This window comes from Symphalangus syndactylus, chromosome 11, assembly GCF_028878055.3.
Source record: "Symphalangus syndactylus isolate Jambi chromosome 11, NHGRI_mSymSyn1-v2.1_pri, whole genome shotgun sequence".
Taxonomy (NCBI): Eukaryota; Metazoa; Chordata; class Mammalia; order Primates; family Hylobatidae; genus Symphalangus; species Symphalangus syndactylus.
The window spans coordinates 57,546,390-57,618,478 of NC_072433.2; positions in this window are offsets into that span (position 1 = coordinate 57,546,390).

Genomic DNA, 72,089 nt, shown 5'->3' on the forward strand with positions numbered 1-72,089 from the left:
ACATAGTGAAACCCTGTCTCTACTAAAAATACAAAAATTAGCCAGGTGTGGTGGTGGGTGCCTGTAACCCCAGCTACTCAGGAGGCTGAGGCAAGAGAATTGCTTGAACCCAGGAGGTGGAGGTTGCAGTGAGCCCAGATCGTGCCACTGCAATCCAGCCTGGGCAACAGGGCGAGACTCTGTTTCAATAAAAATAAAAAATAAAAATAAATAAAATAAATAAAAATAAAAGGAGCAAATGGCCAGGGAAGAGGTGAGGGGACTGTGAACCAGGCTCAATCAATGGAAGGAGTCCTATGCCAGCTTTATGTTTCCACAGGTATGTTCTACTACCAATATAGCTGGTCATTAATTGGAAGTCCTACAGAAAGGATGGTATATATTATTCTGTGCAGAATTGAGGAAATAAAGGAGTTTGACTTGCAGATACAGACAACTTTAGAGTAAATCACAGTAATTAAGGCCTTCTTGGTCAAATAGACTTTTGGTGGAATGCCACTCTTGATCCTGACAACCTCTCTTATTTGAGCTCCTTTATGACAATTGCAACTAAGACACTGCTTCCAGCTTGGCGATTTTTTAAAATCTGATGTCTCTAACCAACTACATAAATAAAGCCAAAGCGTCCTCTCAGATTCACAGATCACAATTGCACTCTTGCCTGCTGCTCTAAGATCACGTTGTCAGTTGAGATATTTTATCCAAATGGGCCATAATTCTAAGTAACGTCTAGGCCCTAAGTGTTATGTGCAGGTCAGTACTCCATCCTGAAGCAAAATGGTTTGTAATCAGCAGAGCCATTCTGTGTAATTCACTAACAGCCTTATTATCTGTAATTCCTACCACATCATGGTGGATACTGGAACATGGGCAAACATTACACACAAATATACATACACAAAGGCTCATTACAGAGTTAATAGTTAAGAAACATTTGAACAATTTAGCCATTTGGTGTGTGAAGATTCAAACATATTTTGGAAGCAGGTTGGAAGAGGCTTAGGCCATGGGAAGGGATGTGGAGTCACTCATTTTTCAAAGTGAAAGAATTACAGATGACCATTAGTCCAAGCTATAGGTGGTCACCTTGAAGTTATTTGACTTTTTGTTGTTAGGTTGTAGGAGTTCTTTATATACTCTGGATATTAGTCCATTATGAGATATATGATCTGCAAATATCCTTCTCCTTTTCCCTAGGTTGCGTTTTCATGCTGTTGATTGTAGAATGTGATGCGTGAAAGTTTTTAAGTTTGATGTAGATGCATTTTTCTATTTTTACTTTTCTTGCCTGTGCTTTTGGTGTCATACACAAAAAGTCATTCCCAAATCCAATGTCATGAAGATTTTCCCTTATGTTTTCTTCTAGAAGTTTTATAGTTTGGGGTCTTCATTTAGGACTTTAATCTATGGTGTAAAATAAGGGTCCAACTTTATTCTTTTTGAGGGTTTTTTTAATCTATGGTGTAAAATAAGGGTCCAACTTTATTCTTTTGCATGTGGAGATCTAGTTTTCCCAACAACATTTGTTTAAGAGACTGCACATATTTTTATATATTCATATAGTAAGACATATTTTAAATAATAAATAAAAAATAATTTTAAAGTGAAGTAGTGGCTGGGCGCAGTGGCTCACGCCTGTAATCCTAGCACTTTGGGAGACTGCAGCAGGTGGATTACCTGAGGTCAGAATTTCCAGACCGGTCTGACCAACATGGTGAAACCCTGTCACTACTAAAAATACAAAAATTAGCTGGGCAGGGTGGTGCACGCCTATAATCCCAGCTACTCAGGAGGCTGAGGCAGGAGGATCACTTGAACCTGGTAGGTGGAGGTTGCAGTGAGCCAAGATTGCACCACTGCACTCCAGCCTGGGCAACAGAGTGAGACTCTGTCTTAAAAAAAAAAAAAAAAAAAGTGAAGTAGTTATAAGGCAGTAAGACCCTTTCCAAGCTATTATGAAAATGGCTGTTGTAGAGTACTGCTAAGGAAGGAGATGGCTCAAAAATTCCCTTCAGGAGAGGATGGACTAGGAAAGGCTCATCCCACAGTGTTGTATGATCCTTCAGTCGTTCTTTCACAATTATGTTTGCAGATAGTGGTGGGGAATGAGAAAGAATTCTGCATTCTTTTAGGAAAGACTGAAGCCACTTCACTCCACTAGTAATAAACCAAAACATGATGTATTTTTTTATTTTTTTAAGTGTTGATATTAGCTGATCACATTATAGTCCAGTCATTTCTCCTAAGTCTCTTTATACGAATTATTTAATTTCATCTTTACAATACCCTTATAAGGCTAGGTTCTAATATTAGACATATTTTACTGATGAGAAAACTGAATCTCAAATATATCAATATTTTTTTAAAGTAAAAAAGCTAGAAAGTAGCAAAGCCTGAACTCAAACTAGGTATGTTTGGACCCAAAGCCTTTGTTCTTAACCACTATGCTTTCCTGACTTTTATATAATTGTATTTAAACATAAGAATCTGTGTACAAAAGGTTCAATTTTTTTTCTTTTCTGCAATAGAATAAAAGTACTCACATTCCTCTATTTTCGACTTCCTGCTTTAAGGCACTAGCTACATATTTCATAAACCATAGAATGATGAATTTTGGCACAAGATCCCTCCCTTGTTCCCTCTGTCTTTTACGGTAACTCTAAAATATAATATGAAAAGCAGAGTGAGACAAACCTCCAGGGATTTCTTATAACAACCTACTATAAATCTATTATTATGAACAATAGCTTTCTTTATTAGTTCTTCAGCTGCCAATAATTTTTTGCATTATTTAGATTTTAAAAATGAGTTTATATCTCCCTGACTAATCATTTTTATTTCTAGCAATTTAATCTAAGAAATAACCGAATAAGTGTATTCTGGTGTTGTTTCTTGTTGTTTAGGAGGGATTCCCAGTTTTTCTCATTGATGCCCTTATTATTATTATTATTATTTTGGCCATGACTTTTTCTTTTTCTTATTTTGGTGGAACTCTAAATAAAGATGCCATGTGTCCTCTTGGCCAAATGGTGAACGTGGATGCAAGATAAACCTGGTGGATCCTCTTCCTGGACTTCAATCAGAAAATGGTTGAAATGGACACAGCTGCATGGTAGTTGCATCAACAGATTTCCCATTATTTCTGCTATTGGATTTTCACGACCTCCTTTTTGATGTCTAGCTATTCCATTTGTGATCCAAGTAAGTTTGTGAGCTACATCAATCATTCCCACAAATTCCTCTTATCCCCTTTCAAATTCAAGCTAGTCAGGATTGACTTCTGTTTCTTACAATATGTGATCCCAACTGAAATACAATCCAAAAATATAATGCACTCATCGTCATATTGTTCATTATGGTGAAAAAAACTGGAAATGATCTAAATGTCCTACAACATGAGAACAGTTTAAATAAATAAGGGTTAATTCAAACAACGAGCCACTCAAATTGGTGATACAAATTTCTTATAGTTTATTAATTTATAGTCGACATAATTATTGACTTGCAAAATGTTTGCTACTAGTTATTTTAAAAAGTAAGTTACAGAACAGTATGTGTAATATGATTCATTATATAATATCATTATACACCAACATATTAATGGTCATTTTTCCTGAGCAGTGGGGTTACGAAGGTTATGCCATTTTCCTCCATTTTCTAATGTTCCTTCAATAAACTTGCATTTCTTAGGAGTGAAAAATATTATTTTAATGTATGCTCATATGAACAAAGAATAATACATTTTTTCCAGAGGAATTGTTAAGTCACAGCTCTAGAAAATAAAAATGAGAATACCAAATACATTGTTGCTGAGAGTTTCAATAAAGCACCACAGATTTTCATGAGACTAAATTCCTGTTCCATTTTTTTGCAGCCTAAGTAATAAGCTGAATCACAAACAATGAAAATTAGTTGAGAGAAGTGTCAATGGCTTATGGAAGGGGAAAAGCAATTGGTTGGCTTTATCACAAATCGGCTTATGATTAGTTATCCTTTAAAGAGAGCCAGAGTTGTATGGTGAGAAAAATCACTGAACTGGAGTCAAGAGAAATGTGTTTTCACCCTGGACCTGTCACTAACCAGCTCTATATCATTGGGCAAATCACTTAACCTTTTAGTCCTAATCATATATAAAATGAGGGGCAGAAATAGATTATCTCTGTAGTTTCTCCAGACTCTAAAAGTCTGTGATTTATAAAAGGGCATAGAAACTAATTTCTATGTTCAAATTGTTGCATTATCTGTCTGGCATCTCTTCTGGTCAGAGCAACCAGCATCGAAGTGGGAAGCTAATCTCAAAACCATAAAGTGCTTGATAAATCAGAAATAGCCAATAAAGTTATTCTCTCTAAAGGGGAGTCAGTGGTTGGTTCAGACTTCAGTGCGTGCCTCAAATAGAACCAATGAGACTGACGCTAATAATATTTCCAGGATGAATTAGAACAGAGGTCCTTTCTTTCTGCTAGAATTGATGAATTGTCAAGATGGTTGCCCTTGGAGCTGTCTTTGCCACCAGAATAGAAGAACCTGAATGAAAATTATACCAATAGAGAGTGAAGTGGATCAAAGATGAGAAGAAAGAGAGAACTCTGATAACATCATTTGAACAACTGAATCCCAAATGTTCCTGAAATCATTATCATAGTCAGTTATCTTCCCTTTTATAAAGCTTAAGCTTGCTTAAATTGGATTACTCTTGCTAAATAAGCAAAAGGGCCCTAGTTTAACTAATTTCTTTATACGTTTATAATCATTTGCATAGAGTAAACCTACATGATATATATTATAAAAACAAAATCTATAACAACAAATGTATCTGCCTCATTTCATCCTTATTCTCATAAAAATTTTGGAAGGTAGGTATTATTACTTTATGTTAGGGACAAAGAATATGAAACTTAATGACGTAAAAATTTTGGACCAAGATAAGTCAATAAATTTGCCTTACTTTGGAAATAACAAAGAGTGGTTGTGGTTGGTAATTTTTTGATCATTTGTTTCTCATGAGACCTGTTTACAAAACTGAAATTTAATTTTCATATCTCACTTTTACCTTGGGCTATGATCTACTATTTATATAGCACTTAGTTTTTGGCAAAGATGTTGGTCATTTTCAAAGATTTGTTACTTACAAACAAGAGTGTGTGATAGAAACCCATATTTTCCGCCATCTTGGATCATGATGGAGACGCCGTTTGCCAGAAGGAGCTTGGATCCCGGAAGATTCTGTGAAAGAAAACCACCATACCAGCCTTGGATGGCCTTCCTCTCAATCTTTACATGAAGGAGATAAACTCTGATCTTTTTTTAAGCCAAACTTTTTTTTTTTTTCAGACTCTCTCAGTTGCTGCCAAATAGAATCCTAGCTGATCCACTGCATTTTGCTGAACCAATTGATTTATCATAGAACTGTAAAATTGTAAAGCTGGAAGGAAGCTTTTAAGTCATTAAGTCCTATATCCACATTCTAGAAAAGAAGAATTGAGTCTTTAAAGAGAGGAGTGTTTTGTTAGAGATGAATCAATCATCATTTTATTTTTTCCCTTGATATGTTAAATATCCTTACATCTGAATTCACATGGCACCCTAATTTTTCTGATTACTTAGCCAGTTTGGTTTTGAACTTTCTTCAAAAGTTTATAAAGTTGACATTTATGAAAACACCAGTGTTTGACACATACTCAAAGCTCAATCAATACTATTTTATTCTTTCATATGGGGAACACAGCTCTAATCTACAGTTTGAATAGTCAGTATAATGTACTAAATATTCATTTTGGAAGTCAGACAGAACCTGGGATTAAATTCAGCAAACTTATCCATTGACTATGTAATTTTAACGTTATTTAACCTCTCAGACTCTCATTTTTTAACATGTAAAAATAGGTTAATTGGATATCACATGAGTTGGGACAATGATTAGACATAATGTGTCTAAAGAGTCTAGTATATAGTAATCAACAATTGGAAGCTATTAATAATATTATGGTTCCACTGCCACTCTCCTGCAACATACTTACCTTAATATAACAGAAGTTTCCCTCTTAGAGGAAGACTAAAAGAGACAAAGAGATTAGATACAGTCTGACTTCAGGGTCTAACATTTTTTTGTTGTTGTTCTTACTGAAGGACATGATGGAATAATTAAAGTCCATTTTAAGTATACTTGAAAATACAATCGGAGAAAAGACAATTCTAATTAGCTTGTTCTCTTTTGAGTAAAAATTGGATAAAATTTGGAAAAATTTTGTGAACTTTGGCATGAATACAGAATCAGAAAAAAACAACTATTGTGTCACATAATTGGAATTCATGAAAGCTTCAGGGTCATGACTGAAACTACATCTTCAATCTGCATATCATCAGGGTGCTATTATACACCCTCTTTCTTTCTATCTCTCTCTCTCTCTCTCTGTCTGTCTTGGGAGTTTCCCCAAGAAGATAGCAAAGACATCCACCAATAGCTCTAAGCTTACGTCTTATAATCATTTTAGCCTACCCATCAAAAAGAGAATGTCATTTTCCCAACAGTGTTTGAAAAATGGAAATAGTAGAGAAGAAGTAGATTATGAAAGGCTTTGTGTGCCAGAAGGAGTTCAGGAGTTTTCGCTTCATCATGAAAGCTATGCAGAACCTCTGAAAGTTTTCAAGTTAGAAATGTAATTCTATCTCCTGAAATGCAAATGTAATAGATTAGCAAGAGTAATGGTATGAAGATGAATTAGGAGGTAGTTTCAGGAATTTAGGTAGAACATTAGATTATTAATTAAATAATGACAATGGAGACAGAGAAGAGGATTCTGAATTAAGAAATAGTTTTGAGGTCAAGTTAATAGGCTATCGCTACCTCCAGGGGAAGAGAGAAGCAGAGGAAATGGTTCAGGATACTTCTAATTTGGGCAACTGAGTAGGTCTTAATGCAGTTCACTTAAACTGGTAATCTAAGAAGAATGTGAGAAGAAATGAGTTCAATGGGCATTTTGTGTGCAACTTGTTTGTATCCTCCACAAGCAGACATGTTTGCAATTGAGAATATGTCTAAAGCACTGCAGAAATCTGGAGTCTGGAGACACCATGTAATACAGTACTGAAGACAATTCTCAGAGTCACACTTCAAGGGGACAACTGACAAATGAGAATGAATTCAAGGAAGGACACCATAACGATGAAGTGTCTAAGAGTTGTGTCAGGTGGCAAGGTATTTTATCCATCTGCTTCTTAGTATTGCTGTGAATAACTAAGTTATTTCAAAGTGTGCAGGATTTCCCCTGGAAATACTAAAACTTCATGAAAGGACATTATTATTAGCAATCAGGGAAGGAAAGAGTTTGCCTGACTCCAAAAGGTAAACAGTATGGCAGCTACTAAAGAATCAAGAAACATACTATTATTGCATCTTTCAAATATCTTCAAGGAGTAGATTTAAAAATTGTCTGCAGGAAAAGAGGGTCTTGAGAACACTTCTCATGCCTAAAATAACTCTCCTCTTGCCCTTTGGGACTCCGTAGAAATACATTTACAAAGGTAAGAGAAAAAGCAAAGTCTAGTAATGTGCATTAGACCCAGAGAAAACTGAAAAAAAAAAAATAATGTCAATTGTTCTCTATTTGCAATTGAATACCTTCTGCTTGTGCCTAGTGAGGCTTGTCAGGCGAATGAAATTTGGCACTTGATAGCATTTCTATAGGAAATGAATGAAAGATTAAAGCCACGGAAATTTTAGCACTAGGAAGTACCTTAGAGATGTTTGGTACAACCCACACCCACTTACTTTATAACTGTGAAAGTGAAGACCAGATAAGTCAAATAACATCCTCAGACTCTTAAAGCTAGTTTAGAAGAAGAGTAAGTGCTGGAACCAGGTCATCTTGAAAATGTGTTTTCTCTTTCATTCTGTAGGAAATATACCACTGCTGTCGCTGCTGACACGCAGGCATGGGTTATGCTTCCATTGAAGGTCACAAAATAAAAAGAAAAAAAGTGATTTGATTTTATTGTAAAGTGATGCCTTTCCTTTTTTTGTTGTTGGTTTGAAAGAGGAAGATGAAGCATTCAGCTTATCCACTTTAAACATTAATAATAGGGAACACACTCTTTTCATGAACAAATATTGAAGAACTTCTTTGGGCTCCTGAGAGGCCAAAAAGAGAAGATGGAAAATCAGAAAAAAAAAAAAAAAAAAGATGTATGTTAGGATGTAATGAGGAAGAGGAAAGTGAGAAGATGAAGAGGGGGGAAAGTAAGAAAAGGAGAGAGGTGCCAAAGGAAGAAGACGGGAAGTAATAGAGAGGAAAAGGAAAACGCCAAGATGGAAATTATTAATCTGCATATGCAGCAGCAAGGAAACAGATATGGAGAGGGAAGAAAAAATTCTCCGAAATTAGACAAAGAGCACAGGGCATGTCAGATGAATTTACAGAATTAATAGTTTTTACCTGGCTATTCACCTGGGAATAGGCATCAGAGAAAATAATGCCCAGTTAACACTATTCTTTAGATAATCTCTTTATAATTAAGACTGTGTTATTAATATCTACCATTTTCTATTTTTTTAATTCCAACTTTTATTTCAGGATCAGGGAGTACCTGCCCTCCCTCCCCCGCTTGGAGTCCCCAGTGTCTGTTGTTCCCATCTTTATGTCCATGTGTACCCAGTGTTTAGCTTCCAATTATCAGTGAGAATATGTGGTATTTGTTTTTCTGTTTCTGTGTTAATTCACTTAGAATAATGGCCTCCAGCTGCATCCACGTTGCTGCAAAGGACATAATTTCATTCTTTTTTTTTTTTTTTTTTTTTTTTTGAGATGGAGTCTCACTCTGTCGCTAGGCTGGAGTGCAACGGCGTGATCTCTGCTCACTGCAACCTCTGCCTCCAAGGTTCAAACCATTCTCCTGCCTCAGCCTTCTGAGTAGCTGAGATTACAGACATACGCTACCACACCCGGCTAATTTTTGTGTTTTTAGTAGGGACAGGGTTTCATCATGTTGGCCAGGCTGGTCTTGAACTCCTAACCTTGTGATCTGCCTGCCTATTTTTTAATGGCTGTATAGTACTCCATGCTATATATGTACCATGTTTTCTTTTTCCAATCCACCACTGATGAGCACCTAGTTTGCTTCCATGTCTTTGCTATTGTGAATAGTGCTGTGAGGAACATACGAGTGCATGTGTCTTTTTGAATATCTACCATTTTCAAGCCCCTATTGTGTACCAGGTACTCTGCAAGCATTTGGGATGACCCTCAGAACAATCTACCATGTGAGTATTATCATATTTCCTGACCAGAAAACCAAGCTCCTTAGAGGTTAAGTCACTTGCCCCAGTTCCCCAGAAAACAACTGCCTCTTTTTATTTAGAAGTTTTATTATATGCGAAATGAGGTTAATCTCTCCCCCAAATAAATCAGGAATATTTTATAAATTATGAAGGAGGAACTTAGATTTTTAGAAACATATATTGGGGCATCAACACATCATTTTATTCTGTTGTAATTCAGCACTAAGAATACTACCAGAACTTTGCTCAAAACCTAGTTGCTCAATAAATAGGTGAATAACTGAATGAGTCCATGAATCTCCCTGAATCCACTGAGCATTCAGCACCCCACGATGGACACTGGAGATACAGAGACACTAGATATGGGAACAACTATAAAATAGTTTGATGAAAATTGAAGCTATAATTAGAAAACAGGAGTAAACCAAACCAAGATGCAGATTTTGGGGTCCCACATTCCGAATTTCAGTTTTGTAGGGGTGGAGGGAGGATGAGAAATTTGCAATGTAAAAATTTCCCCAGGTGGCTTATATTCACAGTAAAGCTGAGAACCACCACCCGGTGCAAAGTTTCCCAAATTGACCCAATCATAGGAGTCACCCAAAGCATGCATGAAACACACAGAGTCCGGGGTCCCATCCCAGACCAAGAGAAGAAGAGGGAGCAACAGTGGGTTAATGTGTCTTTCTTTCTTAGCCGGTCAGCTGGGGATTGCTGGATATTTGATAAATTGCCCCAGCCTAAAGGGAAAGAGCTGAGAAGAAAGCCAATTATAAATTATGGGGTGAATATTTCCCAATTATACTGAGGACTGTGTTGGTTGTGATGTTCTTCTTCAACATGACCTGAGAACAAGAATTCCTAATATAATTAGAATAATCTTTAATTAGGAGCTTTCTCTCTGCAGGGCACAAGGGCTAAGATCATTCACTCAAAGAGCATCTCATTAAATTCTCACAGCAATACTAGGAAGTCAACATTTCACCATGGCCTTGTTTGAAATGAGGAAACCGAGGCTCCAAGAGCTTATGTCACTCAGCTAGGAATGAAGGAGCTAAAATTTAAACCCAGGTCTGATTGGCTGAAAGTCTCCATCGGTAATTTCTATGCTCCTTTATCAATTACATTTTTGTTTGTTCTGCTCTGAGCCTCTACACTACCCTGGGCTGCCATTGTATCTCCAAATTTTCCTCCACTGCCCTATAACCTGCTCAGAAACTTATTTTTGCTCTGGGCTAATTGTTCCCTTTGGCTCCAGGTAAGATCTACCAGGGTCATCTGCTTTGAGAGGGGAAGCTGGACTAAAGGTGGAAGTTGAGAGGCTAAGAAGTTGTGGGATCATGGGTAAGTCTTATAGCTGCAGATCAGCCCTCAGCTATTTAATCTGTCAAATAGGAATATTAAAGTATACCTTGTCAGTCTGTTATGAGAATGAAACAAATAGCATAAGTAAACTGGCACATGTCGGGAATAAGTCTGAAAAAATTAATTCCCTCCCCTTCTCCACCTGCCGGAACTGGACTTCTCACTAAATCTGAGTGGCAGGAAGTTCTGCTGTCACCAGGAATCAGCTGGTGGGTGAAAGATGTGTGCTCATAAAGTACTTCCAGATGATATTTTAATTGCACAAAAGTTCACAATTTTCTTCTCTTCCGTGTCCCGCCGCGGTGCACGGGGCTGTGTCTGGCAAATAGGGATCAAATAGTGTCTGTTGAACAAAAGACTTCCCAATGAAGAACCACCAAGCCCATTCCCATCCACCGTCTCCCTTACATTTCCTTATAATTCTGGCAAGCTTAGCCTAGCAGTTTAAACCATGGAATCCAAGGTTGAACATCTTGGGATCGAAGCCTGCCTCCACCACTTACTATTTGTGTGACCTGGGGCACATTACATAATGTCTCTGTGCCTCAGTTTCCTTCCTCTGTGTCTCAGTAAAATGGGGGAATGATAACCTACAAACATCATGGGGTGACCATGAGCATTTAATGGAATGCTATACATATAAAGCTCTTAGAACACTACCCGGTCTATGATGCATGCGATTTTAATAAAAGTCAGTTACTATCATTATTATAATCTCCTACTTTACAGATGAGAAGGTTAAGGCTCAAGTGTTCAAATGACTTATCTGCAGTCACATCAGTGGCACAGCCACTGCCTTAGACATCTAGCCTTCTCAAGTTTTCCCTTGGGCTTGGAGAGGGGCTATGGAGAACAGGAGATGAAGAAGAAAGGGAAAAGTCAAGCATTTTCCAGAAGGGAGTTCCTCATCCCTTATCCCTGGGAGGATTGTAAGGTCTCCCTCCCCATCTTCCTCTCCTTTCTCTCTTGCCCCCATCCACAATTTCAAGCAGCTATTCTTATGGTTGGCTAGCAGCAGGATGCCAAACACCCATTGAAAGAAATGACCTGTACTAAGCACCATGGTCTTGACACAGCTTTATTAAAAATTAAGTTGCAAATTATAACACTCACTGGGGAAGACTTGCTTTCCTCCCAATTACAGTTAATAGAACAAAATTAATGTAGCAATTAATGTGGCCGCTATTACAGCCCACTGTAATCTGTGCAGGGCCACAGCTCCTGTTCCTACCATGGCCTGATTACAGAAGAACTAGGGCCTGGAGCTTAATAAAGTTTTGCTTTTCCTGTGTTTAAACTCTCAGGCTATAACTTACTTAAGAAACACACAAAAAAAGAGATTATTTAACATTTTAGAGGTTCCCATGAGCCATAAATCATTTTCACACACGCCATATTTGTTGAAAAGGACAGAATACATTCAATTTTACAGTATATTAAACTTCATCTAATTTGAACGTAAGAACAGACCAGCAAAATAAATGACCAATTTCTGAAGCAGAAATTACCATTTGGTCGGTGCCATTACAGAGCTGCTGGTATTTTATCATGTTCTTAACATAATATTGCTTGTCTAGCGATGCACAGTTATAATGCTATTCCAAATTAGAAGACGGTGAAAGAGAAGTGCGTACAGTTTTTTTAATAGACATCATTTGTCAGATGTTATTCTGAGGGCTTTGTGCTGATGATAATATGCAGATTAAAGTAGAAGTAAATAGGGAATAAAAGGAGCCTCCTCCAGGAGATGTGGGTCCTACGCCTGAGCTCATAGGAGCCTCAGCTGTCAGTAAGAGAGGGATGGCCAGGTGGCCGCAGCCTCTAGACACAGATAACAATAATTAATTTGTGCTGAAGACTTCCAGGGAAAAGGAAGCTTCCGGTGTTCAACAGGAAAAAAAAAAAAAAAAAAATGCCGCCTGGAATTCCAATGTGGCGCCTCAGCTCCTACAATTGCAATTGTAATACCCACCACTGGCAGAAGGCTGCGTCATTTACGAAACACTTTCACATTCGTTAACACACTGAATGTGCCAAGAAACCCTGAGAGGTAGTCCCCTCATTTTCTAATTAAATCTCTGTTACAGAGGAGAAGAAGGAGGCTTGACAGGGTAAACAGGACTTGCTGGAATGGTCAAAGCTAGAAAGTAGCCAGGCAGTGATGCAAGGTTAGGCGGGTCAGGTTCTATTCATCAATTCAGTCATTTCTTCAACAACAGTAATTAAGCACCTATCAGGCACCATACTTTGTGCCAAGTGCTGTGGATAATACAGACCTTGGATCTTGACTTTTTGGAAAGCTCATAGTCTAACAAGGTAGCAGTCAGTGCACATGGGTGAAATGCATGGATCTTGGAATTAAACTGCCTGGGTTCAAATCCCAGCTGGGTCATTTACAAGCTGTTTAAACTTAAGAAAGTTACTTAACCTCTCCATGTCTCACGTTTCTCATCTGTAAAAGGGACACACTAATAGTGCTTACAGCTCAGACTTGTAAAAATTCAATCAGTGACACTGTGCTTTACATAATGTTAACTGTTATTATTTGCTTTATGCCCAACCTTTCAACTCCCTGGCCACATCCTAATTCAGGTCACCAGCATCTGTCACCTGGAGCTCTCTGCTACCTACCTGGTCTTCCAATCTCCACCAGTCAATGCTACACAGAAAAGCCCATAAGCAATTCCTCGAAGAACTAAAAACAGAACTACCATTTGACCTAGCAATCCCATTACTTGGTGTATACCCAGAAGAATAAAAATCATTCTACAATAAAGACACATGCATGCATGTGTTCACTGTAGTACTATTTACAATAACAAAGACACAGAATCAGCAAAAACGCCCATCAGTGGCAGACTGGATAAAGAAAATGTAGTACATATACACCGTGGAATACTATGCAGCCCTAAAAAAGAAAGAGATCATGTCCTTTGCAGGAATGTGGATGGAACTGGAGGCCCTTATCCTTAGCAAACTAATGCAGGAACAGAAAACCAAACACTGCATGTTCTCATATATAAATGGGAGCTAAATAATAAGAACACATGGACAGAAGGAGGGGAACAACGGACACTGGAGCTTACTTGAGGAAGGAGGGTGATAGAAGGTAGAGATTCAGGGGAAAAAAAACTGTTGGGTACTATGCTTAGTACCTGGGTGACTAAATAATCTGCTAAGTAACGCCTGAGTCATGAGTTTGTCTATATAACAAATCTTCCCATGTATTCCTGAACTTAAAATAAAAGTTAAAATACCTTTTCAAAAAAAAAAAAGAAAGAAAGAAAGAAAGAAAAGCCCACAAGAACTTTCTAGAGAGAAACTCTGATCACTCTGCACCCCTGCCTCAGCAAGTTCCCATGGCCCTGTGGATGAAGTCCAAACTCTTTAGCATAGTCTGAGAGGTCTCTACCATCAGACCCCTGCCGCCCCTCCAGCTTCTTCTCTCACCACCCACTCACTCCACTTCTAGTCTTCTGCCATACTGCATGACTTTCTGCTCCAGAGTTTTCCATCTTCTCTCTTTTTCATTCTGCCACTCATTTCCTTGATTTTGCAAATGCCATTCCCCCTTCCTAGAAGTATCCTTTATGTCTCAGTTTAGAGATCCTCTCTTCTGGAAAGTCAACTCTCATGCTCCAAGATTAGCTTAGATGCCACCCTCTGCACCACAGTAACTTGTGTTTGCCTCATCACAGCACTTCTCACATTGCAATACAGTTATTTGCTGGAATATGAGACTCAGGAGAGCTGGGATTATCTCAAGCACCATGCACAGGACCTGGCACTTAGAGGATGCTCAAGAATTAGTGGTTGAATAACGAATTAATAAATGAGACGCAGCAGCCTCAGAGCCTCCGCCTTGCCCTCATCCTTTGCATTATAACATCAAGAATCTGCAGTAGGTGAGTAGGAGCTCGTACCTTGTGCTTTGCCAAGGTGTGCCAGGCTGAATCAGGGCTCACTGCATGCCTCAGTTTTATGCCCTATGCTCATGGCTGTGGGGCCAGCCTCCCCGATCACATAAACCACTCTGTGGCAATCTGGGTCCCGAGCTGGGAAGCCTCTGAAGCTCACAACACTTTGCAGAGGAGCCGCCAGAATTAGGCATAAATCCACTTCTTGATTGAATAAGCAAACACCCCACTGCTTGAAATGATTTACTAAATTACAATGCACAGTGACAGACTTGAGAGATTCAGAGCAAGGGCCTGCTTAGCAATCGGAGGCATTCTCTAACTCCATGGCTTCCTCCACCTCTGCCCTCCTGGCTTCACCTGTGGCTTCTTTCCATTCATTCACTCATTTAGTCATCATTCGTTGGGCACCCACAACATGACAGGTAAGGTACTTACACATAAATTATCTCATTTAACTTTCATCTATGCAACAACTCCAGAAAGTCAGTATCACATGATTTTTCTATTTTTCAGATGAAGGAACTGAGGATCAGGGAAGTTAAGGAACTCCATATCACACAGCTAGTAAGTGGTAGAGTTGAGATTAACTCCAAAAACACCTATCAAGAAGCCCCAAAATTTGTCTACTGCAGACCAAATTCACTGTTGCTGTTTGCTTTTTGTCTACAAATATCTAACTCTTCCACTTCTTCTTTTATGCATTTTGTTTTCTTTTACTTATATCTGTCAGGATAGGGTAGGGTATGCTGAGATGACAATACCCCCAACATTCTATGGCTTAATGCAGCAGAAGTTGTTGTTCTTTTCTTTTTCTATTGCTTTCTCAACCTAAATGTTTCATGCAGTCCAGCTCAGCATCTCCACTGTACATAGTCACTTAGGCTGGCAGACTCAGTCACTTAGGCGGACAGACTGCTCTCCTGCAGTGCTCCGTGTGGAACTCGGGGCCATCTTGGTTTCTGCAAGAGGAAAAGAGAAGTAGTAAGTTTCACACTCACAGTTCAATGTCTTCAACTGAAAGGAACACAAACTATTTGACATAACCTGATTATGTAATTCCACCTGCCCAAAGCAGGATTAAGTGCAATCTTCCATGTGTCCAAAAGGATATGATAATGTTTTATTGTGAACATTATACAACACCCTCATTCTCCTCTTTGTACTCATTCATTCAGCAGATAGTCACTGAACTTATGCAATATGCCAGGGCATTCACTGAGCTGAACATTGGCAATAAAGAGGTGAAGCAAAACACGTGCAATGCCTGCACTCAAGAAGCTGACGTTGTGATTAGACACACATGTATTAATCAAGTGAGCATGCAAATAAACTAGAATTGTGTCAAGTTCTGTAAAAAGCAAGCAAATGGTTTTATGAAAACCTACAACAAAGGTATGAACTAAACTGGGAATTAAAGAAAGCTTTTGTTTCAGTAAAGGTTTTGATTACAAGCAACAGAATCCATCTCTAGCCAAATTAAATAGACAGGGAATTTAATTAGAGGATATTGGGCAACTCACAGACTGAAATTTACACAGTCTCTGTTCTTTCCATTTGAAATCTGGGGCAGGTGCATTTGTTTGGTGGAGTGGTGGTCTCCTTTGTAGCTGCAAGAAGTTCTGAAAACAAAAGTATCTGGCTATGTCAGTTTCCAGGTAGCAGAAAGAATGACATATGTCCTTTGAAGCTACTCTGAGAAAAACAGTGGAGTTGAGATTTAAAGAATCAACAGAAGCTAGCAAAAGGAATAGGAGGGAGGGGAATTATACTTTCATCCTCCCCTCATTTATAAAAATTCAAATATTTACAAAAGTAGAAAAGATAACATAATAAAACCTTGTGTACCCATCACTTTGCTTCAACTCCATCTGGTTTTGTTTACACCCTCACCCACTTTTCTCTGTTGCTACATTTTTAGAATATATTTTTTAAAGTTCTCAGACATTATGTAAATAGTTTATTTGTGTATGTTTATGAATGATAAGAACCTATTTAGAAAAAGAAATAGAATCTTGATGCAATTCTCACACTTAAAAAAATAATAATTATTTGATATCACCAAATGCCCAGTTAGTACTTACATTTTACTAATGGTCTTAAAAATTGGTATACAATTTGATTGAGCAGAACTCAAATGAAATCCTTATATTGTGTTTGACTTATATGTCTCTTGTCTCCTTTAATAGATAGGTCACCCCTATCTATCTTCTTAAAATGGACAGATAAGAAGGCATGGATATGGCCAGGTGCTGTGGTTCACTCCTGTAATCTCAGCACTTTGGGAGGCAGAGGCAGGTGGATCATGAGGACAGGAGATGGAGATCATCCTGACCAACATGGTGAAACCCCGTCTCTACTAAAAATACAAAAATTAGCCAGGTGTGGTGGTGGGTGCCTGTAATCCCAGCTACTTGGGAGGCTGAGGCAGGAGAATCGCTTGAACCAAGGAGTCAGAGGTTGCTGTGAGCCAAGATCGCACTACTGCACTCCGGCCTGGGCAACAGAATGAGACTCCATCTCAAAAAAAAAAAAAAAAAAAAAGAAGGCATGGATACAAAGTTAAACATGAAAATAGATATAGATATAACTATAGATACAGAGACTGACATGACATAGACATAAACATGAACATAGAAGCAGAAATAGACATAGAGATAGATATAAACATAAGTATAGACATAAGCATAGACGTGAACATAGTCATAGTTGAAGGCATAGACATAAATATAGGCAGCTGGAGAAAAACTGAGTCGTTTCTTCTGGTGTCCCACAGTCTGAATTTTGCCAGTTGTTTTTCTATTTTTTGTATTTTCTGTGTATTAATGATAGATCCAGAGACTTGATCAGATGCTACTTCAAATTTTTGGTAAGATGATCATGGGAGATGCATACTTCCATTAGAAGGTGTGCAAGTTCTGACTGTCTCCATTTTTGTGATAATACCACCCACTGCTGATCACTGACTAGCTCTATTCATTAGAAGTTGCAAAATAGTGATATTTGCATTTTATTTTTTTCCTCTTTCATTAGCTGGGATAGACAATTAATATGGAAGAGTCGGGATAAATGCTTAATTCTCCCCTTTACTTACTAGTTTTCAAACAATGAGCTGGTTTCCTGGCATTTCCCAACAGTAAACAACGAATCGTTACTTTTTATAGAATCAGCATGAACTCATGAATTTAAACATATTTATATTTTAATCTACTGCAGGTAGTATTCTGATTGACTCTAATTGTCCTATTTTGGGCCAGTGGTATCTTATTCATGTTGGTTTCACATTTTTAACATTTTTTAAAAATTCTAATTGACAAAAATTGTATGCATTTATTGTATACATTGTATGTACAAGTGTTGAGATATTAATACTTTATGAAGTGCTAAATGATATGCATTCCTTCACATACTTATTATTTTTTGTGGTGAGAACATTTACAATCTACTCTCTTGACAATTTTCAATAATATAATACAATGTTAATAATTACAGTCATCATGTTGTACAATAGATCCTTTGAACTTATTCCTCCCATCTAACTCAAATTTTGCCTTGTTGTTTTTTACCAACTTCTACCCAACCCCCAGCCCCCACCTCTTTCCCAGTCTCTGGTAGTCACTATTCTACCCACTACTTCTATTAGTTCAATTTTTTTTTTAATTCCACCTGTCAGTAAGATCACGTCATATTTGTCTTTCATGCCTGGCTTTTTTCACTTAATATAATGTCCTCTAGGTTCATCCATGTTGTCACAAATAAGAGAATTTTCTCCTATTTTAGAGTGAATGGTATTGAATTGTGCATATATACCACATTTTTAAAAACCTGTTTGTCTGTTGATGGACACAGGTTGATTTCATATTTTGGCTATTGTGAATAGTGCTGCAATAAACACTGGAGTGCAGATATCTCTTTGAAATACTGATTTCATTTCTTTTGGATATATACCCAGCAGTGGGATTGCTGGTTCATATGGTAGTTCTATTTTTAATTTTTTGAGGAAACTCTACACTATTTTCCTTAATGGCTGTTTTTCTTAATTTTCTTAATTTACATTTGCACCAACAGTATGCCAGTTCTCCGTTTTCTCCGTATCTTTGCCAATACTTAGCTTTCATCTTTTTGACACTAGCTATCTTAACAGGTGTGAGGTGATATTTCATTCTGGTTTCAATTTTCATTGCTCTAGTGATTAGTGAGGCTGAACATTTTTGATATACCTGTTGGACATTTGTATGTCTTCCTTTGAGAAACATTTATTCGAATCCTTTATCCATTTTTTAACTGGGTTATGTATTTTCTTACTATTGAGTTGAGCTTCTTATATATTTTGGATATTAGCCCCTTATCAGATGTATGGTTCACAAATATTTTTCCCAGTCTATGAGTTGTCTCTTCATTCTGTTGATTACTTTTTGACTGTGCAGAAGCTTTATAGGTTGATGTAATCCTATTTGGCAGTTTTTGCTTTTGTGGTCTTGGGGTTCATATCCAAAAAATCCTTGCCCAGGTCAATGCTATGGAGTTTTTTCCCTATGTTTTCTTCTAGTAGTTTCACAGTTCTGGGTCTTACATTTAAGCTTTAATTCATTTTCTGTTGATTTTTGTACATGTTGTGAGATAAGGATCTAATTTCATTCTTCTGTATGTGGAGATCCAGTTGTCCAAATACCATTTATCAGAGATATTGTCCTTTCCTCACTGTGTGTTCTTGACATCTTAGATGACAATCAACTGACTTTAAATGCATAGACTTATTTCTGGGGTCTCTATTCTGCTCCATTGGTCTATACATACGTTTTTATGCTAGTACTGTGCTGTTTTAAATACTATAGGTTTGTAGTATATTTTGAAGACAGGTCGTGTGATGCCTCTACCTTTGTTATTTTCTGTCAAGATTTTTGTGGCTATTCAGGGTCTTTTGTGGTTCCACACCAATTTTAGAATTGTTTTTTCTATTTCTATGAAAAATATTACTGGACATTTGATAGAAATTGCATTGAATCTGTAGATTGCTTTGTATATTATAAATCTTTTCACAGTATGAATTTTTCTAATTCATAAACATAGACTACTTTCTTTTTATTTGTGTCTTCATCAATTTCTTTCATCAGTATTTTATAGTTTTCAGTGTACAGGTCTTTCATCTCCTTAGATAAGTTTATTCTTAAGTGTTTTGTTATTTTTGTAACTATTGTAAATGGGATTGTTTTCTTGATTTCTCTTATGGATAGTTTTTTTGTTAGTGTATAGAAATGCTACTAATTTTGTATATTGATTTTGTATCCTGCAACTTTATTGAGTTAATTTTTTAGTTCTAGCAGATTTTAGGTGGAGTCTTTAGAGGATTTTTTGTCTGTTTGTTTTTTAATATAAGATCACATTACCTGCAAACCAAAACAGTTTAACTTGTTCCTCCTCTAAAGGAGTTATATCTTTTCTTTTTTAAAACTTGTATTTTAGGTTCAGGGGTACATGTGCAGGTACGTTATATAGGTACACTCATATCAGGGCATTTGTTATACATCTTATTTCGTCAATCAGGTACTAAGCCTAGTAACCAATAGTTATTTTTTTCTGTTGGACTGAATATATTTTCATCAAATACAAGGGGAAAAATTCAAGACTTTTGGCCTGGAGGACTGAAGTCAGAGTTGATACGTAAGGAAAAAATAAGGCTTTGATGGGGAGACTGAAGAGTGTATTTTAAGATGTGATGCCTTTGAGATGCTGAGGTGGATACATGTAGGAGAAAGTTGGATACCTGAGGCTGGAGCTTGGCTACATTGAAGAAGAGTTTCTGAATCTCAAGTTATCTCTTACATCTACAGGTGCCTACTGAGCAGCCAGAACACAAGCCCATTTTTATGCATATCTGTCCAGGCTTTGAACCATGACTATAGCTGGTAAGGTCAGAGTTTCACCAATCTCAGACCAACAGTCAATGAGGTGACCCAACGTGGGAATCTTGCCCAATATGGACAGGCTCTATTGCACGGTGACTAACTGACTGTACTGGAGAGTCATTAAATGTCTCAATCAGATTATTTCTCTTGGGGAGTTCATGTAAGAAATAGAGACACAGAAGACAGCATAGAAGTCTAGACATCCACAGAAGCAATAAAAAATAAGCTGAGAGACAATAGATACTGACGTGGAATCAGACAGATTCCCAGTACACACAGCACAGTCAGAGATGGAAAAACCTGACTCCAGAAATCATTGAGACCCTAGAGATGCTGATAAATTCTGAATGATGTTCTTGTTCATCCTGGAATTCTGTAATCTTTGTTTGCCTAATGTCACAGGGAATTCTGCTCAGGTTACAGCTGAAACTCAGATACCATGGAGGAGTATATTGAAACAACTCCCCATTGCCGCCCTTAGTACTCAGATTTCGTTTTTATGAATTGCTATGCCCATGGATAATTCATGTAAAGGCAGAGAGAAGGGTTTCTATTTGTAGGGGACAACATGGCCTCAGTCACTCAGAAGTGCACCAAAAGCTGAAGGGTTTTGTAAAACACAAGGCCAAAGCAACAAAAGTTTAGCACAGAACCAGGGGCAAAATTTTTGCCAAACTGGGGTGGAACCCAACACTGGTCTGATAACTGGAGGATGTGGGGAAGATTAGGAAACAGTCCCTGAAAAGCTGGCATATTTATATATGGCATTGACAACAGAAGAGGATGTGTCAGTGTAGTGGGGGACACACAGGAACTTGAGTGTATCTGTTCCTGTCTTTCTGAGTCACCCTGTGACCTGCCTACATTCTGTAGGGAAGCCATGGGAGAGAGCCAAGTTTCCAAATATAAGATGGGGCTTAGAATTACGGAGATTTGAGTGTTGGTGTTAATGTGCCTTCCTTTGTAATCACAGAATAGCCAAACCCCAGGCCTTATTGTTACCTGTAACTTCCTTGCATCCTTACAATAAACTCCTGTGTCTCTACATGTCTCCTTTCTTTGTAATCTTAATGAGTCTAATTAACATCATTAATAGACATACAAATATAGATTTGACTGTCACTAGCAGCTTATAGGAAGTAGCTAAAGCCTATTCTAATTAACCCCTTCTTGCCTGATGCTTGATTTATTTGGGTTTTCATTGTCAGCTCAGAGTCCGACAGTTTAATTTATTAGCCCTCTACCTTGCAATAATTGCCTTCAAGCAATTGATGCAGTACCTTTGTACTGCCCAATCTCTTAGAATCTCAGCAATACCAGCGATTAGACCAGTCCTTTTCATATCTTTATTTTCCTACGACGAGGTTGTTAGCACAGTAGCAGGCATGAGAAGATGTTCCATAAATGCTTCTCTGTGAAAATTGGGTACTTTTTTCATTATCCTTCTAAATTTTTTGAAAATTCAAGTAACGAGTCAAGCACCAGGTGCACGTAGAAATGTATGGTCTCAAGTATTTTGTTGTAAATGCTACATCTTTTCTACCTGTGGGGAGATTTCCCTGTCTCGGCATTTTGGTCAGGAACACAGGCACTTGCTGGGGTATTTCCGCTAGTACATGTGGCCCTGGCCAGAGTTGGTGTCAGGAACAGCCTTAATTCTGTGTCATTACTGTATGCAATTTTTCTTGTCTCCTCTTGATATGCTGATCGTGTTGGCTTTGAGCTGAGTGGCAGTTCTGTTGAGCTGCAGGTGGATTTGCATTCTGTACCTTTGTGAACGAAATGGAGTGGAGGAGGGATTGGCCATCTCAGCCTAAATAAACTGCCAATAGGTTTCAAAAGCATCCACAGTCCACGTGCTTTCCTTACCATCACAGTCAAATTGAGGCAATAGAGACAGACTCTGCCAGAACCAGGCAACAATTACTCAAGGACAGGGCAACATCAGACAGGCATTGCATGGAAGGAGGGATGCATTAGGCTATTCTTTCATTCCTGTAAAGAAATACCTGGGACTGGATAGTTTATTTTTATTCATGTTTTATTTTTATTTTTGTGGACATAGTAGGTGCATATTATGTATGGGGTACATGGGATGTTTTGATACAGGCACGCAATGTGAAATAACTACATCATGGAGAATGGGGTATCCATTAACTTAACCATTTATCCTTTGAGTTACAAACAATCCAATTACATTCTTTAAGTTATTTTAAAATGTACAATTAAGTTATTATTGACTATAGTCACTCCATTGTGCTATCAAATAGGTCTCATTCATTCTTTCTATTAAGTTGGTGCAATGCCCTTTAAATGGCAAAAACCAGAATTACTTTTGCACTAACCTAATGATTATATTTTGTACCCATTAATCATCTGCACCTCGCCCACCACAGCCAGCCCCCTACTACCCTTCCCAGCCTCTGGCTACCATCCTTCTAGTCTCTATGTCCATGAGTTCCATTGTTTTGACTTTTAGATCCCACACATAAGTGAAAACATGCAGTATTTGTCTTTCTGTGCCTGGCTTATTTCAGACTGGTTTATTTTTAAGAAAAGAGGTTTGATTGACTCACAGTTCTGCAGGCTGTACAGGAAGTGTAGCTCCAGTCTCTGCTTCTAGGGGTCGCTCACAAAGCTTTTACTCATAGTGGAAGATGAAGCAGGAGCAGGCACATCACACAGTCAGAGCAGGAGCAAAAGAGCAAGAGAGTGGGGTTGGAGGTGCCACATACTTAAACCACCAGATCTCATGTGAACTCAGAGTGAGAACTCACTCATCACTAAGGGGATGGCCGAAACTATTCATGGGCATCCATCCCCACAATCCAAACACCTCCTTCCAGGCCCCACCTCCGACACTGGGAATTTCAATTCAACAGGAGATTTGACAGAGACGTACATTCAAACTATACCCAGGGAGAAAAGACCAATTTTGTTCTAGCGAGTATTTGATTGAATTATTTTACTTGGTCCACAAACAAACCTGGGACATTGTTACCACAATTTTGCAAATGGGAAAATATGGTTCATTCAGCCAGTCACCAGTAGGTTTCATCCCAGCTCTTCTTGACACCAAAGACAGTAAAATTTTACACTTAACTGTCTTTTGATAGAGTTCAAGAAGCAGACAGGAGCAAATCCAAGGGTTGGTGGTAAAAATACTGCAGGTATCCCAGCCATCCAAAGCAGAGCCCCATTGAAGGGGTTTGTCTCCCTAAGGAAAAGAGTTGACAGAAAGTGAAGCCCAGTATCTGCTTCCAACCAAGCAAACTGGAGACCCAGGAGAAGCCTGAAGCCCCTGATTAGGAAGTAAGTCACTCCTCACCTTTTCTTTCTACTTCTACTGGTATTTCTTGATCCAATCCTCTCTCATCTCCAAGATATTATAGTAGCCTTCTAGCTGTTCTCTCTGAACTCTCTTATCTAAGTAACAGCCATAGGGGTAATTTTAAAACATTAATGAGATTCTGCCTCTCTTTATTCAGAACACTCCAGTGGATCCTCGTCCCTCTCAGAGTAAAAGCCAAAGTCTTCACCATCACATACATGACTGTTAACGATCAACATGACCCCTCCCCCATGACTTGGTTTATGGCTGTATACCCAGTGCCTGCCATGTAGAAACACTCAATAAATGTCTTTTCACTGAAGAGTAAATGAGGCAGAATATCCCTTGCAGGTCAGTATGTTAAAGTTAATGTAGTAGGTGGCTTCTGAAATGGTTCTCAATGATCCTCATTTCCTGATGTTCATGTCTTTATGTAGTCTCTTGCTTTTGAGTATGAGTAGGACCTATGACTTGCTTCTAACTAATGGAATATGGTAAAGGTAACAGAATAAATGTACTATGTGTATATAATCATAGTAAGATTGCAGTGATCATCTTGCTGGAGTCTTTCTCTCATGCTCTGTTGGCTCTGAATATACCAAGCTGCCGTGTTGTGGGCTGCCTATGCTTGAAGTTCCGTGTATCCAGGAATAGGGCATGACCTCTAGGAGCAGACGACAACTGAAGCTGTCAGTTTTACAATCATAATGGATTGCCATGTGTCAGCAAAGCTGGTGCTCTATTGACTGATCCCCAGCCAACCTAGACTGCACCCTTGTAAGACCCTAAATAGAGGACCCAGTTAAGCCGTGCCTGACTCACAGAACTGTAAGATAATAAATATGTGTTGCCTTCAGCCACTAGATTTGAGGTAATTTGTTACTCAGGAGTAGAAAACTAATACAAACAGGCTAAAATCCGTGGTCTGTTATCCATCACATGAAGGATCTCAGCTCTAAGGTGATGCATCAGTTTGTGCTGTATAACAAGCACACCCCAAGACTTTAGTGACTTAAATGACAGCCATATTTACTTTGTAACTCTCTAGGTTGATTGAGTGTTTTTATGGTCTAGGCAAGTATGACCTATCTCTGCTAGACTCTCCCATGCATCTCTGGGTAGCTGGCAGGTCTGCTGGATGATCTGGGATAGCCTCAGTCACAGGTGTAATGGTTGACAGGCTGTTAGCTTGTGTGACAGAAGATACTGGGCCACATGACTTTAATCGTCCTGCAGGCTAGCTTGGGCTTCCTCCTGTGATGGTCTTAGGATGCCCACGGGAGCATGAGAGAAGAAACTCCAAGTTCTAAGTGCTATTTGAGCTTCTGTCACCATCACATTTGCTAATATCCCTTTAGTCAAAGCAAGTCACATAACTAATCTAGATTCAAGGTGGAAAAATAGATTCCACCTCTTAATGGAAGGAATGGCAAAGTCACATTGCAAAGGAGCATTGGGATAAGAGGAATCTGTGGTCATTTGTCACTCTACTCCAAGTAGGAAGAATTGTATTAGGTACCATTCACTAGTGGACTGAGGCTAATGTTTATTTTCAGGTGAGGATGAGATGACATAGGGGAGGCTTTAATGGAAAGAAAAGGGGCTAGGGCAGTGACCAGCTTATTGGCACAGCAGAAATCTAGTGCTGACCCTCTCCTTTCCTTTCATCTATCTTGCTCTCTCAGATGGGATATTCTTTAAGAACTTCTAATTCATCTGTAATTCCCCCCCTTTTTCCTCTTGCCTATTGACTCCATTGTAAATGTCTGGCACTTCTTTCTCCAAATAAGTTTCTCCCCTCATTTGTCTTATATTTATTCATTCATTCATTCATCCAATAAAAGCATTTTGAGTGCCTACAGTGAACTAGACTTTAAATAATTGAGTCTTCCATTTATAAAAACAACCCTCTCTTTCTTATACAGTTTGCACAAACATTCATAAGCTTACACACACACACTCACACACACACACACACACATCTTACTCTGTTATGCCTTCCTTCTCCTTTTACATTTTTTTTCATGTTTGGCAAGTGGATGTGAAATAAAAGAAGTCTTTCAAAACCTGCTGTTCCTCTCCAGAACTGCTGTGTGGGTGGGAAGGAAGCACTTGCAAGACAAAACATTGTGGAAACCAGGATTCAGAAAGTCCAGGTAGAGTATCCACCACTGGCCACCCTTTTTAGCATTCAGCATGGAGGAGGCTGATCTGTATCCATTATGAAGGAGATGCAAAGGAGAAAAAAAGTAACATTTTAGTTGAATCTTCAATTTTTGGTTTTCTCTGGAAGAACCGAGGCTCTGTTTGCTCACAAGACTCTGTGAGTAAGGTAAGCTCTGGAATTCCCGAATTAATTCTTTCAACAGATAGGTGTTCAGTACCTACTATATGTCAGGCACTGTGCTGGGTCCTGGGGAATGGATCCCAGGTGGTTGTTAGGGACTGAAAGTCTGTATACCCCCAAAATTCATATGTTGATGCTCTAACTCCCAATGTGATGGTGTTTGGAGTGAGTTCTTTGGGAGGTAAACAGGTCATGAGGGTAGGACCTTGGTCCAATGGACTCAGTGCTCTTAGAATAAAAGAGACACAAGAGAGCCTGCACTCTCTCTATCTCTGTCCCTCTCTATCTCTTCACATACACACAAAGAAGAGGTCATGTAAGCACACAAAGAGATGGTAGCTATCTATTTCACAAGACAGAAAGAGCGCCTTCACCATAACATAACAAAGCCGGCCCCCTAATCATGGACTTCCAGGCTCCCGAACTGTGAGAAAATAAGTATCCTGTTTGAGCCACCCAGGATGTAGACCAAGACAGTGGTGCAAAAGACAGAGAAGGTCTGCCCTTATACAGCTTACATTCTAGTGGAGAGAGGTGTATGTTTCATAAGTAAACATACAGATATATAAGACGTTGACAGAGTAATGTTATTTTGGAAGTAAAATAGGCTAAAGTGGTAGATGATGACAAAGGAATAGGCTGATCTGGTTGCTTTTGTGAGGAAAGGTCAAGTAGATAGCTTCTCTCCACATTTCTAGTTTCCATCAAGAGCCCATCTATAAAGCAAGACAGCCCATGCAGGAGAGGTCATTGTTCCCTGGCTTAGATTTCCCATGCAGATGAGGCCCTATGGTGAGCAGAATGGCAAGAGGACAGCAGGGATAGCTAAAGCATGCAGCTAAACAGTGTCCAAGGCCAAAGATTAAAATGTTAAGTCCTGGGGAAATAAAGGGGCCCTAGAAGAGAGTTTCAATTCCAGCTCCCCAGCAAAATTAGCTGGGGAACTTTAAAACATGACAATACCTGAGATCCAGGCCCCAGTGAATCTGATGCCATTGGTCTGGAGTGGGGTCAGGGCATAGGCTTGTCATAGAAGATCCCCTAGTTATTCTAATGGACAACCATGGGCGAGAACCACTGGTTCAGGAAACATCCTAGAGGTTCAGTCTCTCTTGCTATAATCCAAATGAAATACTATGTAGCCATAAAAAGGAATGAGATCATGTCCTTTGCAGGGACATGGATGGAGCTGGAAGCCATTATCCTCAGCAACTAATACAGGAATAGAAAACTAAACACCACGTGTTCTCACTTATAGGTGGGAGCTGAATGATGAGAACACATAGACACAGGGAAGGGAACAGCACACACTGGGGCCTGTTGGAGGGTGGGGTATTGGGAGGGAGAGCATTAGGAAAAATAGCTAATGCATGCTGGGCTCAATACCTAGGTGATGAGTTGATAGATGCAGCAAACCACCATGGCACACGTTTACCTATGTAACAAACCTGCACATCCTGCACATGTACCCAGAACTTAAAATTAAAAGAAATCCTTAATTTTCAACTTGCTTCTCACACCCCTTTTAATATTTTCCTTCTTATTGATCTCATTTCCCTGGCTACTTCTCTGGCTTAGTTCTCACAGGCTTCAGAAGTGCCAGTTCTAGCCTCTTTTCTTACACTAAATTTTCCTCATCAGCTACAGCCCAAAGCACTTTCCTGCATCATGCAATGCAGCATCACGGCGAGGAGTCACTGTGTGATGGAAAGAACACGGCTCTCAATATCATGGAGGAATCTGCAACTGCATGATGAGAAGCCAGCAAAGGAATTCAATAGACTAGGTGCAGTGGAGAAAATGGGTGCAAGGACAACAATCCTACCCATTTTAAAGATCCTGCTAAACTAGAGGATTAGACTCTAGGATAGCTGCAGGTCTGGAAGCGTGACCGCCAGACCATAGCATCAGCCTCATCTGGAAACTTGTCAGAAATGCAAATTCTCCATCCACCACATGAGAATCTCTGGGGTGGGGTGAAGGAATCTGTGTTGACCAGTCCCCGGGTCATTCTGACATGAACTCCAGAGTGAGAACCATTTTTCTACTGGATGCTCAAAATGATGGCTGTGAAGCCTGGTGCAGTGGCACAGGTTTGTAATCCCAGCTACTCGGGAGACTGAGCTGATTGACAGGCTGAGATCAGCCTGAGCAACATAGTGAGACCCCATCTCAAAAAAAAAAACAATAATTACTATGTAAAATTAAATTATACTTTTTGATGTCTGTGCATGTTAACACGTTTTAAACACCGTCGCTCTCTATCACCCAGGCTGGAGTGCAGTGGCACTGTCCTAGCTCACTGCAGCCTCAGATTCTTAGGTTCAAGCAATCCTGCCACCTAACTCTCCTGAGTAGCCAGGACCATAGGTCCAAGCCACCACACCCAGCTAACTTTTATACTTTTTTTGTAGAGACGGGGTCTCACAGTGTTGACCAGGCTGGTCTCGAACTCCTGGACTCAAGAGATCCTTCATTCTCGGCCTCTCAAAGTGCTAGCATTACAGGGGTGAGCCACTGTGCCTGGCCCACTAGCACATTTTAAGCCTACAATCAAGTGGATATAATAAAGATTTCTTCCTATTTACTTCACCTTTGTTCAGTTCTTCTGTTCGTTCATTCAATAAGAAATTACTGAGCTCCAACTTTATTCTGGGAATGCAGTATCTGCCCTCTCTTAGTCGGGGAGACATGTGAACAAATAATTATAACACAGAGTATAGTAGTCACTAAGCCTACACCACGCTTTTGAAGCCCAGCAGAAGGAAGGGCTGACAGCTCTGCCTGGGGCAATCCAACAAGGTTCACAGACACAGTTGGCTTGACCTGGGTCTTGAGCTGGGGGTGGGCAATCATTCATAAGCCTCAGAAGGAAGCAGGAAGTTCAGGCAGCAGAGCCGGCCAGGCAAGGGCAGAGACATGAAAGAACACTGCATGTTCAAGAAGCAGCAAGCCCCTCCGACTTCAAAGGTTGCCCATGTCAGAAAGAGGATAAGGAGTATAGAATTCTGGGATATGGGTGAGCACAAGAAAATGTTATAATCAAGATACTGCTGCAGTTGAATATTGCACTGAGGAAGTGTAAACTTTTCAGTCTGGGCTCACCCTTTCCTATCATTGGAACCTTCAGTAAAAACTGTCAGCCTGTTGAGATCAATATTTCTGTTTCTTCTTCTCAGCCCGTCTCCCAGCTTCTCTTATCATGAGGCTTCAAACAGGGCCTGTATCTTTCTCAGCTCGCACCTGTCAGTGCTCGCAATGAAGGCGAGAGTGTGCTATGGAAAATGGGCCAGGGCCTCAGAGGTGCCTGTTCACAATGGGAACGTGTGTGCATGTGTGTGTGTGGGTTGGAACAATCAGAACTTGGAACAGGAAAGAAGGGGCTGTGACAGAGAAACTGTCACTATGGCAGACTTTTAAGCAGGAAGGCCACTTAAATATCATCCGACTTTTTCCAAATAAAGACAAAGTGACAGGAAGAGGTCAGTGATTTTCCAAAACTATACAGCATTAATCACATTGGTAGGCAGCATGCAGTAATTAGCTGTTCCCAAATTGAACTGCCTGCTACAAACTTCTGGGAAGCTTTCCTATTGGAAGCCTTGGAATATTGCTAGTCTTTCCTCAGATTGACTGAACTAAATTTGTTTAGGGAATCTGTTTTTTTTATGAAGTTCCCTAGATATTCCACTGCACAAACAAATTTGAGAGCCCCAGTATAGGAGGAAAATCAGGAGACTTGGAATGTGATGTATTAGAATTGTTCTCATTTCAAGTTCTTAATTCATACTGGAAAAAGTCGAAACAGGGATTTATTGGTCATTGCTCATTAAATGAATTTCAGGATGAATGGCTTCAGGCATAGTTGGATCCAGGAACTCTGAATAATGTCATCCACAATCTCTCTTTATTTCTCAGCCCTGCTTCATTTCTAGGCGTGCACTCCTCTATAGTGGTGAAAAATGGCCACTAATAACTTGGAGTTTCCATTTTTTCTTCTTAGTAACCCTGAAAGAACAAGAGCAATTCTGTAGAAATCCTCAGGATTAGTTCTCATTGGTCTGCCTGTCTCAGGCTGTACGCCTGTCCCTGAATCAATCACTGTGCTGGAGAATGGTCTGATTAGCCAGGCTTGAACTACATGCCCAAATCTGGATCCAAAGGTTTGTGCAGCATATCCTTAAACAAAGTGTGACTAGTTCTCAGAGGAAAAGCTTGGGCTACCAGAGAAAGGCAGGAAGTTGTAGATCAAGAAAACAGCTACAAAAATAGTTGTTTAGTACACCTGGGTCCAAAATTGGGGGGTGTAATGGTAGAGCTGGGACCAGAACTCAACACCAGAAGGAGGTGGGGTGCTTAACTATTGACTTCTATTACTGTCAAGTAAGATTCTAACCTAGGCTGCATTAGCTCTAAGTGCTGTTGGAATGATTGGACTCTCACTCCTGGTTCCTATAAAAAGACCCTGAACACACACTTCATAAAATTTCAGCTTCAAGCATTGCCTTCTCTTCCTCTTTATAATAGACTGCCAATTGTTCCCCTCTACCCACCCTGTCCACCGAGTAATACCATGTCAGCTGGACACATTTCAAAGCCTCCCCTGTGGCTATGTGTGGTCATGTGACTCTAACCTAACCAATGCTAGGCTTAGGGACTCCTCAGATCTCTTATTCCCTCCCTGCTAGCTGGAGAAAGAAAGAAATGGGTCAACTGATTCAAACCACAAGCAGAAGCCTCATGAGGTTGGCAAACCCACCTGCTCTATTTCTCTACCACCTGGCTAACGCTGGACTGTTTTTGACAAAGGAAAAAGAAAAACCTTAATTTTGTTTCAGTCACTGTAATGTGTGGTCTCTTGATTATAGCAGCTTACCCTTACTAATCAACCATCTTGTAATTCATCCAATTTGTCTCTCTTTATCCCTTTCTACCTACCACTCTCCGTTCCACCCTTTCCTAGTTTTCTAATTCAATAACAAGTTCATCACCTTTACTTGTGATGTGTGTCTCAGGACCTTGACTCTGTGGGTCCATTATCCAGATAGGCATTATACAGTCCAAATTCTTATAATGACCATTTAATGCTGGAGGTGGGGGGAAAAGAACATAGATCCCCTGTCTCCAGCTAGCTCTTGGAATCCATGTCTAAATAATTTCTAGTCACCTCAAGAGACAGCATTTCCAGGCACTGTGATGATTTCTCCTGGTCATGAGGATGTCAGGGATCACCAAAACACAGATGACATTTCTCTCTTTATTTAACACATAGGAAAATGAGACCTCCCAAAGGAAAATGAGCTAATTTATCTAATGTTCTCTTTGAGGCTTTTTCATAAAGTGGTTTAGAGCAAGAGGTTCATCAGCTGGGCTTAAGGGGTCTCAGGAACCAAAATCAAAGAGAAGGGTAGGAGAAGGAGGAGAAGAGGAGAGAAGAGAGGAAAGTTAATCTGTGAAGATGGTCTGTAGTTTCCATCAGATGCTAAAAGAAGTCAGTTCTTAAGATTAGTGATTATAAGCAGAATTTCTGAGTTCAGGTTCAAGCCTTATAACTTTTTTGTGTAATCTTGAATTCATACATTATGCTCTCCCAGTCTCTGTTTCCTCATCTGGAAAGTGAAAATAAAAAAGAGCATAACCACCTTTTCTTCTGAGAATTAAGTAAGATGATGTCAAGGAAAGCATTTAATATGTCAGAAACCTCAGTTTCTATTTTGGCTGGATTACCATCTAAAATGCACCCTCTCTGATATACTCTGGGCCTTGGGGAAAAGTGAGTTGTTTTCCTCTCCAGTTCCCCTAGCAACGAGCTCCGGGCACTGCTCTCACTGAAGAGGATACGTCATGGCTAAACAAGCAGGGAGACCTGCTTCCACATCCAGCTCAGCCCCTTCTTCCTGAAATTTGCCCTTCTATGTTTGGCTCATTGAAGCGCCTGAATTTTAATTTTATTTTAGCCAATCTGGATGGATCTCTCTCTCTGATTGTAACACTCATAGCGAATATTTTCCCAGTGTTTGTTTGTTGTTTTTTTATGGTGATTTAGCACATAAATCTGGGCACCCATGCCCTGGGTCCTAATTATGGTTTCTTCACTTAAGCTACTTAAAGTAAAGCTGCCTCAGTTTCCTCATCTGTAAACTGAGGCTAACAATGGTATCCACCTCACTGAATCATTCATTTAAAAAACATATGTACTGTACAAATCCCATGTCCAAGATGTAGTTCTGGGCTCTGGCAATACCACAACAAAAGAGACAGGACAAAAAGCCCTGCCCTTGGGTGGTGGAGAGGATAAGAAATTGCTGTGTATAAAAAGCTTAGGCAATAGGTGTAGTGCAAGTGTCGGCTGCCGACATTGCTGTCATCATTGCTACTGTTGCTGCAAGAGCTGCTCCCACTTCTACAATGACTACTGCTGCTACTACCACAGCTGCTATTGCTACCACTACCACTGCTGTTATTACTACTGTGACTACCACTATACTACTGGTACCATGATGACAACTACTACTGCTGTTATTATTACTATGGCTACTGCTGCTCTTACTACCGGTACTATGATGACAACTACTCCTGCTGCTATTATTACTACTGCTATTGCCACTATTATACTACTGGTACTACAACCACAACTACTCCTGCTGGTATTATTGCTACTGCTACTACTGTTATTACAACTGGTACTATGATGACAACTACTACTGCTGCTCTTATTACTACTGCTACTACCACTATTACTATGGTGCTATGACCACAACTACTGCTGCTGCTATTATTACTACCACTACTACTGCTATTACTACTGTACTATGATGACAACCACTATTGCTGCTATTATTACTACTGTTACTACTGTTATTACTACTGGCACTATGATGATAACTACTATTGCTGCTATTATTTCTATGGCTATTGCTGCTCTTACTACTGGTACTATGATTACAATTACTCCTGCTGCTATCATTACTACTGCTACTACCATTATTACTCATACTACAACAACAAACTACTCTTGCTGCTATTATTACTACTGCTACTACCACTGCCACTACTATTGCTGCTATTAATACTATAGCTACTGCCACTCTTACTAGTGGTATTATGATGACAACTACTTATGTGGCTCTTATTACTACTGATACTCTTGCTATTACTACTGGTACTATGATGACAACTACTTCTGCTGCTATTACTACTACTGCTACTACAACCATTACTACTGGTACTATGACAACTACTCCTGTTGCTATTATTACTATGGCTACTGCCTCTCTTACTATTGGGACTACAACCGCTAGTATTATAACTACTATTGCTACTATAGCTGCTACTTCTACACTATTGCTACAAATATGGCTACAAATACTGCTACTGCTGTGGGTACTGGCACTGCTACTGTTTGACCACTTTTGATCTGAGCTAAGTTCCTGCTTTGGGGAGATCTCCTCTTCTTAGGCAGGACAGTTTACTTCCCACCCTGAAGGCTGCTTTCTTAGCCTACTTAGTTGCTGGGTATGAGCATGCCGGCTGCACTTGGCCAGTCAGGGGTGTCAGTGAAAACATCAAATAACCACAAATTACTAGAGTAATTTGGTATTTTTTTCTGGTCCTCTGGAGTTACAATTGTCAAGAATCCTTCATACATTCTCTGTTTAATCTAGCCTTGGTAACTTTTCTTTTGCTTTCAACTGAAGATATCACGCATCGTTGCCCTGCTTTCCTCTCTTCTGTTGTTGCCGTAGTGGCCTGATTAAACTACATAATCAAAGTCACAAAAATCTCAAAAAGCAGCACTTAAAATCCCCCCGTCATAGCCAACTATTTCTACCTTGGGGTACTTGCATCCCATCTTTGTCCATAAGCAGTGGTATTTTATCACAGTGGCAATCGTAGGGCAAAAGGAATTTTATAAAATTTTATTATTTATCATGACATCTAAACATTTTAAATATTTTTCTGAGATCCACATACTTACTATTTACAAATGTACTCATTATTGCCTCTAATTTCTGTACCATAATTTCATAAACACTCCCCTGAGTGAGGAGCATTTGCAAAGCAACATTTGGCTAGTAAAGATAACATTGTGGTAAATATCTTTGGCATACAGTTTGATTTTATTTTCTTAAATTATTTCTAGAATTTTTTTTAGGACTGAGATTAATCAGTAAGGATGTTGTGTGTGTGTGTATAATCATATATGTAATGTTTTTAAAGTTCACTTTCTGAAAGGAGAGCCTCAGTTTCTATTGACATCAAGAGTCTGAGTGTATGCCCCTTTATTTACAATCTCAACAACAACAGACTAATTTCTATGTTTTATAAAATGTATTTTGGTAGACATATGCAGTATGTGTGGTACTCATTTGTTTCAATGGATTTCTTTGGATTCCACTGAGAAAGAATCCTTTTTAAAGACGGTGTGTTACAGTTTATCTTCTTCTCCTAATGTTGATGATGATAAAAACCGCAATAGCCATAACAAATAGGGCTTACCGAAGGCTTACTAACATACAATAGGCTTTATGTTAAATTCGTCTTAGGCCTTTTTAGGCCCAATGAGGTAGGTACAGTGATTGACTCCTGTTTACAAATCTAGAAACTGCAGTAAAGACAAGTTAAATAACTCAAAATGTGAGCAAGGGCAGAGCTGGTGCAGGACCTCCTGTATGTCTCGCCAAAGCTCATACTCTAGTATACATGAATAAAGCCATAAAAGGTTTGGGGCAGAGCTCAGAGAGGTTTTCTCCATGCAGAGAACTTTGCAGACACCTGAGACCCATGGAAATGCTTTACTGGCATGCTTTTTTTTTTGACAGGGTCTCACTCTGTTACCTAGGCTGAATATAGTGACACAATCACAGCTCACTGCAGCTTCAACCTCACTGGGCCCAGATGATCCTCCCAATCAGCCTCCCGAGCAGCTGGGACTACAGGCATGCAGCACCATGCCGGGCTAGTTTTTGTATTTTTTGTAGAGACAGGGTCTCACTATGTTGCCCAGGCTGGTGTCAAACTTGTGAGTTCAAGCCATCTGTCCACCTTGCCCTCCCAAAGTGCTAGGATTACATGCATGAGCCACTGCACTCAGCCTATTGGCATGCTCTTATGAAGTTAATACCTCTTTCTGCCGGAGGACACTCACTAAGTATTTAAGAGGATGTCATGTGTCTTCTTCAATACTGGGATGTCCAATTCTATGCATGGCCTGGATATGTTACACTCGTCTTTATTCTCATTCCTATTTTTCTTCATCCCAAGTGTCGCAAGGATGTAGAATCCTTCCCAAACTTCAGTTATTTCTTACATACCACAGTCATGATTGGACATTTTACACTATCTGTGCTATGAAATAATAATACTAATGCCACTTATTGAACACGTAACTATTTACCATGTATTAACTCATCTTATCTTCACTCACAATCTTATATGGCAAAATGCTACTACCCCTATTTCTCAAATGGGAAAACTAGTGGCACAGATAGTTTAAGTGACTTATCTAAGGTCACAGGGCTGATAAGTAGAGTGAATGATTAGGGGTTGGTGAGTGTATTAGTCCGTTCTCATGCTGCTAATAAAGATACACCTGAGACTAGGTAATTTTTAAAGGAAAGAGGTTTAATGGATTCACAGTTCCACATGGCTGGGGAGGCCTCACAATCATGGTGGAAGATGAAGGAAGAGCAGAGGGACATCTTAGATGGCGGCAGGCAAGAGGGCATGTGTAGGGGACTCCCCTTTATGAAACCATCAGATCTTGTGAGACTTACTCACTATCGTGAGAACAGCATGGGAAAAACCCACCCCCACGATTCAATCACCTCCCACTGGGTCCCTCCCACAACACATGGACATCATTACAATTACAATTACAATTCAAGGTGAGATTTGGGTGGGGACACAGAGCCAAACCCTATCAGGAGAACCTGCCTCCTAATCATCTAATTCAACTGTTACAATATGCTCATATTTTTTCTTAACTCTGAACAGCCTTTTTGGTTCCTGCTTAGTCACATACCTTTCTTAGTCTCATACCAAGCTCAAGATCCACAAGTCACAGGTTCAACACGTTGGTTATATATTTTTTTCTAAAATGCAATAAAACAAACATACTTATTGCAATAACAAGGATCATCATTAAATCGGCTTATCTACCTACAGAGACATGAGCACCCTACTCTAGGAAATTCCGTTGGGCAGGCAGGTCCCTCTTGTTTGGTTGATTGTCCTGCACTCATACCCTGACTCTTCCACCTGCTTGGTGAGTAAATTTTGGTTTCCTCTTACCTTTGTGTGCTGAAGCTCTCTTAGGCTTTTTCTCCTGTAAAATGAGAATTTGAACATTTGCCCTTGTGAGAGAGGATAAGGGAGGGAGATAAGATTTAAATGTGAAACATCATGAAAACAGCTAATACTACACTTGGCACAGAGCGATTTTTAAAATCTAGCATATATAGTGCCTGTTCTGTGCCTGGAACTATGGAAGGCACATAGTTGGAAATGTGAGATATATCTTTCCTCAAAACAGATCTGCAAGATACACATTCCCATTTTAAAAGCAGAGAAATAGAATCTGAGGAGCTAAGAAACATACCTACAGTGACACAGCTGGTAAATGAAACAGTCAGGACTTGAATCCAAGTCTGATTATATCCAAAGTTTGTATTCTTTATTATTACCAACTTTTATGCTCTCATCCTTTAGTTATTTTTTAATTGTACAAATGGGTTCATTTTGGCTGTGTTCCATACACTGACCTAGGCACTCAACAGAAAATAATAAGCTATGTGCTCTTCCTTCAGTGAGGGCAAATTTAATGCCTGAGACAGAAAGATAATAAAATAATCACAAGGTTGAGTGGTAAATCCTGTAGATGAGATTGTCACAGAATATTTTAGGGCCCAGAGGCACTGGCTGGGCTGTCAAGACTAGAGTTCGCATCCTAGGCTGGACGTCAGATGGTCTTTACCAGGGTAGGGACCATGGGGGGCTCCTTCACCCTCACGAAGGCAGGCTTTTGGACAAGTGTCAGGCACAGGAATTGCCAGCTCTGTTTCTACTCAGTATCTCAATGGGGGCAACGCATTCAGCAAAGGCAGGAAGCTGATGACCTGTCTATAGAGAAGAAGCTTTCCCACAGTGAGCAGGAATGTTGTGGTCCTTGTGATCTGAGAGACCAAAATAGACTCCCATTTATCAACTAAGACAAACCCTGAGGTTAAGGAAACAAAAAGTTCCCTACAGGTAGAGGGTTCAGGGCCTGGCTGGCATGGCAAATTTCTAAATTCCTCTCGTTACAAGAAAAACCACACTCTTGCGGAACTCCCTAACAATCGGACCTATCGTGCACATTATCAGACCCCTCTTAACTCTGATTTATAGCCCAGACCACTGTGACTCCAATTGGACAGAGGACCGGCCTTTTAAACATTCTTTTCTGATTAGCAACCGCAGACCTTAAGCCAGTTTCAGCAGCTTATACAGGCTGTGCACAAACTATCTTTGTGTCCTGTAGTTCACCTTTTGACATAAAGGGCCAAATTAAACCTCACTTTTATGCTAAAACCCCATGCCAAAGTGAATATGGGATGTATATTAGGTATATGTTTACTCACTGCACATGCGCTCAGCTCCTCTCATAAATATCTATAGCTTCTCCCCCAAATCTGCCGAATATGTAGAACTCTTTTGCATAATACAGACCCTGTGAGACATTAAAACCCAACCTGCCCCTTCCCCGTGGAAGAAAGAGACTGGAGATTGTCTCTTCCTGGTTTGCAAACTGATATCATCAATAAAGCTCTCCTTTCTTCTATGTAGCCACACTGGTGGTCTTTTGGACAACATCCTTCTAATTTGTTCATCTACTCAGCACACACTCACTGTAGGCTTGCATTATGCCTGGCCCTTGGCTGGATGCTGAGGTCTCAGAGATGCCTTGGGGATCTCATAGGAAAGCACTGCACAGTTAACACTGAGGCTGCAGGTGTCTTCTGAGGCGAGGTTGTAAAGGTCCTGAGCTCCAGACTGTGGAATGAGGGCATATCTTATAGGCAATCAGAGCTATCAAAGGCTGTTAAACAGAAATTGGTCATGAGCAGCAGCTCTATCCTTCCCAAAGATTGCTGTGAGAGAATTATGGAAAATGGAGACACAAGGTGGAAGCCTAGGGTCAGTGGGCTCAGACCTTGGCAAATTCACCTGTCTCAACACCTTCAAAAACTGGCAAAGTTTGATTGTGAGAAAGAGAGCAAATTCATGTTTTATTTACTTGGAGAAAGAACAAGGAGTTGAAAAATACATGTGAAAAATCACGTCTTTTTCCAGTTGCAACTGATAGATATGCAGCAACTAAAACTAACTGTGGCTGAAAGGGATTATTTGTTCATGTAACTGAAAAGCTCAGGGATAATTCAACTTTGAGCCAAGCTTAATTCAAAGACTCAGACAATATCTTCAAGAATCTGACAGTGTCTACCCTGTTTTCCTCTTTATTAGGCCCATTTTAGGTAGATATTTTCCTTATGTTGACAAGATAGTTCCCAGTAGTTCCAGATCTACTGTCTTCTCTGAACCTCCATTAGGAAGAGGAATTCTGTCCTCTAATGTTTCAAAGACAGTTCTCAGAACCAATTCTCACTTGTGTAGTCAACCCCACTCAAACCAAATATCCTGGGAGAACAGGGGAGAAATAGTTCCAGAAGGAAAAACAGAGTCATGTTTTTTGTTTGGTTTGGTTTTTTTGGTTTGTTTGTTTTTTACTTAAAGAAAAGAAAATAGATCACCAGAGAGCAAAATCAATAGATGTACACCCTAATGAAGCCCACATTCTATTGACAGCGTGGTTCTAAGTCGGTGATTCTCTATCAAGGGCAATTTTGCCTCTCAGGGGACATTGAGCAATATCCGAAGACAATTTTAATTGTCACAACTTGAGATAGTGATGTTACTAGAATTTAGAGAGGAGAGGCCAGGGATGCTGCTTCGCATCCCAGGAAGCATGGTGCATTCCCTTGCAATAAATTGTATCCCACCCATCAATGGTGCTGAGGTCAAAAGCCCATGGTCTAAGTGATGAGTTGCCTTGGACAGTAGGGAGTTCCCCATTAGGATAGGTGTTTAAGCAGAGACCGCTTGGCTGTTCATTTGCCAATGCTGTATTAAGATGGCAAGGTCTGATGAAAGGTTAGACGATACTAATGGAAGTTTAGACTTTACTGGAATCTTTAATCTCTTAGTTCCTCTTTGGCATGATGTATAGACTGCAAGGATCCTACAAGTAGCAGGTTATGTACAATTCCTATGGAGCTACGTGTAATTTCTCTTTCTCTGTCCTATTCAAGAAAGCATACCCTACATCTATTTAAACTACATATTTTCTCTGCTCTCACATATACACTGATTCTGATAGGCTCTTCCTCACAAAGGAAGCATTCTCACCAACCAAACTTGGGAATCACTAACTTATTATCACAAGGTCTCTTCTAGTCTTGATGCTTGATTATTCCAAGCATTGGGGCCTTAAAAAAGAAGAATGATTTATGGTAAAAGGCTTAACAAGGGGAGACTGCAGGGGCCCAGGACTGTTCATTCATTCAACAAAAATTACTTAGCATGATGTGTTAGTTCATTTTGCATTACGAAAAAGAAATGAGACTGGGTAATTTATAAAGAAAAGAGATTTATTTGGTTCATGGGTCTGCAGACTGTACAAGCATGGCACCAGCATCTGCTTACTTTCTGGTGAGTCTTCAGGAAGCTTTAATTTATGAAAGAATGTGAAGGGAGAGCAGGTGTGTCACATGGCATGAGTAGGAACAAGAGAGAGAATGAGGGATGTTAAGCATGTGGCTCCCTTTTTACAACCAGCTTTCATGTGCATTTATAGATTGAGAACTTAATAATACCAAGAGGATAGCACCAAGACATTTATGACAGATCCGCTCTCATGACCCAAACACCACCCACCAGGTCCATCTGCAACACTGGGGATTACATTTTAACGTGAGATTTGAAGGGGACAAACAGCCAAACCATAGTTATGGTCTATGTGTCATGCTATCCTAGGTCCTATAAAAAAAAATACATAAGTACCCTGCCCTCATCAGGTTTCACAGGAAAAAAATATAAAACAAATAAAAATAATGACAAACAGGATGATCAGTGTTTTGATAAAGTTGTATTAAAATATGCTGTGAAAACACAGACTAAGTTCACCTAACCCACCATTAGATTGAAGGGAGATTCCAGAGAAGCATTTAAGCTGGGGGTATGTAAGGCTTATCCAGGGGAATGAAGTAGAAGGGCCAGACAGAAGAAGCAGCAGGAAAAAATGGCTCAAAGGTGAGAAAGATCCCAGTGGTGAGTTTGCCAGCTTCCAAATCTGCACAACATTGAGACAGGCTGGAGAGAAGAAGGTGCTGGATTTCCTGGCTCTTGGGTGAGCTGCCCAGGAACCCAGTTGGAAGCCTGACCCATCTGTCTCCACATTTCCCTCTCTCCAGAACTGAGTAATTTCCCACTCACTCCTGGGGTGACATTTTTTTCCTCCAAAACCATGATCTGTAAAATTAGATATCTCAAGGAACAATTCTCTCTGAAGGGAAGAAGGCATGTTCTGAGCCCAGGCTGTAAGGTGTGAGTGTGTTTCTGTCTTCTGCCAGGAGAATTGGACTGAGTGCAGACACTGCAATTGCCAGAGACATTTGGGAGGAAATAGAGGATGTGAAAGACACTGGGTTCTAGTAATGGGATGGGCTTCCATCTCTCATTCCCTGAGTGTAAGAAAACTCAGACAGCTAGGGAGGGGGGTGGACCAGCAATAAATGGAGACCTGAATATTGCAGAATCTTAATATGGCACGCGAGACTTTGATGAGCCAATTCCTCTTTGGTTCTTTCTTTTTTTTCTTTTCTTTTTTTGAGATGGATCCTTGCTCTGTTGCCTAAGCTGGAGTGCAGTGGCGCAATCTCAGCTCACCTTAACCTCTGCCTTCTGGGTTCAAGCGATTCTCCTGCCTCAGGCTCCCAAGTAGCTGGGATTACGGGTGCCCACCATCATGCCCGGCTAATTTTTATTTTTAGTAGAGACAGAGCTTCACTGTGTTGGCCAGGGTAGTCTTGAACTCCTGACCTCAGGTGATCTACCCGCCTCAGCCTCCCACAGTGCTGGGATTATAGGCATGAGCTATCTCGCCCAGGCTCCTCTTTGGTTCTTTAAGCTCTTTGCCACTGTCACTATCCCCAGCCACACTGACATCCTTTTACTTTCTTTAAGTTGCCATATCATCTCTTAATTCCAAGGATTGTTTATCCTGTGCAAGAAATATTAGACTATTCTTTCACTGTGAGTTTCCCAAACCAACTCAACTCAATGCTACAGACTTTCCTCGTCCAGACCATCTCCTTAAAGGAGATAATATTTTCTCTGCTTATCCATAATACAACCTACTTGTCTTTATTTCACAGCACTAAAGTTGCTTTAAAAATTATCCACCTGCCAGGCATGGTGGCTCATGCCTGTAATCCCAGCACTTTGGGAGGCCAAGGTGGATATATCACCTGAGGTCAGGAGTTCGAGACAAGCCTGGCCAACATGATGAAATCCCGTCTCTACTAAAAATACAAAAATTAGCCAGGCATGGTGGCGGGCGCCTGTAATCCCACTACTGGGGAGGCCAAGGCACAAGAATCACTTGAACTCAGGAGGCGGAGGTTGCAATAAGCCAAGATTTCACCACTGCACTCCAGCCTGGGCAATAGAGTGAGACTCCATCTCAAAAAAAAAAAAAAAAATTTTCCACCTATCCTGCTAGAGTATGCATTATTCCACAAAAACAAGATTATGTGTATCTGGCAAGTAATAAGGTGACTTGTATACATTTTCAGTAAACATTTGATGAACAAACAAGTGAATTAATGAATGAATGAAAATGTAAAAGAAAATTTAGAGGTAAAATAAGCCACACTCTCATCTTCCATATGAGAAACTGAAAAACAACTAGTAAATGAAAGCCGAGACCCAGACCTGCTCATTTCTACCTAGGCCAAAGCAATTTCTGCTACTGCATTATAAATTAGGTACAGGAAAAGAGCTCCCAGGAAATTGTTATGGGAGGTTTCTTTTGGCAGGTGAATGAGGGGGTGGATGGTTTCTAACAATGGAAATCTGAAAACCTTGAGGCTATGAAATGAAGACCCAAAGACGTTACTATGGGCTACACCTCTTTCTGGTGTTTGGGTAGGCTTCTTTTGAGGACCATTCATCCAACTCTCTATCTCTGTTGGTGTTTGACTCTCATGACCTTCCCATTCCTGTTTTATTCTGAGCAGAAGCCATCCCCCACCCAGCATCCAGACATGAAATCTATCTTTTCCTGCCTAAGGCACAGAATATATCTGCAGCCCCAGCCCTTGAGCTTTCCACTCTAAGAAAAGTCATTTTCACACACGTTGGGCAAAAATAAGTCCTTCTATCAATTCATCTTTTTTTAGAAACTGTATCAGATATAAATAGAGTGAGTAATAAACCTTGGTTGGACTGAAACACTAAGATTTCAAGTTTTTCTTTTGCATCAGCTAACATCAATTATTCTGACTACTGAACATGATACAAAACTGAAATCAACTTATTTAATTCTGAAGAGCTTATGAACAATCTGTAGAAGCTAGTCAGAGATTGTTTTCCAGAGTGATTCAAGCTAAACTTTGAAGAACGAACAGAAGTTTTGCAGACAGAGAAGAAAGAATGTGCATACATCTGTGGTCCCTAAAGGTAGGGCCTAAGTGAACTGTAATGGTAAGCAAATTTTTCTGCCCAAGTAATACTAAGGAAATAAAATAAATAAATGTATCAAAAAATTATTTCATCACATAAGAAAATTCAACATGTGCAAATCTCCTTGATCATTTATTTAACCCTCTCCCATCTTTCAGAGATTTTTATTTTCATTTTACATGAAAAGTTTTATTGAGGTGAAATTCACATAGCATATAATTAGCCTTTTTAAAGTATACAAGTCAGTGACAGTTGGCATATTTATAATGTTATGCAACCAGTGGCTCTCTTCAGTTTCAAAACTTTTTTATCATCCATTGAATACCCTACATTCATTAAGTAATTATTCCCCACTCCCCTCCCCTTATACCCTGGTAAACTCTAATCTGCTTTATATCTCTTTGGGTTTGACTAAAGGTTTAATATCCAGAATATATAAAGAACTTTTACAACTCAACAACAAAGAGACAACTAGTTTTTAAAATGGACAAAGGAATAGACATTTCTCCAAGGAAGAGACACAAATGGCCAACAAGCACATAAGAAGATGCTCAATGTCATTGGTTATTAAGAAACTGCAGGGCCGGGCACGGTGTCTCATGGCTGTAATCCCAGCACTTTGGGAGGCCAAGGCAGGCAGATCATGAGATCAGGAGATTGAGACCATCCTGGCCAACATGGTGAAACCCCGTCTCTACTAAAAATACAAAAAATTAGCTGGGTGTGGTGGCACGTGCGTGTAATCCCAGCTACTTGGGAGGCTGAGGCAGGAGAATTGCTTGAACCAGGGAGTGAGAGGTTGCAGAGAACTGAGATCGTGCCACTGCACTCCATCCTGGTAATAGGGCAAGACTCCATCTCAAAAAAAAAAAAAAAGAAAGAAAGAAAGAAACTGCAAATCAAGTGGTGAGATACCATTTCATACCCACTATGATGAATTTAATTTTTAAAAAGAAAGGAAATAACAAATGTATAGAAAGACAGAACAAAAGAGTAACCTTTTTACATAGCTGATAGGAATGTAAAATAGTACAGAAAATAGTTTAGCAGTTTCTCAAAAAGCTAAACATAAGTTTACTGTGTTACCCAGAACTTCCACTTTCAGGTATATGCCCAAGAACAATAAAAACATGCCTACACAGAAATGTACATGGATATTTATAATAGCATTATTCTTAATAGCCCAAATGTGGAAACAACTCAAATGTCCATCTTTTCTGTGACGGTCAGATACTTAACTGCAAAACAAGGTTTGTTCCAACTTTCAATATTGCCTTATTTTGCAAGCAAAGCAAAGGGCAGTACTTTTGACACTCACAAAGATGTAATCCTCAACATACTTTCAATTAGACTTTGTTTCATTGGTTATATTTCTATTATAGACATTAATCTTAACAACAATATATTTAGAAAATAACCTTCCTCAGTTTTCCTATCTCAGACAAGGATAGCACTTCACCTTTCCCAGCAGAGATTTTCTTATAGGGTGGAACATACAGGCTATTAGTCCTTGTATTAACGTATCTAGGGTTTAGTCATGGCTCTCAGGTTGTATGTCCTGTAGCCCCTAACTACTGCTCAACCTTATCTGGTTCCTTTCTAGCCTTTGCTCAGTATTCCCCAAATACTTTGGGTTTCTGGGTCAGTGCAAGCTCGGTTCCATTTCAAGTCCTTTGTATCTGCCAGGAGTAGCCTTCTTCTTGCTATTCTTATGGGTTCTTCTCCTTATTCAGGACTCAGCTCACTTATGAACTCAAAAAATTCTTCCCTGACTGCTTTACCCACTGTAGCCTTCATTCCACATCATTCTGTCTTACATCATTATGTTCAATCCCCTATACGAAATTTAGCACTCTCTGCAGTTACCTTGTTGAATTGTGTTTATTTACTTCTTAATTTTCTGCCTCCCTATACTAGAATGTGTGTTCCATAGGGACAACAGGCTCCTTTACTGGTCTATCTCCAGTGGTGGCACAGCGTGCTCCCAATAAATATCTGCTGAACTAGTAAAATAATTATGTTACCACTTATCTGGACACCTACCGAGTTGGGAAGTCTAGAAGGCTTTTCAAAGGAGGTGTCATTTGACAAGTTCCTTTAAAGACGAGTGCAATCCAAGGGATAGAAATGAATGCAAAAACTCAGAGGAGGAAATTAGCATTGATGGGTACATGTCTGGGGAGTCCTGAGAAGTTCCTGGTGTCTTGAGTATAGTAACTGCCATGTGCCAAGCACTTTACCAACACTATCTCAATTAATCCTCATAATAATGATACAAACATGGACATATTAACATTACCATGTTCTAAATGAGAAACCAGATTCTCTGATTAAACAAAAAACAAACCTGTACAAAGGGGCACAATGCTCATGTGTCAGAAGTGGGATCCATGCCCTGTGCTTCTGCGTGCTGTGCTTTGCTGACACAATGAGTAGATGGAGTCAGGGAAAGGAAGTTGGGAAAAGCCATGTAGTTGAAGTCATTGTATGCCAAGACAAAAAGCTTGGATACAATTCTATTAGAATTGAGGATTGTTTCAAGGTAGGGAAAACATGACTAGATTTGCATTTTAGTCTCATTACTGTGCAACATGAGATGGGTGGGAGAGATAAAGTCAAGATCTAAAGAAGATAGAAAGTCTAGAAAAGGGACTATAATAGTTTTGACCAAAATAGTGATACTGAAGATAGTGAAGAGGTTGTGGATTTATGTGATATTGGGGAGGGGGCTTACAATCATCAACAGGATATAGAAGCTAGGTAGATAAAAGGTGAAATGACCTTCCAAAGAGAGGAAAAATAAAGATGCTCAGGCTCTAAGTTTCAGAGTTTAACACACAGCATGGAACAGAACATCTGGTCTGGTTCTTCCTTTCCATAAAAGCCAGAGCCAAACTATCATAGGTCCAGTGGAGTCTGCAAAGCCTGTTATTTCAACTCCGAGGTGCCATCCTCCTGCTCACTCAAGGCACCCTCTCTCCTTTCTCACTTGCTCAGTTAATCATCATGCCCAGCCTATTCTACCGCCCCTTAAACTTACTGAATCTCTCCACACCTCTCAGTTTCCATACTACTTCCCCAGACAGCCACTATCACCTCCTCCTGGACTGAGAGGCCTCCTCGCACCCTCTCTTGATGCTGTCAAGATTAACACCTTTCTAGAGTTTCTTACCCCGAATCTGTAAGATGACGTGTAAGGACTTGCATAATCTCTGTGTTTGATTCTGCCTACTCCTCCAGCTAATCTTGATTTGCAACTTTTTATTTTAGTGTTTTCATATAAAAAATTGATAGAAAAGTTGTAAGAATACTACATGGAACTCCCATATTCTCCTGCCTTGGATTCATCAATTTTTTTCCATTATCTTAGAAAGACGCATAGGATTAGCTAGATGGAAACATCTTGTCCCTTACAAGACTAACTTGCTCAGAATCATAGGAACACACTGAAAGGACAAAGAAAGCAGTTTAAAGGGACAACCTCTGGTCAAATCAGGTTTTGAAAATCAGAAAAAACAATTTGTTTTATCATTTGATTTATCATTTCTTTTTGATTGATGGATGGGTAGATGGATAGATGTAGAGATACACTTTTTTGTAAGACATGCTTGTATTCTCAGCCTGTATTACTAAGAACAAGATGATTCTCTTACATAGCCAACTATCAAAATCAAAAATTTTGATACAAATTCAATATTATTATGTAATGCATAATTCATAATGATATTCATATTCAAAATTTGTCAATTGTCTCAATAATATCTAATTAAGCTATTTAGATTTCCTAGTCTAAGATCCACTCCAGAAATGCACATGGAATTTACTTGTGTGTGTCTCTTTCAGTCTCCTTTAATCAAGAACTGTTCTGTGCCTTTCTTTGTCTTTTTTGACACTGACATTTGTGAAGAGTGAAGGTCAGTTATTTTGTAGAATGTCCTTCAATTTGAGTTTACCTGATATTTCTTCACAACTAAATCTGAGTTGAGAATTCTGGCAGAAACTCCATGGAGATGATGTTGCATTCTTCTCAGTGCAACAACTAGTTGAAGTGGTATTTCTAAATCTCCCCATTACAAAGTTTCTATTTTTCCTATTGTTATTAATAAGTATCCTGTAGGAAGATAAATAAACATCCTGCTCCCCATAAAACCATTCCTTCAATAATTTTTTAACTCCATCATTTCTTCTGTATTTGTTAGTGGCATTCTTTTATAAGGAAGAGCTACCTCTTCCTCCAGTACTTACTTATGTATTGATTCATCAATTTGTAACAAAACTGATTCATTGATTTTTATTTCATTTGATGGATTAGGATACATTTCAACAGCATTTATGTTTAGGAATAAATTGCCTCTGACTTGTACCTTCTTTGTCCTTTTAGTGTGTCCCTATGATTCCAAGCAAGTTTTTTTTTTTTTTTTTGAGATGGAGTCTCACCCTGTTGCCAGGCTGGAGTGCAGTGGTGCAATCTCGGCTCACTGCAACCTCCGCCTCCCGGGTTCAAGCGGTGCCCCTGCCTCAGCCTCAGCCTCAGCCTCAGCCTCCTGAGTAGCTGGGACTACAGGCATGAACCACCACGCCCGGCTAATTTTTTTTTTTTGTATTTTAGTAGAAACAAGGTTTCACCATGTTGACCAGGATAGTCTTGATCTCCTGACCTCATAATCCACCCACCTTGGCCTCCCAAAGTGCTGGGATTACAGGCGTGAGCCACTGCACCTGGCTGCAAGTTGTTCTTGTAAGGGACAAGATGTTTCCATCTAGCTAATGCTATGCTTCTTTCTAAGACAATCTCTTATCCTGCCGTAATGGATTTTCCCCCTATTCTTTAAGTAGTAAAAGCTCTTCCTTCTGCTTTAGGTCTCTTGGGCGTGTTTTTCTAGCTGTCCACACCATCTTTTCCTCTCATTATGTCTACCTGATACTCAGTAACAATACGACAACTATTGTTGACTACATGAATAAAAAGTGTCAAGAAAGGAAGCAGATTTTTTAATGTGGATTCAGAAGACAGAAATATGGACACAGGTAAGTGGCAGTATTCTGCTCCAAACAACAGGGAACTTGGAAAAGCATTAAACCAGTGCTTTTTTATTATTATTATTATTATACTTTAGGTTTTAGGGTACATGTGCACAATGTGCAGGTTTGTTACATATGTATCCATGTGCCATGTTGGTTTGCTGCACCCATTAACTCGTCATTTAGCATTAGGTATATCTCTTTTTACCTTCTGCCAGTGATATTACCCAGAGGAAACCTGCTCTGTGCGGGGAAGGAAGAAATGGACTGATGGCCTCTGAGGTTTCTTCCTATTCTGATAACCTATAACTCATCTACTCTACAAAGTATCTTTGGGCAGAGACATTCCTAGCGTATCTTAGAGCTCAGCATGTGGGTGGATTGCTAGTCTTTTCTTCCCGCATTCTCACTAAGATGCCTGGAAAGTATGATGATTTGGAATGTGGATTTGCCCTTCAAGACTGTCTTCAGTTAGGAGGGGTTAACAAGCATGCTCAAAAGGAATTCAGTTATGGCAATTTATTCTTTCCATCCCTAGAAGGCATCATGACACAATGACTTGCCTTCCGGCATTGAGAAAGGTTCCAATCACTAACAATCTCTTGCCCTAGGAATCGGGGCAGAATAGAACTAGTAGCTGGTAAAGTGAGATTGTCCTTTTGATGCCGGCTCTACTGGTTAAGGTATAGGGCTGGGTTATGATGAGAATCCTGGTGGACGCAGTGGCTCACCCCTGTAATCCCAGCACTTTGAGAGGCTGAGGTGGGTGGATCACTTGAGTTCTGAAGTTCGAGACCAGCCTGGGCAACATGGTGAAACCCCATTTCTACTAAAAATACAAAAAAATTGCCAGGCATGGTGGCGGGCACCTGTAATCCCAGCTACTCCGGAGACTGAGGCAGGAGGACTGCTTGAACCCCAGGGGGTGGAGGTTGCAGTGAGCCGAGATTGCGCCATTGCACTCTGGCCTGTGCAACAAGAGCAAAACTCCATCTCAAAAAAAAAAAAAAAAAGAGAGAGAACGAGAACCTAGCTTACCTACTCAATAAGTGTAGGAAATTTATAATATTCCAAGACAGTGAACCTCAATTTTTTCATCCAGAAGATGGGGAAATAAAGCCTGTCTATTTAGAAACATGGTAAGAATGAAAGGAGATAATTTTGGTGAAAGGATTGGCAAAGAGCAGGCCACCTAGGAAGTGCTCAATATGTAAATCATTGCTGTTGTTATATAAATGGCATTAAGCTGTTTGGGCTGGCTCTCTACACCTGTTTCACTGAATACTAATAACACTTATCTCACATGGTTTTATTGAAGATTCCTTGCACTGTGGCATGTACAAGTTCCTAGCATACTGACACATTCTAAGGAAATGCTCTGATGTGCTGGTTAAAATTTAATCTGATATGCAGCAACCTATACAAGAGGAAAGTTTAGGTTTTAGCAATGTGATGTTCTTTTAATTAAATTCTCAGACCAAAGATTAGCAAAATATATTTTTTTCATGCAGCTTTTCCATTTACAAATTTACAGCAGACAGGACTTAATTGAAAAATACTTCTTTCTATTTGGTTTCCAAAATAAGCAAGCAGCTAAAAAGGCTGTGACATTTTTGAATATTTCACATCAAAATGGAAAAGTATTTTTTTCATGCAAAGTGCTTTGGGCTTCTTGTTTTTACTAATGAGACTGTATGGGTGATAGGAATTGCTTCTGTGCAAATCCAGGGCTGACCTGTTCTAACCTACTTCTTCTTGTTTTTTTGGACCTACTCTGTGCACACAGATTGCCCTGGATAATTCAACAAACAATTTGAAATTATACTTAGGTTCTATATGTCAGTGTGGATGCCATATGTACTTTAGATCTGATGTAATCCTTTCCCCTTCAGCAACATTTTGCATGATTTATCACCAGCCTGGAGTGCCCACTGTCATTGCCACTTGACTGATTTCTTGTCCTCCTGAAAAAACACTACTGTTTCAAATCCAAGCTCAAACAACTACTGTCTCTCTCTCTGGTTTATCAAACTAAGTAAGAAATCTAACTCTACTGTTTGAATGGGCAGGAAAGATTAGTGGAATTACCAAGAATAGTGATAAATCTATGTTAGAAAATGGGAAAGGGGACAGGAAGTTTGTGTTGGTGGTGACATAAGAGAGCTAACTCATGCTCTCTCACAGTAGGAAGTCAATCACAATGCATAAAGTTGGTGCATCAAAAATTATAGAATGAGGGTATTATTTTAAAATACGGCGATAACCACCAAGAGAATGGAGAAAAGAAATAGTTAAAAGTGAAGGCAACATGAGAAAAATGTTCAGCAATCATTGTTGTTTCTTTTTATGAACTCTCCTATTATTTTGTATCTATTTTCATCTATTGTTTTGATAAGATAAAGGAAACGAAATCACTGCCTTTGTGTTTCTGGGCGGTCACTTCTGAATGCCTAGATATTATAACACAATGTCTAGGATTATGTTTTTTTTTTTAATATTTATCTCTTTTGTTAAACTGTGAGTGCCTCAGGGGCAGGTCCTATTGCATAATTTTCTCAGTAGCCCTAATGGGTTCAGCACATAGCCAATCTACAGAAGAAGGTTGTTGAATAAATTCCAGGGTATGGAGTTTATGGAAAGGAAGTGAAACTGACATGAAGCTTACACTTAAGAAGGTAATTAAGTCATCATACTAGTGCAACAACAAACTGACGTCAGTGCCCTGAAGAAAACGTACATGGTGCAGGAGATTGTGGGAAGAAGGGCCACTGAGTTAGAATAGTGGGGGTGGCAGGAAGGTCAGGGAGGTCTGGAGGCCTTTCTTAAGGAAATGATGCCTGTGCTGAAAGCTGAAGTATTGATAACAGGTTTTAAGGGGTGAAAATGAATAGAATCTACTCACGTACAAGAAGGGAATAAAGAAAAGGACACCAGTTTAGGCTTGACATTCTGTTCGTGTTGCAGCTTCAAGCCTTGAGACAGAACAGGAGCCTTCAGCCAGATGTTTACTGAGTTCAAGCCAGAAAGAGATTCAGAAGCCACGCATCATGAACAGCGAATCTATTAGCAAAAAAAAGTACCATTTCAAAAATGTTGAAATAGGAAGGGGGCTGGTATAGGAAATGGTATGAAATGCATCACGAACGCCATTCACAGAAAGGGGAAGGGAAGAGGTGCTTACAGCTGAGTATGTTGTTACGTCTCCCATTTAAGAACAAAACAAAAGAAAAATGTTTTGATGCCACGTCTCCTGCCAGCTCCTGTTCTTTTTCTTTGGTCTCTTTAGCTATTACGTAGTTTTCTACAGTTTCTGTCTATAATTCTTCGCTTTCTTTTCTCTGTTAAACTTGCTCCTTAAAAACTGCTCTTTTCCATATCACTAGTGACCTTTAAGTTGCCATATCCTGTGACAAATTCTTGGTCTTATCACAAATAAGCTATCAGTTGCCTTCACATTGTTGTTCAGTCCCTCCCCCTGGACATGCTTTCTTCACTTGACTTTCCTGGCTTTGCCCCATCTCCTTGATTACTTTCTCAGTTTAGTTTGTGGTTCTTCTTTCCCTAACTTATTAATATTGGCATGTCAAGTCCAAGAGTCCTTGCACCTCTTCTCTTCTCTATGTTCACATACTCATTGAGTGTCACATTGAATCTCATGACTTTTCCTAGTGATTCCAGTTTTGAAACTACTGCTGAGAATTCATTTCTAATCTTTAGACTCCTACATCAGGCTGCTTATGCAGCATTTCTGCTAGGATGTCTAAAAGACATCTCAAACTTACCATGTCCAAAGCTAAAATCTTGACTTGCCCAAATTGTATTCCAACCACAACCTTCTCCAACTCATGTGAGGGCAACTCTATTCTTCCAGTTCCCAAAGCCCAAAGTCTTGACATCACCCTTCTTATGTACACCCCTATCATCTCTTACTGAAAATCCTGTTTGCTTCACTTCCTGTATATATCTGGAATCTGATTACCATTCTAGAATGAGCAACCACTATCTCTTTTCTAGATTATTATAGGAGGTTTCTAACAGTTCTCCTTGCTTATAATCACTGATCCTCTTGATCAATGATAGAAGGCTTCTAACAGTTCTCCTTGCTTATAATCATTGACCCTATCAGTCTATTTGGAAAAACAGCAGCATTATCATCTTAAAATATAACTTAGAAGAAGGAATGGTAATTATCTTATATAAATTACTTCAGGAAATAGATGAGTGAAGAATTCTCAATACACTATATGAAGTCAGAGTTACTCTGATACCGAAATCTGACAACTTTACAATAAAATTGCAGAGCAATATTCATGATAACATAAACACAAAGATCCACTGAGAAATCAACAAATTAAATCCAATCATATATGAAAAAGATAGTGCATCATAACCAAGCAGGGTTTACTCCAGGAACATAAAATTGACTTAACATTCCAAAATCTATTAATAATATTCATCATAATGAAAAGATAAATGTGTAAAGTACATGCAATCATTTTAATAAATGAAAAATAATTTGACAAAATCTAACATTCATTTGTAATTAAAAAAACTCTCAGCAAGTTATGAATAAAAGAAAACATCATCAACCTAATAGTTGGGACCTATATAAAACCTTCAGTGAACATACTTAATTTTGGAATATTGAGTGCTTTCCTTCTGAGTTAAAGAACAAGACAAGGATATTTGCTCAAATCACTTCTATTTGGTACTATACTAGAGCCAGTGTAATAAGGCAAGAAAAATATAGAGAAGATACTCTTATTGAAAAGAAGAAATAAAACAATTTTATTTGTCAGCTGTAGAAAATCCTAAGGAATCCTTAAAACAATTACTAAAACTAAAAAATAAATATAACAGTTGCAGAATAAAATTTATTTTTTAAAAAATATATATATATTATTTATTTATTTTGAGACAGGGACTCACTCTGTCACCTAGGCTGGAGTGCAGTGGTGCAACCTTGGCTCACTGCAACCTCTGACTCTGGGGCTCAGGCCATCCTCCCACCTCAGTTTCCCAAGTAGCTGAAACCACATGTGTGCTCTGCCATGTCTGGGTATTTGTTATGGGTTTATTTTGAGGAGACGGGATTTCACCACGTTGCCCAGGCTGGTCTCAAACTCCTGGCTCAAGCCATCTGCCCTCCTTAGCCTCCTAAAGTGCTAGGATTACAGGCATGAGCCACCATGTCTGGCCAGGATAAAATTTTGTATACAAAATTTAATTTTATTTTGGGATAGCAGCAGAAATTAGATGACAATAAAATTAGAACTACAATTTCATTTGTATTAGTGTGAAAAACTTCAAAGACTCAACACTAATTTTAGCAAAGAACATGCAAGATTCTTCTCTGAAAACTATGGAACATTGCTAAAAGAAATTAAAGACAATGTAAATAAATGAAGAGGTATACCATGTTCATAAATGCAAAGACTCAAAATTGTTAATATTTTATTTATCTCCAAATGTAATAGAGCTACATGAAATCCCAATAAAAATCACAGTAGCTATTTTGTAGAAAGTGTCAAGCTGATTTTAAAACATATGAGAAAGTGAAGACACTAGAATAGCCAAAAGAATTTTGAAAAAAAAAAAATTGGAGGACTTGTCCCACTTGATTTCAAGACTTAATATAAAACTATAATAAACAAGACAATGTGGTATTGGCAAAAAAACAGACGTATGTATCAATGGAAGTAGACAGAAAATCCAGAAATAGAACACAACTACATGGTCAACCAATTTATGATGAAGTTGCAAATGCACATTAACTAGGAAATGGTTGCCTTTTCAAGAAATTGTGATGAACCAACTGGAAATCTATATGGAGGAAAATGAATATTGATCCTTATCTAATGCCATGTACAAAAAAATAAGATGCATAGTCCAAAATATAAAAGAAAAAACAAACTTCTGGAACAAAACATAAGAAATAATTCTTTATTATCTTAGTTTGCACAAAGATGTCCTAGATAGAACACAAGAACTCAAAATCTTGAGAAGCAGTGATTTAAAAGAACTGCTGATCTCAAACACTCAAAAAAAAAAATCACCTTCCAATTGGGATTCCCAGACAGCTTAGGAAGCAGGTAGGGCTGAGATATAAATGGAGAAATCTTCAGAGAGATTTAAAGAAAATATCAGCCATCCCCCAATGTCTTTTCCACTTTCATCTTGTTCCCTGAAGGTGGAACTAAGACTACTTGGGGTTACACATGACTTCAGAGATAATGCTCTCTTAGTAAGTGTCCATTCAGTTCAGTTCGGCTCAACAAATATTTAATTATGCCAATGTAGTGCTGGTGCCTCCCAAACAAAGGTGAGGATGCACAAGAATCACCTGCACTGCTTGATAAATCATAGGTCGCAAGGCTCCATGCCAGACTTTCTGATACAGGAGATATGGGGTGATCCCCAGTCATTTGCAATTCTAACACATTCAGGGGTGATACAATGACTTGTCTAGGAACTGCACTTAAACAACTATGGCTGTAAGTGAAGGATTAACAGCTCTTTTCTTTCTTTCTTTCTTTCTTTCTTTCTTTCTTTCTTTCTTTCTCTCTCTTTCTTTCTTTCTTTCGTCTCTCTCTCTCTCTTTCTTTCTTTCCTTCAACTTTCTTTCTGTCTTCTTTCTTCTTTCTTTCATTTTGAGATAAGGTCTCCCTCTGTCACCGAAGCTGGATTGCAGTGATGCAATCACAGCTCACTGCAGCCTCGACCTCCCAGGCTCAAGTGATCCTCCCACCTCAGCCTCCCAAGTAGCTGAGATCACAGGCATGCCACAACAACCATATATATATATATATATATATATATATATATATATATATATATATATATATATATATATATCTTAGTAGAGACGAGGTCTCGCTATGTTGTCCAAGCTGTTCTCAAACTCTTAGGCTCAAGCTATCCTCCCACCTCGGCCTCCCAAAGTGCTGGGGTTACAGTGTGAGCCACCATGCCCAGCCGAGCACATGATTTCTTGTCAGCTTAATGCTGTGTTGCTTCAATTCAGCTATAATGGAAATATGTATACCAGAGAAATTAGCAAACTCACCAAAAGGCCTGTTTCTGCTTCCTAAAGAAACTGTCATTGACATGTACCAATATGCTACTGAATTGGGCACACCTATCTGTGTTCAAATTCTAGTTTTCCGTATTTGTTAATATGTAAATCCTTGAGCAAGGCATGTCACAGCACTAAGCCTCAGTTTCCCCATCTGAAAACAGGCATACCTCCTCCAACAAGATTGTTGTCAAGATTAACTGATGAGGTAGAACATTTAGCATGGTGCATGGCACATATTTATGTCCCCCTAACATAACTATTTTTTATTTTTAGTGGGAACAAGCTGAATGTAAACACACAGTGGAGACAGTTTGGTATATATCCTGATAGAGGGATGGCAGGGTGCACAAGGAAAACCCCCGACTTTCAGACTGGAGGAGGACAATCAGGGGAATTTCCCTTTCCCCTACAGCAGGGTGTAGGTAGAGGGAAAGCTGTAAGGGACGGGTCAGAGCCTGCACTATCGTCCAGCAACCTTATGAAATTAGTCAGTGGAACTTGATTCCCACACAGCACAGTCTAGGTTCTGCACATTGTTAAACATGTGTCAGATTCAGTTTGTCATCTTTGATCCCGTCGCGAGCCCTGTTCCTGTCAGCTCAGACTTCATAGCTGGTTGCTCTGGCATTACAGCTGTCTGCTCAAGACTTCAATAACGAAAATGATTGGGATATATACAACACTTTACAGTTTGCCTGACATTTCCACTGTCTTATCTCATTGTCACAAACAATATTATAAGACATATAGGTTTACTTATTCACTGATTTATTTATTCAAAAAGTATTAATTGAGTATCACTGGTATATCAGGCACTATCTAATGCACTGAAGATGCAGTAGTGAGCAAAGCAGACATTGTTCTTGTACTCATAGAATGTATAGGTTTTTTTTTTAACCATTCATTCATTTCCTTGTTTAATTACTATTGGCAAAACAGAATGTGAGCTCATAATTAGGAAACTCATGTAGTCTGAGGAAGTGACATTCACCCTGATAACTATAAAATAAAGAAGAATTAGTCAGTGGTGTTGAGTGGGAGACAGGCAAGAGGGCCACACACTTAGAACTTTATAGCAAGGTAGTGAAGTAAACGAACTAAAGTAAGGGCCATGTGGCTAGAGATCAGGAAACAGAATGGAAATGATGTGACATATGGGTGGAGAGAAAAGCCGTGGTGTGATTACACAGGGCCTTCTGAGCCATGTTAAGGATTTGGGTCTTTATCCTCGTAGAATTAAGGATTCAAAGCAAGGGAGTGACATGATCAGATGTGCATTTTGTAAAGCTCTTTGCAAATAAGGGAAATGTCTGAGGCAAAATTTAGAGAGAGAATCTGCAAGATTGGTTAATTCTTCGGAGGTAGATGGTGAGAGAGAGAGGTCAAAGATTAATCCTAGGTTTTAGACATGAGTATCTGGTTGTGTGGGACACTATATACCAAGACTCAGAACACTGGGGGAAGATCAGCTTGGGAAGTGAAGGTGTGGGGGAACTGGAGTCGCGGGTTTTCTCTTGGCTGTACTGGGGAACTATGAGGTCTCTAAGTGGTGATCTCAAGCAGTCAGTTAGACATGTGAGAATGGACATCAGAAGAAAGATCTGGGCAAGAAGTATAGACTTTGGAGTTGTCAGCAAATAGATGACAATGAAACACATGGATGTGGATGTTATCACCTGCCACATGGGGACCGGGAAAGACGGCAATAAGAAGAACAGGGGTCTGGGATCATTCCCTAAGTAATTACAATTAAAGAGCTTGAGGGTGCTGGTGCAGTGGCTCACACCTCTAATCCCAGCACTTTGGGAAGCTGAGGCAAGAGGATTGCTTGAGGCCAAGAGTTCAAGGCCAGCCTAGGCAAAATAGCAAGACCCTACTTCTGGAAAAAATAAAAAGAACCTGAGGAGGAGGGTCAGAGAAGTAGGAGACAAACATGGAGGGGAGTGTGGTAAAAAAAATTAATAATAATAATAAATAAGCCAAGGAAGGACAATGTTTCCACTTTCCAAAGAAAGTGACCAATTACTCCAAGTAGGTTAAGCAGTAAGTGGTCAAGACAGGAATGGAGAGAGGTCCTTGGGTCTAGCTAGTTGGAGTAATTAATGACCTCAGAAAGAAACTGGCTGGTGGATTGTTGAAGGCAGGAGCCAGATTGAAGGCATGCATTGTGAATGGAAGTGAAAAAATGGAGCTAACGAACTTACTAAGACTGTTCTTCTGAGTCATTTGGGTGTGAAGAGGAGGGGAATGTGAGATTCAGGGCACCTTTTGTTTTACGTTTCTATTTTGTACCAGTTACCATGCTTTCTGCATCAAGTAACTGCGGCAAATCAGTCATTCAGCAAATTGATCTTTTTTCCCAGTTTGTTTTTCAGTGAATTGGCTCTTTGGAACTGATTTTCAGTGAACTGACCTGGAGCCAAATTCAGGAGTCCATGTCAATAAGAGCTATCAACCATTGAGTACTGACTACACATCGGAAGCCTTGCTGGATACTCTGTCTTCTTTATCCCATTATCTTCTCATGGCTCACTAGGAAGTGGGGTGGTGTTAGCCTCACTCTTCCAGCCGAAGAAACTGAAGACCAGGCAGGGCATATACCTCAGCCAAGGTCATACAGCTAGTAAGGGATGAAGCCTGGATTTAGCTTGGATCTGCCTGCACCAAATCCAGGGCTCCTAACTACCATCCCTTAGTTAGGTTCCAGTGCATCAGAGAGGCTCTATCAAGCTGTATAAAAAAAGTATCAACCTGAACTGCGAGTAGCAAAGAGCTACTTTAGATCCTTGAGTGGGAGTTTGATCTTATAAAAGCAATAGTTTAAGATTTCTTAGATCCCTGACAAGGGTGAGCTTAGATTGGGGAAATTTCCTCCCTCTTTTCACCTTTACTTAAATACACTATTTCATCTACCAGATTTCAGTGTAACTGTCGTTTTCTCAGGAACACCTCACTTAACCTCACTAAGTATGAGAAATCCCTGCACTAGTATGGTGTCTCGTAGCTCTCCAGTTAACTCCTTTCTCGCACTTGCAGTTTTCACCGCGTATTGTAAGAGCAACATTTCTTCTACCAATCCCCGTTAGAAGATTAGATTTATAAGGTTAGGAATGGGACATTCCTACTTTGCTCACTGGTGTATCCCCAGCACATTATGCAGAGCTTGGAACATGTTATTGCTCAATAAGCATTTGTTGAATAAATGGAGGAACTGCCAAAGGTTGTGGGAGTATCTCATCAGGATCACAGGGAAAGGGCTGTAGTGCCGTCGCCAACTCTACCCTCATCCTGAATATACTAAAATGCTGGGATCAGCAGGACACAAGTTCCCTGAGAGGCAGACAGTCTTGGGGATAGAAAGGAGGAGGGATGGTTCAGCCACTTGGGTCTAGGGCTCTAAGCTGGTGAATCAAAGAAGCACAATGGCCGGGCCATGCTTTCAATCCCCTGCTGAGGACTCCTGGCTGATGAAATTTGCCTTTGGATCACAAGGATATTGAAAGGGAATAATCAGAGGTTTCTGCTGTGCTTTTTAAACTGAAGGACCTTTGGTATATTTGGCAAGCTCTATACAGATGTCAAATCAAGCTTGCTTGTCTCTATTTAAGCAGGCAGTGGGGAGGGCACCATTACCAGGTGCCCAAATCATTCTAGACTTCTCCCATGCCCTACTTCCCCTTCCTCTGCCTCCCTCTACATATATGTACAAGCTCTCAGTTACGGGTTCTTTCTCATAAATCTCTCGCCAATTCACCCATTTTTCTCCAGTTCTGTTGCCTTAGTTCAGGATCTCATTATTTCTTACCTGAGCTTGTAGCTCAATGCAGCATTGGTGTCATCTGCCACTAGGCTTTAGCCATCCATTCACTCAGCGGGCATGATCTTTCTAAAACACCAGTCTGATCATGTCACTCCTCTCATAAAATGCTTCAGTGGCTCTCCATTGCCCTTAGGATAGAGTGCAAACTCTTTAGACAGGCAATAAAGTCCCCTGCAATCTAGTTTCATCAGATCCCTCCCATCTCACGTCCTGCCATTTTTCTAAAGGAGCTCCTCTGCTTTAGCCACAAAGTACCTGGTGCCTCCTGATTGCCGGCATTGTGAATATTCAAGCCACCATGGCTTTAAAGAGGCTATTTTCTCCACTTAGAAAGCCAGGTCTGTGTGGCAAAGTCCTGCTAATTTTTCAGGACTCAAATCAGATGTTTATTCCCTTTGTCAAGCCATCCCCAAAAGCCTAGGATAATTCAGTCATATTCAATTGATATTCAGACAATAATTCATTGTTTACGATCCTACTGAATCCTACACAACAGTCTCAGAGCTCTTAATACTGAGTCTGTTGTGTTTATCTGCATAGCTGCCTCCTGCACTAAACTATGAGAAATGGAAGGGAGATTGAAGGCAATATAGCTCAGAGGTTGAGAGCTCACACTATCGTGTCATACAGAGTTTAATGGTGTCATACAGGTTTAAATCCAGGCCATATCACAGTCTGATCCTGGGGAGAGAAGTTATTTAACTTGCTGTGCTTGAGGTATTTTTAATCTATAAAATGGGCACAACTGCAACCCATTTGGGTTCTTCCTATGATATGAATTAAGTGTAAAATGCTTAGCAATGCCATTTAGCAGTTTAGCATATAGTACACAGTAAGTGTACAAGAGTAATCCAATAAAAATGATGACCAAAGGCAGGTTTCATAACCACCCATTCTTATCACTACAACATGGTGTTTGGAACAAAAGTGGCATCTATTATTGTTGAATGAATGAAGTAAGCATTGTGTTAGGTTGTTCTTAGCTTGCTATAAAGGAATACTGGGTAATTTATGAAGAAAAGACGTTTAATTGGCTCAAGGTTCTGCAGGCTGTAGAAGCATGGCGCTGCCATTTGTTCAGCTTCTCAGGGGCCTCAGGGAGCTTTTACTCGTGGTGGAAGGGAAAGTGGAAACAGGCATGCCACTTGGCAAGAACAGAAGCAAGAGAGAGTGCAAGGGGGGAGGTGCCACACACTTTTTTTTTTTTTTTTTTGAGTCTTGCCCTGTCACCAGGCTGGAGTGCAATGGTGTGATCTTGGCTCAGCAACCTCTGCCTCCCTGGTTCAAGCGATCCTCCTGCCTCAGCCTCCTGAGTAGCTGGGATTACAGGCATGCACCACCACGCCTGGCTAATTTTTTGTATCTTTAGTAGAGATGGGGTTTCACCATGTTGGCCAGGCTGGTATTGAACTCCTGACCTCATGATCCACCCACCGCAGCCTCCCAAAGTGCTGGGATTACAGGCATGAGCCACCGCGCCTGGCCTCCACACACTTTGAAACAATCAGATCTCCAGAGAACTCACTTATCACCAAGCGGATGGCAATAAACCATTCATGAGGGATCTGCCCCCATGATCCAAACACCTCCCAACAAGCCCCACCTCCAACACTAGAGATTACATTTCAACAGGAGATTTGGAGAAGACATCCAGACTATACCAGCATTCATAGGGACGTGCAGGGACTGAGAGATATCCCTTCGTTACTTCCTTTCTGCTCACAAGCTGGAATTTTGCCATCCAGCTTTGTGTTCCCCCAAACACATGGTCTGGGAGATTTGACGTCTTCCTGGTTGGCCATTATTGAGCCCTGTCTGTGTTCCACTGTGCTAAACATGTGAGGTCAATGTGAATATCCCCATTTTCCAAACAAGAAGAATGAGCTGCAGAGAAGGTGAGTCAGTAAATGGCACTGGAAGGTTCTAAATGAAGATCTGCCTGATTCCAAATTCCACACTCTATCTCCTGCAGCCAGCAGCAGTGGTACTATTCCCAACTGGAAAGCTCTCCCAGGTTTCCTAGGCAGCCCTGGCATTCCTTTCCAGAAAAAAAGATTCAGAGGATAGTCCATTATGCCGATGCTGTTGCCTTGAAACATAAATACTCACTCACTGTGGAACTGTTTGTTATGAGGAATGCGCGGGCTGGAGAGAAGTGAGACATAAAATCATTATTTCATGCAGAAAGACATTGCCAAAGGGATAGAATTACTTACTATATTAATTCTGTCCTTCAGCCCCCAGCTCATCTCTCTGCATAATGACTTAGTCACAGAATGTATTGTTGGCAACATTTTGGGACATTTCCACTATGATTTTTGCAGAAGTTGAATAATCTAAGACTTCTCGTTTCATTTCCTTTCCCTCTAACTCTCTCTTCTTTTTTCTGCTGGTTTTTCAGCTCTGCACCTCCACCCCTCAGCCAACCCTATTTCTTCCCGCTAACTGTCATTTCTTCCCACTGACTGTCATTCCTTCCCACTGACTGTCATTCCTTCTACTACTCACACCCATGCCACCCTTAGTCCCCCTTCTCTTCCTGAAAACCCTTCTGCCAACCCTCAATTCCTCCCTATTCATTCTCCATCCACTAAACATCTACTTCTACAACAGAATAGATGGGCTCCCAGTGGAAATTCTGTACTTGTCTTAAAATAAGTACATTAGAGAAAGTGCTCATAGGTCATCATTTAAAATCATCATATAAAATCATCATATAAGTCATCCTTTAACATCAACACACAGACCCATCATATAAGACCATCAGAGAGAACCACACGATGGAACCATCATATAGAATCCCAGAGTTAGAATAACTAAGATAAGATGGTAGGAAGATAAACAGCATCTGTTTACGCCTGTATTTATATATTAATGCGTCACTCTTAATGGCCAAGTCATACTTAACGACACAATAAGATAGACATTCCCATGTCCATCGGAAATTAAACAGCTTTCGTCTGATAAGGAGTTGGAAGGTTCTGGTAGGGAGTGTGAAGCAGAACTGAACAAAAATAGTTAAAACCACAATATCTCAACTTGGATTGTTGTTTGCTATCCCCATGCCTCATTGCCTCACTTCGAAAGATTTATAGGCTAATTGCACCAGGTGCCGAGAGTTGTTACGTGGAAGAGGAATTTCCGTCATGGTCTGGCATGATCATGATTATCTAATGTGGTTCTACAATTCCTTTTAAATTAACAACAACTCTTACTAACACATGTTGAACACCTGGTGTGCTGCCAGCTGCTCTGAGAGCTTTAGATTTATCATTTACCCCTCACAGGGTCCGTGAGAGGTAGCAGTGAACACGTCCAGTTTAAAGATGAGCAATGGAAGTTCAGACAGGTGAACTAATTTCCCCAATATTACAAAGCCGTGGAATAGAAATAGCTATAATTGTTGTTAAGGAGGACACAAAATATTCAAGATCTACAAAAATTGTCACAAATATTTACTGAGTGTTCATACAAGTGGAATTGAGAAAACAGAGGCATTATGTTTTTATTTGGAAGAAGAAGATTTTAAAAATATTAACTCTCCTAATTTATAGGTGTAAATTATTTTAATTAAACTAGCAACTTTTATGACTTGACAAAATAATTCTTAAATTTTAAAAATAATCTGGAGTAGCTAGAAAAATGTTAATAATTAGTAAGAATAATGCATATTAATATATAAATACATTAATGTACTAATGTAATAATATGCTAATGAAAATATACTAACAACTTATACTATCAATAAAATTAATATATTTATTAAACATTGTGGAAATGGATAGCTTGATCAAAGAAAAAGTAGAGCTGGCCCAGGAAGAGATCAAAACATATAAAAATGTAAACTACAAAAAATATGACATTTCACATCCATAGAAAAAGGAAAAGTCAGTCAATATATAGTCTTAAAGCAGGTCACTATTTATTTATAAAAATAATAACAGTAAGAGAAAATGAAAAAAGCTAAATAGTTACTTGAATACATAAAACAATAAAAGAGAGAAGGTGAAAAAAAGCATTGTAATGTCAAATGTAAAAGAAAGGAAGGAAGGCAGAAATCTTAATATGAGCAAAGTTGGTATAGATAAGACTTCTTAAAGGATAACTCAAAAGAAAAAAATAAAGAAGTATATTGACATGTTTCGTTTACCTTAAATATTCCTTAAATGGGTATATATCTATATATATGAAAATATATATTTTTACATGTAATATACATAATATATAAATTATATTAAAAATATGAAAATATATATGAAATCTTATATATGAAAATATATACTTTTTCATATATATAGATACCCATTTACATATAGTGATAGATATCACTCATATATATGAGATCTAAATATATATATACTTATATATAAATATTTATTTATAATCTAAATCTAAACATATATATATACTTATATATAAATATTTGTTGCTAAATATACATAAGTATATATTTAGATCTCTTATATAGATATACACACCCATCTCTATATATCAACATATATGTATATATTACATATACATCTCATCTCATATATATCTCATATGTAATACATATACACATATATATCAACATATATTATGTGTATATATTACATATGTATCTGATGTATGTAATACAGATACACATATACATATATGTATATATAATATATACACATATAAATAATATATATCTCATATCTACACAAATGTATACATTATGTATATATTCAAAACGCCATAAGCAAAACTGAAAAGCCTATTCCAAACTATGAAAAAATATTTGTAAACTATAAAACAGAAATTGGATATTAAATTTTTTAAATACTTATGTTTATTCTATTTCTATTTGTGTATCAGAAATAGAATATTTAAAATATGCAGAGCTCTCACAAATCAATAAAAAGTATATATGTATAGAAAAATAGGCAAAGGGTAGGAACTAGCTGTTTACAGAAAAAAAATACAAAAACTCAATAAACAAGAAATGTGTTAGAGCCCTAGCAATTAAAAAACTTTGAAACACTTTTGTGACATATGTTGCACCCATTAACTTGAGAGTGAATGAAAGAATTATTGTTGATGGGTGTGTGGGCCAAATGGCGTGCCCATACAATACTGAGAAGGGGGTGGGGGCGGGTAATTGCTGTAACATTTTTAATTTTTGAAGACATTACAACTTTATGTATCAAAAGTCTTATAAAACATGCATAGCACTTGACTTATTAATAAATGTCTGCATACTACAACCCAATGATTCTCCTTCGAGAAAATGTATTCTGAATAAGCAATCAGGGATGTATTAAAAAATGTATGTAGATATCTCTGGGTAAAGATGGAAATATTCATATCAGCCTGTGGTAGGCAGCTTCTGACGTAGCTCTTAATTACCCTGTCTTCTGGTATTCACACCCTTGTGTTATTCCACTAGGTGTGGGCTGCACCTAGTGACTTGCTTCTATAACAAATAGAATGTGGCAAAATAGATGGAATGTCATTTCTGTGCTCAGGTTAGAAAGACTGACTTTTGTCTTGTGTCCTCTTTCCCTCCCTCCCTCCTCACTGACCCCTCTCTCCCTCTCTCTCGTCCTTTCACTTGCTTGCTCTGATGAAGCAAGCTGCCAGGCTGCAAGCTTGCCTATGGAGGAGACCACATGGCAAAGACCCAGAAGAGGTCTTTAGTCAACAGTCAGTGAGGAACTGAGACACTCACCTCAACAACCTACAAAGAACTGAATTCTGCCAGCAACCGCATGCATGGTCTAAGAATTGGACCCTTCCCAGTCAAGCCTTGAGATGAGACTACAGCCTGGACACCTTGCTAGCCTCCCTAGCAGAGACTCAGAGCCAGAAGACCCAGCCAAGCCACATCCAGATTCTTGACCACAGAAACTGAGAGAGAATAAATGTTGTTTTAGGCCACTAAGTTCTGGGGTAACTTGTTACACAGCAATAGATAGCTAACAGATAGCTTTATTTATAATAATATAAAATTGGGCAAAATAAAATGTTCATTAAAAAGAGATCAAGGAAATCTGGAGGATCTAGATAATGGTATTCTGTGATAATATTAAAATATTACTTTAAATACTATTTATTGCTAAAGGAAAAACTTTATGACATAGGCAAGGGGAGAAGCAAGTACCAAATAGTGAAGTTTTGCTCTTGTCGCCAGGCTGGAGTGCAATGGCTCGATCTCGGCTCACCGCAATCTCCTCCTCTTGGGTTCAAGTGATTGATTCTCCTGCCTTAGCCTCCTGAGTAACTGGAATTACAGGCCGGGTGCCTCGCTAATTTTGTATTTTTAGTAGAGATGGTTATTCTCCATGTTGGTCAGGCTGGTCTCGAACTCCCGACTTCAGGTGATCCACCCACCTCAGCCACCCAAAGTGCTGGGATTACAGGCGTGAGCCACTGCGCCCAGCCTATGGCACTACTTTTGTAAATTAAATAAACCCATATGCATGAAAGGCTACTGATAAAACAAACTTTTCTTCCTTATCTCTTTTGGGAAGACTTTCTTTTAAAATAATACATCTGTAGGTGGCTGGAGACAGCAAGAGCCTGAAACAGTGGATCTCTCACTCATTCCTCCATTTGCATTGGACAAGCCATTGGGATAAAGTGGCCAACAAAACAAAGTCCCTGTCTTCATGAATCTTACAGTTTAGAGGGAGATAAAATTAATCAATCCATGTATAACATACAGCCAGGAAGTCAGGAAGTGGTAAGTCTATACAGTGGAATAAGGGAATATAAAATAAGGAAAGGTGCTGTTTTATATAGGGGATTTGGAAGATACTGAGATAATGTTTGTGCAGAGACCAGAGTGAAGCGAGAATGACCCACCCGAATATCTCCAGGAGGTGATTTTAAAGTGATAAGAACAGCAGGTCGGGCATGGTGGCTCACACCTGTAATCCCAGCACTTTGGGAGAACAAGGCTGTAGGACTGCTTGAGTCCAGGAGTTTGAGACCAGCATGGGCAACACGGCAAAACCCCGTCTCTACAAAAAATACAAAAATTAGCCAGTCGTGGTGGCACACACCTGTGGTCCCAGCTACTTGGGAGGCTAAAGTGGGAAGATTCATGAGCCTAGGAGGTCAAGGCTGCAGTGGGCTGTGATCACACCACTGTACTCCAGCCTAAGCAACAGAACTTGACCTTGTCTCATAAAAACAAACAAACAATCAAAAACAGCAAAGGCCCTGTGGCAGAATTATGCCCCTAAAATGCAAACTTGGTTTTGCTACAATAGCATACAGATTTCACAATCCCAAGCTACGAAGAAAAGCTACAGAGGCCATTGAGAGAAGCTGATCAGACAATTTCTAAGACCCATATTTTCCTAAACTCCCAACTGCTTTTAATCTCTACTTCCCCACCAGGCTCAATGTCACTGCAGGCAATTTTGACCAGCAGGAGTTTACCATCGGCAGCTGGGACCTGGAGTCATTACTATGTACTAAAGCATGAACACAACCTTCACAGCTTCTCCCACTCACGTGAGTTTATTGGATGTCTCTACTGCAGCGGATGCTGGGTGATCTAGTCCCATAGAAGGAGATCAATATTCTCCCACAGGTGATTATTGATCACTGTATGGAACTGGACTTTTAAGTCATTCTCTCTGTCCTGCCCTTGACTAGCCCAATGGCCAAGCTCGTCTCTCTGAATCCAAGTCTACTCAATACTGGCCATTTATTGAGCGTTCATTGTGTGCTGGTTCCTGGGATGACAGCATTGTAGACATCAGCCACGTAATCCTCTCTGCAGATGTGTGAGGCTGTGACCACAAGATAACTGAGGCCCTGTGCAGTTTGAACTCATTTGGTGTCATGAGCTCATGAAGTGTCAGGACAAAGATATGAATCCGGATATGCTCGATTTTAGAACATTTTACCTGTCTTTCCCCCAAAAAGTCACATTTTGCTTTGCTTCTTTTTCTTTCCTTCCTCCCTCATATCTCAGGGTCTGATTTTAGTCTTCTGTCAACTGGCTGCTTCTCAGTGTTTGTTACTGTGCCCGGGTAGAACTGTTTCTTGACCCATACAACCCTGCAATTCCCACAGTGCTGGCCTCTCAAATGGAATTTGCCTCCCACCCTGGAACTGTCTCACTCAGGCCTTGCCTTTCTTCCTCCCCCTGTGGAATTGCTGTGCTATGAAATAATAGTGGTGAGTTGTGCAGCAAACTGTAAAGTGACGAATATGTAAGTGTGATCCTATGGATGATGTGGAACACTTAGGACTTCTGGCCTGGGCTGCTTTTTACAGCTTCTTGTTTAGTGCACAACCTGTGCAGCCATATGAGGCAGCCCTGCCTCTCCTATTGTAGGTTTGGGGGCCTAAAATCCAAGTTATAACCTGGAATGTTTCTTGTTTTGTTTTGTCTTATAAAATGATCCTCAGGTCTCAGTCTCAGACTCAGAGAATGAAAACTGGAGAACAGAATTGGGAATCTCTACTTTTAATAAATATTGCAAGGAAATTTCAATACATTTTATGTGCCTAAAAGGAAATTTCTTGAAAATGTCTTTGGTCAAAAATTTCCTTTGCCTCAATGGGTTATGTCTATAGCACCATTCAGGTGATGACACTGCTGGGACCCAGGCTCCAAAGCTAGTTTTTCAGGAGTTAAATTGTCCAGTGTCTCCTCTTTCCTCCAGCCTTCATTGCAGACTGAATGAACCACAGAAGATGAGAGTCCAATCTCAGTTAGTGAATCTGTAGGAAGGTCACGTGAGGGTGCTCAGAACTTTTGCCATTAAGGGATGACCACTGAGTAGTCTGTTGGCTTTAACCTTAAGCTGATCTTGTTCCTGAGCCCAGCCAGACCTTGATTTAAATCATCCACGTTACTGGGAGACTGTATTTGATGGCTAGGGCTGTGTTATGGGCTAATTTGTGTTCCCCAAAATTCATGTACTAACACCCATGGTAACCTCAGAATATGACTATATTCGGAGATAGGGCCTGGAAAGAGATGGTTAAGTTAAAATAAGGTCTTGAGGCTCCAAAATTCATGTGTTGAAGTTCTAACACCCATAATAACCTCAGAATGGGACTATATTCAGAGATAGGGCCTGGAAAGAGATGATCAGGTTAAAATGAGAGCTTGAGGGTAGGGCCCAAATACAATCTGACAAGTGTTTTTTGTTTTGTTTTGTTGTGTTTTGTTTTTTGAGATGGAGTTTTGCTCTTGTTGCCCAGGTTGGAGTGCAGTGGCGCCATCTCGGCTCACTGCCACCTCCGCTCACTGCAACCTCCACCTCCCAGGTTCAAGCGATTCTCCTGCCTCAGCCTCTTCAGTGTCTGGGATTACAGGCATAAGCCACTATTCCTGGCTAATCTTGTATTTTTAGTAGAGATGGGGTTTCACCATGTTCGTCAGGCTGGTCTTGAACTATGGACCTCAGGTGATCCACCCACCTCGGCCTTCCAAAGTGCTGGGATTACATGCGTGAGCCACCGCACCCAGCCCGGTGTCCTTTTAAGAAGAGGAAAAGATGCCAGGGATCTGTGTGCACAGAGAAATAACCTTGACATGAGGCAGCAAGAGGGTGCTCATCTGCAAGCCAAGGAAAGAAGCCTCAGAGGAAACCAGCCCTGCCAAGACCTTGATCTTGCACTTCCAGCCTCCAGAACTGAGATCATAGTTATCTGCTGCTTGAGTCACCCAGTCTGTGGCATTTTGTTAAGAAAACCCTAACAGATGAATACAGGTTGCTGTCACAAAATACCACAGAGATTTGATGGCTGAAATAACAGAAATGTATTGTCTCACAGTTCTGGAGGCCGGAAGTCTGAGATCAAGGTGTCAGCAGGGATGGTTTCTTCTGAGGCCTCTCTTCTTGGTGTGCAGACAGCTGTCAGCTCCCTGTGTCTTCCCTTCATCCTCTCTCTCTGTGTCTGGGTCTTAATCTCCCCTTCTTATAAAGACAACAGTCACATTGAATTAGAGGCCACCCCAATGACCTCATTCTAACTTAATTACCTCTCTAGAGGCCCTTTTTCCAAATGCAATCACATTTTGAGGTGCTGGGGGTTAGAATTTCATAATATTTGTGGGGACACAATTCAGACCATAACATAGGCCAGGATTGTCCAACCAGAGGCCCGCAGGCCCAGAATAGCTTTGAATGGGGCCCAACACAAACTCACAAACTTTCTTAAAACATTATGAGATTTTGGCTGGGTGTAGTGGCTCATGCCTGTAATCCCAGCACTTTGAGAGGCCAAGGTGGGTGGATTACTTGAGGTCAAGAGTCAGGAGTTTGAGATCAGCCCCGCCAACATGGTGAAACCCTATCTCTATTAAAAATACAAAAATTAGCTGGGCCTGGTGGTGGGTGCCTGTAGTGCCAGCTATTTGGGAGGCTGAGGCACAAAAATCACTTGAACCTGGGAGGCAGAGGTTGCAGTGAGCCACTGAACTCCAGCCTGGGGTGACAGAGTGAGACTCTGTCTCAAAAAAAAAAAAAAAAAAAAAATTATGAAATCCTTTTGTCGTTTTTATTTTTATTTTTAGCTTATCAGTTATTGTTGCTGTTAGTGTATATTATGTGTGGCCCAAGACTCTTCTTCTTCTAATGTGACCCAGGGAAGCCAAAAGATTGGACACCGCTGACATGGGCTTTAAGAAAGGTTAAGCTGAGAGAAGAGACCTGGTTTCTCTGGAGAATGTTCTTCAGGTTAAACACTGTGCTTGACACATCTAATTCTTACAAACGCACTGGGGAAAAGGTGAGAAACTGAGGCCTGGAGATTAAACATCCAGTCATCTCCCCAGGTGGGAAGGAGCGGGCAGCGGGGTATGAATTTCTTCACAATGTAGCCCAGGGCCACCTAATCAGCCTCTTTTCTAGCCATTTACAGCTCCCAACCTGAACCAATTTTGACAGAATTGGCCAAAATTGTGTTCCTAATGGAACCAAGCTCTTAGGCCTGTTGTGGCATGAGGTTACTTGTGCAGAGCACTTAGCAAAATGCTCAGAGTTGGCGAAGGCTCTAAGTAGTGATGGCTTTTCTCATCATGATGATTATGTTTACACCTTGAAAACTTTAAGTGCAAGAAAAAGAGGTTATGAAATTGGTGATGTTACCATCTGATTTTAGGTACCCAGGCCAAAGCCCAGATGCTGGACTGGGGATGTTTTCACACACATTAGTACCCCTGGGAAGAAAGCATTATTATTTTCCTCTGTGTTGAACTAGGTGCTCTTGCTGTTGCTAACTCTGTGGGAGGCCCAGAGGAAATTGAAAACTGAAGGTTTATGAGTACACCCCAATGGGCTCATTTAAATGGAACTAACCACCAGCCTCCGCCATCTCCCTGCCCTCTCCACCCTCGCACACCACCCCACTGAAATTCCAGGGTTCCCACGGTGCTGTTGCTCTGTGAATTCACATCCCTGGGAATGACAACTCACGTTAAGAGTCTTCCCATCCAAAGACACAAGTCTTTACCCTCTGCCCCACCTAGAAGTCTTCTTCAAATTTTCACTGGTCAAAGATTCTTGGTCTTGAAAGGTCAGGCTTACAGCTCTGTTCCAGGGGTCTGCTCCAAGTCCCCTAAAAATCTTCAGTATTAAGGGGAAGAGGAGACACATCTAATAATTGTTAGGCCTATGATGGACCCTTCACACACAATATTCTTTATTGCTCCTAACTAGTGTATGAAGAAGCAGTCTCGTAGGCCATAATTTTACAGTTGAAAAAACTGAGGCATAGAGAAGTTCAGTAACTTACCAAGGATCCCTGGTCACTAAGGGAAACATTGAGACCAGAATGACTTCTAAACACCTACTATCAACCAATGCCTTCTAACTGACCACTGATATGGCTGAGCACATCGGTCATACGCATATACAGTTGGCCCTTGAACAACACGGGTCTGAACCACACAGATCAACTTATATGCACATTTTCTCCCACTTCTGCCACCACAGAGACAGCAAGACCAACCCCTTCTCTTCTTCCTCATCCTCCTCAGCCCACTCAATGTGAAGATAATGAGGATGAAGACCTTTATGATGATCCACTTCCACTTAAGGAATACTAAATATATTTTCTCTTCCTTATGATTTTCTTAATAACATTTTCTTTCTTCTAGCTTACTTTACTGTAAGACAAAGTTAGTTCTCTAGCTTTATTATACAGTATATAACACATATAACATTACAAAACATGTGTTAATCAATGTTAATGTTATCGGTAATGCTTCCAGTCAATGGTAGGCTGTTGGCAGTTATGTTTTTGGGAAGTCAAAAGTTATGCTTGGATTTTTGACTGCACAGGGAGTCACTGCCCCAACCCCTGTGTTATTCAAGGGTCTAGTGTATATGATTCTTAAGCTTCCAGTGAATTTTACTGATAAAGAAACTTTTGGTGGCTTTCCAAGGACAGTTGGCTTCCAAGGCAGAGTTCGGTTCAGAAACTAGATTTTCTAACTCTAACAGTCCAACAGTCCAATCAAGGGTCATTTATTTCTTCAACAAAAATAGATTGAGCACCTGCTATGCACCAGGTAATCTAGGCAGTGGGAATTTGGTGCCATCCCTGCCTTTTTGGTGGGTAGCGATGGATGATTAGCAATAAACATAAAAAATAAATAATCTACATATAGTATGTTAAAGTTAAAAGGTATGTTAAAATGGGAAACATGAAACAGAATAAAGAGGCTTTGAAGGGCTAGAAAAGAGGCTACAGTATGAAATGCATGAGAAGGTGAACTTTGAAGGCGGTAAAGGAATGAGGCTGCAGCTATCTGGGAGAAGAGCATTCCAGACAGAGGGAAGAGAGTGGGAACACTGAGGCAGAAGCAGCAAGGATGTCTGTATCAGGAAAGCAAAGAGAACTGAGACTGTAAAAGAGTGGAAGGAGAGGCCGGGTGCGGTGGCTCACGCTTGTAATCCCAGCACTTTGGGAGGCCGAGGCGGGCGGATCACGAGGTCAGGAGATCGAGACCATGGTGAAACCCCGTCTCTACTAAAAATACAACCAAAAAAAAAAAAATTAGCTGGGCGTGGTGGCAGGCGCCTGTAGTCCCAACTACTCGGAGAGGCTGAGGCAGGAGAATGGCCTGAACCCGGGAGGCGGAGCTTGCAGTGAGCCGAGATCGCACCACTGCACTCCAGCCTGGGCGACAGAGCGAGACTCCATCTCAAAAAAAAGAGTGGAAGGAGAGGACGTCAGACAGGAGGACAAGTTGTGAAAACCATTAGTCATGGGAACCATTGCAAGGAGTTTGGCTTTCTAATACA